General features: G+C 43.2%; 1 protein-coding gene across 1 annotated transcript; it reads left to right on the plus strand.

Moving 5' to 3' along the window:
* The first annotated feature begins 41,803 nt into the window (after positions 1-41,803).
* On the plus strand, positions 41,804-60,551 carry vps25 (vacuolar protein sorting 25 homolog). The gene is made up of 6 exons (XM_072561528.1): positions 41,804-41,912; positions 51,925-52,070; positions 52,719-52,772; positions 55,300-55,388; positions 58,482-58,557; positions 59,678-60,551. Exons 1-6 carry the CDS (start codon positions 41,866-41,868, stop codon positions 59,788-59,790), a joined length of 525 nt encoding a protein of 174 aa, XP_072417629.1. The 5' UTR covers positions 41,804-41,865; the 3' UTR covers positions 59,791-60,551.
* Positions 60,552-60,948: the final 397 nt, after the last annotated feature.

Consider the following 60,948-nt stretch of genomic DNA (forward strand, 5'->3'; position numbering starts at 1 on the left):
AAGTGTAGGATGAGGCCACTGTGGAACCTTATCCTAGAGTTCATTCCTTTAAGACTGTAACTTAACCTCAAGGCTTTGCAGGCATTCAAGAATCCACTTTACCTTTGTTCTTGAATTTTATGACATCCTGAGGGCTATTCAATTGAATTGCAGCCTTGTAACTCTCTTCTGTTATCCATTTGTCATATATTTATTGGCTTGGGACAAACTTAGCAATAAATCTGCATTTCATGTGCTGAGACCCTCAAAGCGATGTCAATGTTCAAATCTGGGAGTGGTTCAGTAAGAGTCAGATTTGCATTTAGGTTTTGTGTACCCCTGTGAAACCTGGACAGCACAAAATCCATAGTTTTGAACAAATTTGTAATTTTGGATCCTGAATCTGAAATTCTAATCATAAAATGTTGCTAAGCACTAATAGTTTGCAAACCATCAGGTGTATTGTTTATCTCATGAGCTATCGAGTTTTAGTAATGATATTTACAACTGTTTTCACATATCACTTGGCTTCAAAGAAAGTGGGTCTAATATAGTCACTAAACGCCATGACCAGCTGTCCTAATCAGGTATACTCACAGGCGATAAGGACCACAAATTCAACTGGGACAAATAATAAGATAAGCCAAACAAAGGACAGCCAGAGAATTTCTAGAAGCATGGCACTTATCCACGGACTCCCCGAAGAGACACATTGACCTAGGCCCAACATAGCGACCACTGCAACGAACAACCAGAAGCAGCGCGAACAAAACCAAATAAATTCCAACTGACACAGGAACAGCAATGCTTCATAGGAGGCTCCACGGCACTGAGGATGTCACCTAGAGAGGGGGTGAAATGTCTACAAACCAACTTCCCAGCTCGGTGAGCATACCCACAACAACTACAACTTGGCTTCAAGTTGGGGGGGGCATGGTTCAAACAACATTGCGAGGCCACTGACTTCTTCAGAATTTATCTGGGGTAATAGACTGATAATAACATTTAAGACAAATTGTTGTTTGCCAAGCATTGAGAGTAGCTTATACATTTTCAAGCAGAGGTTAATGTATTGAAAACATCCTTTTTGTTTGTGAACAAAGTATACTAGAAACAAGAGTCAACCATTCAGCCCCTTTCACCTGCTCCACCATTCAATAAGATCATGGCTGATCTATGGCCTAACTCCATTTGGCTGCCTTGGGCCCATAATCCTTTGATACCCTTTCTTAATAAAAATCTATCTCAGATTAAATTTAACAATTGAATTAGCATTGACCGCTATCTGAGGAAGAGTGTTTCAAATCTCCATGGGCAAAGTGCTTTCTAACATTGCTCCTGAATGGCCTAGCCATAGTCCTTAGACTATGCCCCTGATTCTACAATCCTCAACCAGCTGAAATAGTTCATCTTTATCTACCCTACCTTTCCCTGGCAATATCGTATGGACCTCGACTAGACCACTCCTTAACCTTCTAAATTCGAGTGAACAAAGGCTTAATCTCTCCTCAGAACTTAAGCCCTGAAGTGCAGTTATCACCCTTGTAAACCTGCAATGAATTCCCTACAGACCCAAAACATCCTTCCTAGGTGTAATACCCAGATCTGCTCATAGTACCCAAAGTGGGGTCTAACTGGATTTTGTATAACAGCGGTATAGTCTCTGCATCCCTATACTCTGGCACTGCAGGTATGAAGGCCAACGTTCCATTAGCCTTTTTATTTCTTTTTTTTTCTTCTTTTTTGTGTGAGACACAGTGAGAGACACAAGGTGCACGAATCTTTATTCAATTTCCACCATCAGGAAGAAAGGAAACACCCGAGTGGCCAGTGACAAGCACTGCCCTTCGCATCAAAGGGCAATGCTGTGTGATCAAAACAGTGAAGGGGAGGGTAGGGACTAAATCAAAATAGAGTTGGAGGGAGAAGTGATGCACTCCACTCCCTGCGGCGCCCACCTCTCCCTGAATGACTCCAGGGTGTTGGTGGACACCGCGTGCTCCTTCTCCAAGGACACCCGGGCTCTAACATAACCGCGGAAGAGGGACAGGCAGTCGGCCTTCATTATCCTTTTTGACTATTTTCTGCACCTGTTTGTGGCATTTGAAACAGATATACATATGAATCCCCAAATCTCATTGGTCACCCACTATTTAATTTGGTGCCTTCCAAAAATTACCCTGAACTATCCTTTTTCACTCTGAAATGAATAACCTCACACTTGCTTATGTTAAAATCCACCTGCCACAACTTTGCATATTTGTCTAAACCAGCAATTTCCTTTTGTAATTTTATGCTGTCATCAACATTGTCTACAATGTTGCCCAATGTTGTATCTCTCTGAGAATCGAGGGATATGGAGAGTGAAAGTGGAGTTGAAATTGAGGATTCATCATTGTATCAAAGTACAGAACATGCTTCAGGGTCCAGGATGCAGTCAAAAACTAAAAGAGACAGGAGTGGAAGAAGGCTATTCAGCTCATCGAATCTGCTCTGTCATTCAATAATGGTTGATATGTTTCTCCCCATAACCCTTGATCTCCTTACTAATCAAGAATGAATCTATGTCTTGAATCCACTCAAAGCCCTGGCCTACACAGCCTCCTGTGGCAACGAGTGATTGTGATGACCGTGTCCCAGTGTGATGGCCGTGTCTCAGTGTGGTCTCTGTGTCCCAGTGTGGTGTCCATGTCACAGTGTGGTGTCCGTGTCCGAGTGTGATGTCTGTGTCCCAGTGTGGTGTCCGTGTCTCAGTGTGGTGTCCGTGTCCCAGTGTGGTGTCCGTGTCCCAGTGTGATGTCCGTGTCCCAGTGTGATGTCCGTGTCTCAGTGTGGTGTCTGTGTCCCAGTGTGGTGTCCGTGTCTCAGTGTGATGTCCGTGTCTCAGTGTGATGTCCGTGTCCCAGTGTGATGGCTATGTCCCAGTGTGATGGCCATGTCCCAGTGTGGTGTCTGTGTCCCAGTGTGATGTCCGTGTCCCAGTGTGATGTCCGTGTCTCAGTGTGGTGTCTGTGTCCCAGTGTGATGTCCGTGTCCCAGTGTGATGTCCGTGTCTCAGTGTGGTGTCTGTGTCCCAGTGTGGTGTCTGTGTCCCAGTGTGGTGTCCGTGTCCCAGTGTGGTGTCCATGTCCCAGTGTGGTGTCCGTGTCCCAGTGTGGTGTCTGTGTCCCAGTGTGGTGTCCGTGTCTCAGTGTGATGTCCGTGTCTCAGTGTGGTGTCTGTGTCCCAGTGTGGTGTCCGTGTCCCAGTGTGATGTCCGTGTCCCAGTGTGGTGTCCGTGTCCCAGTGTGATGTCCGTGTCCCAGTGTGGTGTCCGTGTCCCAGTGTGGTGTCCGTGTCTCAGTCTGATGTCCGTGTCTCAGTGTGATGTCCGTGTCACAGTGTGATGTCTGTGTCCCAGTGTGGTGTCCGTGTCCCAGTGGGGTGTCCGTGTCCCAGTGTGATGTCCGTGTCCCAGTGTGATGTCTGTGTCTCAGTGTGATGTCCATGTCCCAGTGTGGTGTCCGTGTCCCAGTGTGATGTCTGTGTCCCAGTGTGATGTCTGGGTCCCAGTGTGGTGTCCGTGTCCCAGTGTGATGTCCGTGTCCCAGTGTGATGTCTGTGTCCCAGTGTGATGTCTGGGTCCCAGTGTGGTGTCCGTGTCCCAGTGTGATGTCTGTGTCCCAGTGTGATGACCGTGTCCCAGTGTGATGGCCGTGTCCCAGTGTGATGTCTGTGTCGCAGTGTGATATCCGTGTCCCAGTGTGATGTCTGTGTCTCAGTGTGATGTCCATGTCCCAGTGTGGTGTCCGTGTCCCAGTGTGATGTCTGTGTCCCAGTGTGATGTCTGGGTCCCAGTGTGGTGTCCGTGTCCCAGTGTGATGTCCGTGTCCCAGTGTGATGTCTGTGTCCCAGTGTGATGTCTGGGTCCCAGTGTGGTGTCCGTGTCCCAGTGTGATGTCTGTGTCCCAGTGTGATGTCCGTGTCCCAGTGTGGTGTCCGTGTCCCAGTGTGATGTCCGTGTCCCAGTGTGATGTCTGTGTCCCAGTGTGATGTCTGGGTCCCATTGTGGTGTCCGTGTCCCAGTGTGATGTCTGTGTTCCAGTGTGATGTCTGTGTCCCAGTGTGATGGCCGTGTCCCAGTGTGATGTCTGTGTCGCAGTGTGATATCCGTGTCCCAGTGTGATGTCCATGTCCCAGTGTGGTGTCTGTGTCCCAGTGTGGTGTCCGTGTCTCAGTGTGATGGCTGTGTCTCAGTATGATGTCCGTGTCTCAGTGTGGTTTCTGTCTCTCAGTGTGGTGTCCGTGTCCCAGTGTGATGTCCGTGTCTCAGTGTGGTGTCCGTGTCCCAGTGTGATGTCCGTGTCACAGTGTGATGTCTGTGTCTCAGTGTGGTGTCCGTGTCCCAGTGTGGTGTCCGTGTCCCACTGTGGTGTCCGTGTCCCAGTGTGGTGTCTGTGTCTCAGTGTGTTGGCCGTGTCCCAGTGTGATGTCCGTGTCCCAGTGTGGTGTCTGTGTCTCAGTGTGGTGTCCGTGTCCCAATGTGGTGTCTGTGTCCCAGTGTGATGGCCGTGTCTCAGTGTGGTGTCTGTGTCTCAGTGTGATGTCTGTGTCACAGTGTGGTGTCCGTGTCCCAGTGTGATGTCTGTGTCCCAGTGTGGTGTCTGTGTCCCAGTGTGATGTCTGTGTCCCAGTGTGGTGTCCGTGACCTAGTGTGATGTCCGTGTCCCAGTGTGGTGTCCGTGTCCCAGTGTGGTGTCTGTGTCCCAATGTCGTGGTCATGTCACAGTGTGATGGCCATGTCCCAGTGTGATGTCTGTGTCTCAGTGTGGTGATCGTGTCCCAGTGTGGTGTCCGTGTCTCAGTGTGATGTCTGTGTCACAGTGTGGTGTCCGTGTCACAGTGTGATGGCCGTGTCACAGTGTGGTGTCCGTGTCCCAGTGTGGTGTCCGTGTCCCAGTGTGATGTCTGTGTCTCAGTGTGATGGCCGTGTCCCAGTGTGGTGTCCGTGTCCCAGTGTGGTGGCCGTGTCCCAGTGTGGTGTCTGTGTCCCAGTGTGATGTCTGTGTCCCAGTGTGGTGACCGTGTCCCAGTGTGATGTCCGTGTCCCAGTGTGGTGTCCGTGTCCCAGTGTGATGTCCATGTCCCAGTGTGCTGTCCATGTCCCAGTGTGCTGGTCGTGTCCCTGTGTGATGTCCATGTCCCAGTGTGGTGTCCGTGTCCCAGTGTGATGTCCATGTCCCAGTGTGCTGGTCGTGTCCCAGTGTGATGTCCATGTCCCAGTGTGATGTCCGTGTCCCAGTGTGCTGGTCGAGTCCCAGTGTGATGTCCGTGTCTCAGTGTGATGTCCATGTCCCAGTGTTCTGGTCGTGTCCCAGTGTGATGTCTGTGTCTCAGTGTGATGGCCGTGTCCCATTGTGGTGTCCATGTCCCAGTGTGGTGTCCGTGTCCCAGTGTGATGTCCGTGTCCCAGTGTGGTATCCGTGTCCCAGTGTGATGTCCGTGTCCCAGTGTGATGTCCGTGTCCCAGTGTGGTGTCCGTGTCCCAGTGTGATGGCCGTGACCCAGTGTGATGTCCGTGTCCCAGTGTGGTGTCCATGTCCCAGTGTGATGGCCGTGTCCCAGTGTGGTGTCCGTGTCTCAGTGTGATGGCTGTGTCTCAGTATGATGTCCGTGTCTCAGTGTGGTTTCTGTCTCTCAGTGTGGTGTCCGTGTCCCAGTGTGATGTCCGTGTCTCAGTGTGGTGTCCGTGTCCCAGTGTGATGTCCGTGTCACAGTGTGATGTCTGTGTCTCAGTGTGGTGTCCGTGTCCCAGTGTGGTGTCCGTGTCCCACTGTGGTGTCCGTGTCCCAGTGTGGTGTCTGTGTCTCAGTGTGTTGGCCGTGTCCCAGTGTGATGTCCGTGTCCCAGTGTGGTGTCTGTGTCTCAGTGTGGTGTCCGTGTCCCAACGTGGTGTCTGTGTCCCAGTGTGATGGCCGTGTCTCAGTGTGGTGTCTGTGTCTCAGTGTGATGTCTGTGTCACAGTGTGGTGTCCGTGTCCCAGTGTGATGTCTGTGTCCCAGTGTGGTGTCTGTGTCCCAGTGTGATGTCTGTGTCCCAGTGTGGTGTCCGTGTCCTAGTGTGATGTCCGTGTCCCAGTGTGGTGTCCGTGTCCCAGTGTGGTGTCTGTGTCCCAATGTCGTGGTCATGTCACAGTGTGATGGCCATGTCCCAGTGTGATGTCCGTGTCCCAGTGTGGTGTCCGTGTCCCAGTGTGGTGTCTGTGTCCCAATGTGGTGGTCATGTCACAGTGTGATGGCCATGTCCCAGTGTGGTGTCCGTGTCCCAGTGTGGTGTCCGTGTCCCAGTGTGGTGTCTGTGTCTCAGTGTGGTGTCCGTGTCCCAGTGTGGTGTCCGTGTCCCAGTGTGATGTCCGTGTCTCAGTGTGGTGTCCGTGTCCCAGTGTGGTGTCCGTGTCCCAGTGTGATGTCTGTGTCTCAGTGTGGTGGCCGTGTCCCAGTGTGGTGTCCGTGTCTCAGTGTGGTGTCCGTGCCCCAGTGTGATGTCCGTGTCTCAGTGTGATGCCCTGTCCCAGTGTGATGTCTGTGTCTCAGTGTGATGTCCGTGTCACAGTGTGATGTCTGTGTCTCAGTGTGGTGTCCGTGTCACAGTGTGGTGTCCGTGTCCCAGTGTGGTGTCTGTGTCCCAATGTGGTGGTCATGTCACAGTGTGATGGCCATGTCCCAGTGTGGTGTCCGTGTCGCAGTGTGATGTCCATGTCCCAGTGTGGTGTCCGTGTCCCAGTGTGGTGTCTGTGTCTCAGTGTGGTGTCCGTGTCCCAGTGTGGTGTCCATGTCCCAGTGTGATGTCTGTGTCTCAGTGTGGTGTCCATGTCCCAGTGTGGTGTCCGTGTCCCAGTGTGATGTCCGTGTCCCAGTGTGGTGTCCGTGTCCCAGTGTGGTGTCCGTGTCCCAATGTGGTGGTCATGTCACAGTGTGATGGCTATGTCCCAGTGTGGTGTCCGTGCCCCAGTGTGATGGCCGTGTCCCAGTGTGATGGCCGTGTCACAGTGTGGTGTCCGTGTCCCAGTGTGATGGCCATGTCCCAGTGTGGTGTCCGTGTCCCAGTGTGGTGTCCGTGTCCCAGTGTGGTGTCCGTGTCCCAGTGTGATGGCCGTGTCCCAGTGTGGTGTCTGTGTCCCAGTGTGATGTCCGTGTCCCAGTGTGGTGTCCGTGTCCCAGTGTGATGGCCGTGTCCCAGTGTGATGGCCGTGTCACAGTGTGGTGTCCGTGTCCCAGTGTGATGGCCATGTCCCAGTGTGGTGTCCGTGTCCCAGTGTGGTGTCTGTGTCTCAGTGTGGTGTCCGTGTCCCAGTGTGGTGTCCATGTCCCAGTGTGATGTCTGTGTCTCAGTGTGGTGTCCATGTCCCAGTGTGGTGTCCGTGTCCCAGTGTGATGTCCGTGTCCCAGTGTGGTGTCCGTGTCCCAGTGTGGTGTCCGTGTCCCAATGTGGTGGTCATGTCACAGTGTGATGGCTATGTCCCAGTGTGGTGTCCGTGTCCCAGTGTGATGGCCGTGTCCCAGTGTGATGGCCGTGTCACAGTGTGGTGTTCGTGTCCCAGTGTGATGGCCATGTCCCAGTGTGGTGTCCGTGTCCCAGTGTGATGTCTGTGTCTCAGTGTGATGGCCGTGTCCCAGTGTGGTGTCCGTGTCCCAGTGTGGTGTCCGTGCCCCAGTGTGATGTCCATGTCTCAGTGTGATGCCCTGTCCCAGTGTGATGTCCGTGTCCCAGTGTGGTGTCCGTGTCCCAGTGTGATGGCCGTGTCCCAGTGTGGTGTCTGTGTCCCAGTGTGATGTCCGTGTCCCAGTGTGGTGTCCGTGTCTCAGTGTGGTGTCCGTGTCCCAGTGTGATGTCTGTGTCCCAGTGTGATGTCCGTGTCCCAGTGTGGTGTCCGTGTCTCAGTGTGGTGTCCGTGCCCCAGTGTGATGTCCGTGTCTCAGTGTGATGCCCTATCCCAGTGTGATGTCCGTGTCCCAGTGTGGTGTCCGTGTCTCAGTGTGGTGTCCGTGCCCCAGTGTGATGTCCGTGTCTCAGTGTGATGCCCTGTCCCAGTGTGATGTCTGTGTCTCAGTGTGATGTCCGTGTCCCAGTGTGATGTCCGTGTCCCAGTGTGGTGTCCGTGTCTCAGTGTGGTGTCCGTGTCCCAGTGTGGTGTCCGTGTCCCAGTGTGATGTCCGTGTCCCAGTGTGGTGTCCGTGTCCCAGTGTGGTGTCCATGTCCCAGTGTGATGGCCGTGTCCCAGTGTGATGGCCGTGTCTCAGTGTGATGTCCGTGTCTCAGTGTGGTTTCTGTCTCTCAGTGTGGTGTCCATGTCCCAGTGTGATGTCCGTGTCTCAGTGTGATGTCCGTGTCTCAGTGTGGTTTCTGTGTCTCAGTGTGATGGCCGTGTTCCAATGTGATGTCCGTGTCTCAGTGTGACGGCCGTGTCCCAGTGTGATGGCTGTGTCCCAGTGAGATGGCCATGTCCCAGTGTGATGGCTGTGTCCCAGTGTGATGGCCATGTTCCAATGTGGTGGCCATGTCACAGTGCGATGTCCATGTCAAGTGAGATGGCCGTGTCCCAGTGTGATGGCCATGTCCCAGTGTATTGGCCATTTCTCAGTGTGATGGCCATGTCCCAACATGATGGTCTCATCTCGGTGTAGTGGTCCTGTCCCCATGTGTAAGTATTTTTCGACACCAGCTTCCAGGTATTCCAGCGGCCCGACATAGTTGTCTCATCCGGAAGTAGTGGTCTTTGCCCAGCATAGCGGTCTTCTTCTGCAGAGGATCCCAGCCCAGTATTCCAGCAGCCCAGCGTGGTGGTCTCCTCCCGGAATAGCAATGTCCTCCTGGCTGCATGTTCTGGGTGTCCCATCGAGACTGCTCCGCTGTTCAATCATGGCTGATGTGCTCCTGATCCCCATTTTCCTGCCTTCTCTCCAGACTCCCTTCAAACCATTAACAATTAAAAATCTGTCTAACCCCTCATTAAATTTACTCACTGTCCCAGCATCCACCGCACTTTGAGGTAGTGAATTCCACAGATTCACAACCCTTTGGGAGAAGTAGCTTATCTTCAAATCTGTTTTAAATTTGCTCCCCCTTATCCTAACACTATGACTTCTTGTCCCAGGATGCCCCACAAGAGGAGGAATTTATTCCACATATTTTTTTTTCTTGTTTACCCCCACACTACCGCCTAACTGCGGTAGTGCTTATTTTTCCCCAGCAGCCATGGTGTGTGTGTGCAGGTGTGAGACACAGTGAAAGACACAAAGTGCACGAATCTTTATTCAATTTCCACCATCAGGAAGATATGAAAAACACCCGAGTGGCCAGTGACAAGCACTGCCCTTCACATCAAAGGGCAATGCTGTGTGATCAAAACAGTGAAGGGGAGGGTAGGGACTAAATCAAAATAGAGTTGGAGGGGGAAATAATACACTCCACTCCCTGCGGCACCCACCTCTCCCTGAACGACTCCAGGGTGTTGGTGGACACCGCGTGCTCCTTCTCCAAGGACACCCGGGCTCTAACGTAACCCCAGAAGAGGGGCAGGCAGTCGGCCCTAACGACCCCCTCCACGGCCCGCTGCCTGGACCTGTTGATGGCCAGTTTGGCCAAGCCCCCAGGAGCAGACCCACGAGGAGGTCTTCGGACCTGCCCTCCCTCCTCCGTACCAGGTGCCCGAAGATCAGGAGCGTGGGACTGAAGTGCAACCAAAAGCAGAGGAGAAGGTTTTTAAGAAAATCAAAAAGGGAGTGCAAACGCCCACACCCAATATATACATGGTCCACGGACTCCACAGCGCCACAGAACAAGTAGTTCAGCTGGGAGTCCGTGAACCACCGCAACCTGCGGTTGCAGGGGACTGCTGCGTGCAGCACCCTCCACCCCAGATCCCCGAGAGAAAGGGGGAGGACTCCCGCGTAGAGAGCCCTCCACTGGGGATCCCCACCGCCCGGTGGCAAATGGGCACGCCAAGGCGTGTCCAGACGGTGGATGAGGGAGAAGAGGTGGACGGTGTGCAGCAGCAGTCGATACAGGGTCTTTCTTTTCACATCTTTGAAGGGAACAAAATTAAAATCCGGAGGCGGCTCAGGTTGTGGGGCACAGGCTCCCGTGGGAAGTACGGGACCTTGGGGCCAATGTGAAATTCCGTCCGGGCTGGGGTGAGCGCGGACGGGATCCCACCGCACACCTGAGCGTCCTCCAACCGGTGCACTACGTCGGGTCCGAGCACCGCCGTTTTATTTTTTTTTCTTTTTCGTAAATCTCCTGTTAATTTTTTTTTTTTTTTTTAAACCCCCACACTACCGCCTAACTGCGGTAGAGCTTATTTTTTCCCCAGCACCCATGGTGTGTGTGTGCAGGTGTGAGACACAGTGAAAGACACAAAGTGCACGAATCTTTATTAAGTTTCCACCACCAGGAAGATATGAAAAACACCCGAGTGGCCAGTGACGAGCACTGCCCTTCAAACCACAGGGCAATGCTGTGTGATCAAAACAGTGAAGGGGAGGGTAGGGACTAAATCAAAATAGAGTTGGATGGGGAAATAATACACTCCACTCCCTGCGGCGCCCACCTCTCCCTGAACGACTCCAGGGTGTTGGTGGACACCGCGTGCTCCTTCTCCAAGGACACCCGGGCTCTAACGTAACCCCGGAAGAGGGGCAGGCAGTCGACCCTAACGACCCCCTCCACGGCCCGCTGCCTGGACCTGTTGATGGCCAGTTTGGCCAGGCCCAGGAGCAGACCCACGAGGAGGTCCTCGGACCTGCCCTCCCTCCTCCGTACCAGGTGCCCGAAGATCAGGAGCGTGGGACTGAAGTGCAGCCAGAAACAGAGGAGAAGGTTCTTAAGAAAATCAAAAAGGGAGTGCAAACGCCCACACCCAATATATACATGGTCCACGGACTCCACAGCGCCACAGAACAAGCAGTTGGGCTGGGAGTCCGTGAACCACCGCAATCTGCGGTTGCAGGGGACTGCTGCGTGCAGCACCCTCCACCCCAGATCCCCGAGAGAAAGGGGGAGGACTCCCGCGTAGAGAGCCCTCCACTGGGGATCTCCACCGCCCGGTGGCAAATGGGCACGCCAAGGCGTGTCCGGACGGTGGATGAGGGAGAAGAGGTGGACGGTGTGCAGCAGCAGTCGATACAGGGCCCTCCTTTTTATATCCCTAAAAGCAACAAAATTAAAATTCCGGAGGCGGCTCAGGTTGTGGGGCACAGGCTCCCGCGGGAAGTACGGGACCTTGGGGCCAATGTGAAATTCCGTCCGGGCTGGGGTGAGCGCGGACGGGATCCCACCGCACACCTGAGCGTCCTCCAACTGGTGCACTACGTCGGGTCCGAGCACCGCCGTTTTAAGGCGTCGGATGGCGGTGGCCACGTACCGGACGTCTACCGCTGCCCTGCTAGCTATGTCCTGCGGCAGCGTCCAGCCCAGGCCGCCGGCACCCAGCACGTCCCCGACCCTGGTCGCCCTCGCCGCCACGGCCCTCCCCTCCGACAGCCACTCGAACCCGCGAGTACGGAGGTGCGGATTCCTGAGCAACGGCTCCCTGACGACAGCCGCTACTCCAGCCGGAGGGTAGGCGCGACGCGATTCGACCATGTTCCAGACAGTGATCAGGTCCTGGTAAAAGACAGGCAGCGCCTTGAGGGCGACCTCCAAACCGTCACGGTCGACGAACAAGAGCTGCGTGTCGTAGTTGAGGTTACGCACCTGGCGGAAAAAATACATCGCCAGGGCGCACCACCTAGGAGGAGGCTCGACGTAAAGGTATCGCCGCAAGGTCTGAAGGCGGAACGTCGCGACCTGGGTGCGGACGCACACCAGCGACTGACCGCCCTCCTCAATAGGGAGACTCAGGACCTGCGCGGCGACCCAGTGCATCTTTTTGTCCCAGAAGAAGTCGACCAACGTTCTCTGGATGTCAGCGACAAAGCCAGGAGGAGGGACCAAAGTGACCAGCCGGTACCACAGCATGGCGGCCACCAGCTGGTTTATGACCAGCACTCGACTCCTGTAAGATAGCACTCGGAGCAGTCCTGTCCAGCGGCCTAGGCGAGCCGAGACTTTGGCCTCCAGCTCCTGCCAGTTGGCCGGCCAGGATTCCTCAGCCAGGCTGAGGTAGACCCCCAGGTAGAGGAGATGGGTGGTACTCCAGCTGAACCCCCGTAACTCCTCCGGCAGAGTCCACCCGCCACGGACCGACCAGTAGTCCGGAACATTTGGCCCAGTTGATCCTGGCGGAAGAAGCCGCCGAATACACGGCCTGGCACTCGTGCATCCTCCCCAGGTCAGCCGGGTCGGTGAAAGTGAGGGGCACGTCGTCGGCGTAGGCCGAGAGGACCACCCCTGTGCCCGTGCCGCGCAGAACCAGCCCCGACAACCTCCTCCGCAAGAGGCGCAGGAAAGGCTCCACGCACAGGGAATACAGCTGGCCGGACAGGGGGCAGCCTTGACGCACTCCTCTCCTGAAGCGAAGGGGCGCCGTCAGGGACCCGTTAACTTTAACCAGACACTCTGCGGCGGCGTACAAAAGTCGGATCCGGGCGACGAACCGCGTCCCGAACCCGAACGCCCGCAGAGTCCCGAGCAGGTACTCGTGATCGACCCTGTCGAACGCCTTCTCCTGGTCGAGAGACAGGAAGGCGCTCGGCAGACCAGCCCGTCGACAGAAATGGATCAGGTCCCGGACCAGGTGGACGTTGTCGTGTATCCCAAATCACCTTTGTATGTGTACTACATCATACCAGGAGGCATTATAGCAAATCCATTCAGAGTCCTTTATTTTTAAGTATATAGATTGTAGCTTCATGCTCAAAACTGCACCAATACATTCTGTACTCTATACCTTGTGAAACCTACTATTTAGTTACCATTTTATCATGTCTTTTCCTCTGTTTTTAATGCCTTTTGATCTGAATACCAAAATCCTTCTGCTAATGCATATCATTAAACCCTAACACCATTCAAAATTATAAGTGCAAATACATTTTGTTTCTGCTAAAATATATTACCTCTGTTATTATCCCAGCTGACGGTACTACTGGACAAGTGAGATCCCAGACTGAAATCTGGTTTGATAGATCAGATGCTATTTTTTAATTTGGTTAATGTGTTGGTTACTCACTGATACATTGGGCCGAATTTTACCTGACATCAGCAAAGTGTCAATTTCTCAAAGAGTTTCATCAACAGTTTCTCTCTGTAAACCCAAGGAAGATTTCTCAAACTATCCTCCTAAGTTCACCTCATGACTTTTATACCACACCTCAATGGAACCCTGCTCATACTATCTTCCTTCAGCAAAGGTCAAAGTACTGCCACCACTGGGATCTCCTGGGGTTCCTCCTCCACCGTCAAGAGGTGCCAGCCAGGAGTTGCCCTTCATAATGCACGTAGTGGCAGGGGAACTAAAATGAAATGCTTTTCAGGGCACACGGGTAGCAAAGCTAACAATTCATTGCAAATACACATTCACATTTATAAATATATAGTTATTTAAGAATCAGGCAACACAGGTTACCCATCCTTAGAACAGTTCCATCTCAGCACCCGGTCTAACTGAGCGCTATTCTTTCCCCAATGCTCAGTGTAACCTAAAATCTTCTTATTGTTCAATGAGGGACCATCAAATACTGGAAAAATTTCTCCTGGTTGAAAACTCACTTTTAGTCAGCAGCAGCAAAAATAGAGCAAAAAAAAAACAAATAAAAATTCTTCTTGGCAAAGATAATGGCCTTTAGAGCAGCAACAAATTTACAGTCAATGAGTGATCACTGCACCATTTCACCTCTATTGGAACTAAGTCCTGTCTAACTTGTTGCACCTAAGGCCAATATATTCTTTCTAACTTATGCCATGCAGAAATGTTCACAGGTGTAATCTATCCAGAGCTGTGAAATCTATGTATTCCCATTTGGATTTTAATGCTGTCTTGTGTTACTTAGGCAGGAAGCTACATTACTCGAAAAATGTGGAAAATACTGGGAATGATTGTGTAATTGCACATTAACGTGTTGTATAATGATAACATGAACATAGATTTTTTTTTAGTTACAAAATCTTTGAGATAGCAGGTTTATTTATAATATTTAAAACCTGGGAATTCAACTGAAGTGTGAACACTGAAAGGGGCGGGGAGAGGAAAAAAAATCAGTTGGAACATAAGAGAAGATGAAGGTAACTAATAATTGCTGATTGGATGTAACCAAATGTGCTGTTATATCCTATTGACATCAGCAACATATTTTCCAAGTCAGATCATATATGCCATATCAAGTGTAGCTATAAACTAAACTCCCAGTGGTTATTTTCCTGCCAGTTCAATTGCTTTCACCAATTGAGGTATTTTGGTATACCTCATTGTTCCATCATATAAAAAGCCACAACACATCACATGACTCCACATTACACAGGCCCCCGATGGATACTAAGTGTAGATGCAATGCAGCCCATTCTTCAACTAAGGTTGTCATGGAGCAGATGATAGGCCTCCTGAAGATAATGTTCTGAAGCTTGGATTTGGCTCTGCAAATGGACTCTGAAGAACTGGAGAGTGGAAGCCATCTTGTGAGGAGGAAGGTATGGACATTAAGCAGGAGGAATACCAGCTTCTGCAGGATAGAGCACTGCAGGATCAGGGGATCTGTAAGGTAGATCTGTGTATATAATAATGAGAACTGGATTCCAAGGGTGAAATTATGGGAAGCCATTACACAACAAGTTTCCATTCTCTGGAATTTAGAAGGCTCAGAGAATTAAAAGAAAAATTTAAAAGCTATTCAGGGGAACAGATAGAGAAAAAACCTATTTCAGCTCGTTGGGGAGTCGAAGACTACGGGCAATAGCCTAAACATTGGAGCCAGGCCTCTCAAAAGAGAAATTAAGAAACAAGCGTGCGCACAACGGGTGGTAGAAATTTGGAATGCTCTCCCACAAACAACCATTGATGTTAGATCAGGTTTTAATTTAAAAATTAAGATCAATAGATTTGTGATCACCAAAGATATGAAGAAATATGGGAGAAAGGCAGGTATCACGTGGATTTCTTTGTTATCATCCTCATCAAGACCAATCACTTTGAGAAAGAGATCTAAATTCCACTGACCAATGTAAAGGAATCATATGACAAATTTTCAAGTTTTAAGACCTTTACTGTAACAAGCAAAAGCAACATTAATTAAATGTTACTTAACTAACTAATAATCTAAATTACCTGGGAAACAAGATTGTTGTCAGGCAGGGCTTATAGTACATCATGTAACTCTCTTCATTACTCTATTTCACCTTAGATTAAAGAGATATTGTAAATAGAAATTGGATTTATGCAAACCTGATAGGGGTGTTTTTGATGATGTTGCTAACAGAGTTGATAAAGGGGCAAACCAGTTGATGTGATATATTTAGATTTTCAGGATGCTTCTGCTGAAGTCCAGCACAGGAAGTTGATAAAACAAATGAAAAGTAGTTTCCAGACAAGCCTGTAAAGTCTGAGCTATGAACGTGTCAGCAGAAATCCTAGGATCTACCTTGACTTCAAGATGGCCTTTGACAAGGTGCTGCACAGGAGGCTACTGAGTACGATAAGGGCCCATGGTATCAGAGCTGAAAATGTGTTGCTGGAAAAGCGCAGCAGGTCAGGCAGCATACAAGGAGCAGGAGAATCGACGTTTCGGGCACGAGCCCTTCTTCAGGAATCATGCCCAAAATGTCGATTCTCCTGTTCCTTGGATGCTGCCTGACCTGCTGCGCTTTTCCAACAACACATTTTCAGCTCTGATCTCCAGCATCTGCAGTCCTCACTTTCTCCCATGGTATCAGAGGCAAGGTGATAGCATGGATAGAAAGAGGTGTTTTAAATATTATAAATAAACCTGTGCAGACTTACAGTTGGTGTCATCTCTGTGTTGTTTGGAAGAAATCAGGTGAAATATATAGCTAAATGACAAATATACAACAAGCCCTGTAATTTTCTTGGACGAAGATTAAAGCGCGGAAAGTAATTCCAGCTGTGGCTTGCATAGGTATAAACCTATCAACACTTTCCTTCCCCTAGTTTCTCTTTCCCATCCTCCAATAGGGAAGGAATTTTCTTTATCCTATCACTATTAATTGCCAATGACATTCATACTCATCCCTTTCTGATTGATTCTATTCTTTGCAATGTTGTGGGATATTTTTCATATTGTACACCTTGTCATAACATTTAATATTATTCTGGATCCCAAGGCTGTAGTGAAATGAACTTTAGTGTAATTAGATAGTTTAAACTTACTAATCGGTAAGTTTAGCATCCAGTCGAGCCCAGCTGAGCAAATGAATTAAAGGACATTCTTCACTGAACTGTTAAGTTGTTTTAAGGTTTAATTATTTGCTTTTACAAGTATTGTGATGAATGGATCACAGGAAAAGAAAGCCACAGTTCCAATTACCTTTTGTTAAATAGCTTATTAAAGTTTTTATACTGGCTCAAGGAAAGAGGAGAACCCAGAGAATTCTACCCACTCCGACGTAGTTTGTGTTTAGGTAACTGCAATGAACTTCTCTGGAGTATAGCCAGAGATTATTTCATTTCAAATGATGTGTAACAGTTGAAAATTAAAACATATATTTCCTCCTTCAAGATCATGTTTTTGATCATCTGACCTAACATCTCTTTATGCAATAACCTGCCCACTGACCCTTATACGTTGTGTTTCCCATTCAGTTTGGGTTCTGCCGAGGCCATTCAGCCCTTTACTTCATTACAGGTTTGCTGCAAACATGAATTAAATAGTTGACGTCAAGAAGAAGTGCCTTTGATATCAAGGTCGCATTTAACTGATTGAAGCATCAAGGAGTAGTAGAAAGATTGGAGGCAATGGGAATCAAAGAAGCTCTCCATTATTTAGAGTCATACCTGGTACAAAGGAAGGTGGTTGTGATTGTGAAAAGCCAATGATTTCAGTCCCAGGACATTGCTGCAGAATTTCTTCATGGTTGTGTCCAAGGCCCAAGTACCTTCAGCTGCTTCAAGAGAGAGTCTAACTATACCCCTTGATATTCATTCGTATTAACACCACTGAATTATCAAATGTTCTGGAGGTTACCATTGACCCAAAACTAACTGGATTTCCATTTAAGTACAAGGCAAAAATAAAAATTGCTGGAAAAGTTCAGCAGATCAACCTGATACAATAACTGGGGTTTCTCTCCACCAATGCTAACGTGAACACCCCTGTTTAAAAAGGAAGTAAGGCAAAAGATGGAAATTTACAGACCAATTAGCCTAACCTCGGTCATGGGTAAGATTCTGGAATCCATTGTGAAGGATGAAATTTTTGAATACTTGGAAGTGTGTGGTAAAATTGGGCAGAGTCAGCATGGTTTCATTAAGGGGAGGTAATGCCTGACAAATCTGCCAAAATTCTTTGAGGGAGTAATGAGTAAGTTGGACCAAGGAGAGCCAATGGGTGTTACCTACCTGGACTTTAAGAAGACCTTTGACAAGGTGCCGCACAGGAGGTTACTGAATAAGGTAAGGGCGATATTGTCAGAGGCAAAGTGCTAGCCTGGCTAGAAGCTGTCTGGCAGAAATCAGAGAGTGAGGATAAAAGGGTCTTTTTCAGGATGGCAGCTGGTGGCAAGTGGTGTTCCACAATGCTCAATGTTGAGACCACAACTTTTCATTTTATACATTAACGATCTGGATGAAAGAACTGACGGCAACCTGGCTACGTTTGCAGACAATACAAAGATAGGTAGAGGGACAGGTAGCATTGAGGATGCAGGGAGGCTGCAGAGGATTTGGACAGGTTAGGAGAGTGGGCAAAGAAATGGCAGATGGAGTACAATGTGGGAAAGTGTGAGGTCATGCACCTCGGTCGGAAAAATTGAGGCATGGACTATTTTCTAAATGGGGAGAAAATTCAGAAATCTGGAGTGCAAAGAGATTTGGGAGTCCCAGTCCAGAATTCTCTCAAGGTAAACTTGCAGGTTGAGTCAGTAGTTGGGAAAGAAATGCAATGAGGGAATTTATTTTGACAGGGCATGAATATAAAAGCAGGGATGTACTTCCCAGGCTCTATAAGATTCTGGTCAGACTACATTTGGAGTATTGTGTGCAGTTTTGGGCCCCATATCTCAGGAAGGATGTACTGGCCCTGGACTGTTTTCAGAGTAGGTTCATGGGAATGGTCCCAGAAAGGAAAAACTTAACATATGGGGAACCTTTGAGGATTCTGGGTTTATACTCGATGGAGTTTACAGGGATCGGGGGGGAATTGAATTGAAACTTACAGAATACTAAATGGCCTGGACAGAGTGGATGTTGGCAAGATGTTTCCATTGGTAGGAGAGGCTAGGACCTGAGGGCACAGCCTTAGAGTAAAGGGAAGACTTTTCAGAATGGAGATAAGGAGAAACTTCTTCAGCCAGAGAGTGAGGAATCTATGGAATTCGTTGCCACAGATGGCTGTGAAGGCCAGGTCATTGAGTATATTTAAGACTGAGAAGATAGGTTCTCGAGTATCAAGGTGATCAAGGGTTATGGGGAGAAAGCAGGTGAACAGTGTTGAGAAACTTATCAGCCATGATTGAATGGTGGAGCAGATTAGATGGGCTGAATGGCCTAATTTCTGCTCCTATGTCTTATGGTCTTGTGCTGCCAGACCTGCTGAGATTTTCCAGCAATTTCTATTTTTGTCTCTGATTTACACCATTTTGGTTTCCATTTAAATACTAGGGGTTCAAGCACAGTTCGGATGCTTAGAATTTTGCAGCAAGTAACTCACCTCCTGACTCCCAAAGCCATCACCACCATCTACAAGGCACAAGTCAGGACTATGATGGAATGCAGTCCAGTTGACTAGATGAGTTCCAACTGAAGAAGCTTGACACAATCCTGGACAAATCATCCAGCTGATAGGCACCCACCCATCCCTTCAACATTCAAACCCTCCAGCACCAATACACAATTGCAGCAGTGTATACCATCTACAAGATGCACTGCTGCAAATAACTGAGGTTCCTTGGCAGAACCTTCCAAATTTGCAGAGTCTGCCATCTAGAAGGATAGGGTGAGCAGGTGGTTAGGAACACCATCACTTGCTAGTTCCTTCCAAGCCACTCCCGTTGCTAACTTGGAACAATTTCGTCATTTCTTCACTGCCACTGGATCAAAGTCCTGGATCTGCCTACCCTCCCATGGACAGGAGTGGCTGAAAGAGATAGCTTATCAGTTCTGGACAATGAGTGCTGGTTCAGTCAGTAAAGTGCATATCTCAAGAAAATGGAGAGAATATATGGATTGGTATTATACTTTTTATGCCTCTGTGAGGGACTTTGGAATGGTTTATATTGACAACACCATATAAATATAAGTTGTCATGAAATATTAAACCCTTAGGAGTCAAAACCCACCCAGCACCAGGTATGGGAAGACTTAGGGAAAACTCACAGGAAAGGACATTAAATTTCACTGCATGTACAGCATGGCAATATTCAATATACTTGCATAATATTCCTTCCTTCACAATTTAAAAGGAATAAATAACTTCTGCACTGGAAAAGAGTTAATAGTCTTTGTAAAATAACTGTGGTACAAATTTCATACTAGCCTATCAATAGTTAATATAATTGTATCTCATGGCCTCAATTTATGGTCAACATCCAACCAGTGTCACACTGAGTAACATATTGGATTATCATACTCTATATACTCAGCTCTAGAAGCTGTGTTTGATGGTTCGGATGAAAGTCTCTGTTTAGCCTAAGGGCTCATGTTTAATGTATTTGGTGGTACAGCGCACAATAGACTTTCATAAATTTCCAAGCTTACTCTTGCAGGCTGAGCTAAAAATTCATTTGCCCTGTTATCTTTATTGGGTGTGGCACTCAGGCTTTGTCGCTGCCTGGAACAGTTCCATTGGAGAGTGATGGCAAAGGATGGAGGTGGTTTCTGTGGAGAGGAATTTCTCACACACAAAGGCTGATTAAAGTGGAATATATGTATTTTCTACTGATAAACTATGTAATGCCATCCAGTGACAACATTTGGATCCATATGAGTAATGCTATAAGGTTGTACTCCCAATACAACATCATGGGAGACAGGAGCTAAGAAAAAACAAAGAGTTCTAACATGTGCCAATCCAGCAAGGCTCCATACCTCCATTGTACATGATTACACATATTTAGTACATTTGAACAATACACCTTTCCCAATACTGTTGGAGGTCTGACAGTACACAAACATATATAAAACAAGAGCATTGTTAAACATAAACATAAAAGTATAAACATACAATTAAGATTTGGTGTTTCTTTCATAGCTGGAGTCAGCACTTAAACATGGGAAAAACAGTGTAAATTTTAATCATTATTATGTTGCTGTAAACAGTCTCTATTATCCACTGAATGTGGATCAGCTTTAGTTTAATTCTCAGTTCACTCCTTGAGTTAATATTTCTATTGGAAGACACTGAATTCCAGGCCAAGCCCCTCAAGTCATCACTTTCAGGGTGTCATGATTTGGAGATGCCAATGTTGGACTGGGGTGTACAAAGTTAATAATCACACAACACCAGGTTATAGTTCAACAGGTTTATTTGGAAGCACTAGCTTTCAGCGTGCTGCTCCATGGTGGCTCAGTGGTTAGCACTGCTGCCTCACAGCACCAGGGTTGTAGGTTTGATTCCAGCCTCAGGCGACTGTCTGTGTGGAGTTTGCACATTCTCCCCGTGTCTGCGCGGGTTTCCTCTGGGTGCTCCGGTTTCCTCCCACAGTCCAAAGATGTGCAGGTCAGGTGAATTGGCCATGCTAAACTTCCCATAGTGTTAGGTGCATTAGTCAGAGGGAAATGGGTCTCGCTGGGTTACTCTTCAGAGGGTCGGTGTGAACTAGTTGGGCCAAAGGGCCTGTTTCCACACTGTAGGGAATCTAATCTAATCATACCTGATGTTGTGTGATTTTTAACTTTCAAGGTGTGAATCTCATTGGCAATGGCAGTGCAGAAGCTTGCGTACAAAGATTCTGTTCAAGGCCAGTTGACTTCTCATTTCCTGAGAGATTGTTTTTGCCAAACATTAAAATAATTCTGCTTAAGTTTGTAAAGTGACCAGGAAGTTTCGGAGGCTCTGCTGAGCATCGTTTAAAACTCAGCGTGACGCTGCACTGAACCAGGCAGTGATTGAGTGGAGTCCCAGAGTTGTGTAATGGCCTTTTTCAGGGAGTCTCACATTGCAAGTCTGGAGTTAGACAAGGATTCTACTCTGACTTGTACATAACTACGCTTCAAAGTACTTCATTGACTTTCAAGTATTTTTGGGACATGTATAAGTACATGTTCCTCCCTCCTTCTTATGTAGGCTAGAAAGTGCATGGTGAGTAAGGCCTCAGTCCTTCATTCTATTTGTAGAGAAAAGCAGCAACATAATTCAAGATTACAACGGCAACTTTTGTTTATATAGCACCTTTAAAGCAGGAAAACATCTCATGATGCTTCATGGGTAGGTAATCAAACAAAGTTTGACACTGAGCCACGGAATCAAGGGCAAAAACCTGGTCACATTTTAGGGAGTGATTTAGAGAAGGAAAGAGATACAGAAAGGCAGAGAGATTCAGGAAGGGAATTTGTGAATTCAGGACTCTAACAGTTGAAGGAAGCACTGCTAATATTGAAGTAATTAAAATAGAGGCCACAATTAAAGGACCACAAACACCTCAGAGAACTGCAGGGTTGGAATTGGTGACAGAGACTGGTTGGGGGAGGGGGGGGGGGGAAGGGGGAAGGGGGAAGAGGCCCCAGAAGGAATTTGAAGGTTAGAATGAATTTTGAAATGTATGCTTTGCAGGACTAGGAACCAGTTGAAGTCAGCCTGCACAGAGGTGATTTATGAATGTGACTTACTCCAAGTTAGGAGTACTTATAATCAACGTGATGCTATGATTGTGTTAAAACCTTCAAATTCTATTTTGTCAAAGCAGCACTACATCTGCAGTAGTGTTCAAAAGTGCCTTCCTTTCTAATTTGTAATAGAGCAATCTGCACACAATCTGTTTAATGGATTTAAACAAGGCACTTTTATTTTGATGATTTTATTTTCGTACCCTGACTCAGAAATGGGACCAAACTCAGGGCAGCAGTGGAACTATGTAAAAAATGTCCACTGGCTTACAGCCAGGTCTTGTGCACATGATCACTTGTGTCTAATTTTCCAATAAAGCTGACACCCCAAGGAAAATAACCTCAAACACCTTGACTCACGGGGAATCAGGCATGTGAAACTCAGAGACACCAGCCGGCTGCTCTCTCCATTTCTAAATAAACCATACTTTTAGGACACTTGCAATGTAGCACCTGTCTAACAGACAAAGGCAGCGCAACTCTATCACACTGCTGTTAATTTGGTGCCCACGGTAGAAGGAATATATGTTCTCCCCGTGTCTGCGTGGGTTTCCTCCGGGGTGCTCCGGTTTCCTCCCACAGTTCAAAGATGTGCAGGTCAGGTGAATTGGCCATGCTAAATTGCCCGTAGTGTTAGGTAAGGGGTAAATGTAGGGGAATGGGGGGGGTTGCGCTTTGGCGGGTCAGTGCGAACTTGTTGGGCCGAAGGGCCTGTTTCCATACTGTAATGTAATCTGTAATAATCTGTCAAAACAGCATGATTGCTCAATATACAGGATATTATTGTCACAACACATGACAATGCCTGGTGCAAGTTGATCAGAGCAGATTTTTGCAAAATTCCAAGTTGTTTTCTGGAAATTCTGACATGGTGGTGAGCTGAAGAAGGAATTTATAAATTCCACCCTTGAATTGCAACATCTTTCTTCCTTCATCCTTATTTCCCATTCAATGTTACGCAAGCTGCAGCCAGGTCAGTGAAGAGGGAAGAGCTGAATTAAATCAGACAAGGAAATGCAGGGAGCATCACATGGGTTTTTTTCTTGCACCCAGCAGGATGGTATGAGCTTCCTCACTGTGCAAAATGGGTTGAATCTAGGTCCAGCATTGTTCTAACTTTGTGTCATTTGGAAAAGGAAATGTTGGAAGAAGATGGAGGCAGATACAGTTACAGCATTGAAGAAACATTTGGATAGGTATATATATAGGAAAAATTTAGAGGGATATGGGCCAAACACAGGCAACTGTGAATTGTTTAGTTTGGGAAATCTGGTTGGTATGAACAAGTTGGGCTGACGGATCTGTTTCCGTGCTGTATGATTCTATCATTTTAACATCAGAAACTGATTTTGGGATTAGATTTTTTGCTGTGACAAATAATGGGCACATCTATTCCTCACGTAGGAACTTGAAGTACCAGCTGAAACCCGAGTCATTTATTTCTGGAGGGGGTGCAGTGGATGTCAGGTTGGGGTGTTGCTGCGGGTTCATCTCTTTGTAGGAAACTAAAGGCCAATGTAAGACAACCAAATTCTATGGCAGACTGAAACATCCATCTTGGGAATCTCATATTTCTAGGATGTAAACACACATCAATGTCCGATTAGTGATCCGGATGACTGAACTGAGGGCGTTGCTGCGAAGTTTGCAAGTGACAAGGTAGGTGAAGGGACAGATACTGTTGAGGAAGCAGGGAGTCTACAGAAAGACTTGGAAAGGCTAGGAGAGTGGGAAAAAACAGCAGATGGAATACAATGTTGGAAAGTGTGGGGTATGATAGGAAGAATAGAGGTAAGAATATTTTCTAAATGGGGAAAGGTTTCAGAAATCTGAAGCGCATAGAGACTTGGGAGTCCTAGTTCAGAATTGCCTTAAGGTTAACATTAGGAAGGCAACTGCAATGTTAGCATTTATTTCAAGACAGCTAGAATACAAGAGCAAAGATGTACCTTTGAGGCTGTAGAAGGCTCTGGTCAGAGACCGCATTTGAAATACTGTGACCAGTCTTGGGCCAATATCTGAGGAAGGATGTGTTTGCCTTGGAAGGGGTTCAGAGGAGTTTCACAAGAATGATCTCAGAGATTAAGGGACTTGACTTATGAGGAGTGGTTGAGGACTCTCGGTCTGGATTTGATGGAGTTTAAAAAAACGAGAGGGAAATTTATTGAACTTTACAGAATACTGGATAGAATGGACGTGGAGAAAATGTCTCCATTTTTAGGAGAGACTAAGTTCCAATGGTATAGCCTCAGAATGAAGGGATGAAACTTTAGAACTGACATGAGGAATTTCTTCAACGAGAGTGTATTGAATCTGTGGAGATCATTGCTGCAGAGGGCTATGGAGGTCAAGTCATTAAGTGTATTTAAGACAAAGTCAGATGGGTTCTTGATTAGTAAGGGGATTAAGAGTTACAGGGAGAAGGCAGGAGAATGGGGTTGAGAAACACATCAGCCATTATCGAATGATGGAGCAGACTCACTGGGCTGAATGGCCAAATTCTGTCTTGTATGTTATGGTCTAAAATAGTATAATTCACGTTGTCTATCAAAAAAATCCTTTCAGAGTTTTCATCCCAAAATAGAAAGTTGTTTGTCATCAACAAACGTGCTTTGCAACACCGTCATCCACTTACTGACCAATGTGATGCTCTCCTCTTACTGTTTGTCAGTTCAACCCGTTAAACGCTCCCATGTGAAAGACATGAAGGAAGGCTACCAGCATTTAGAAGCTTCTCTCTCAATGGCAAATTTCAAGGGCACTGCTGCTGTAGCTGGCACAGAATGCATCAGCCCATAAATTCCAAATCTGCAGCAGTGAATCACAGCCTGCTCCCCTCTAGAATATCAGGAAATAGGGAGGATGCTGCCAGGCCATGACATCATGTCAAAATGGCGCCAGGACCACACTCTACACAATTCCACATTGTGAGTGAAAAAGATGGAATCTATTTAAAAGAATTTGAGGCTAAAAATAGTCGCAGACTTGCTAAAGGGAGCAAAATCTCCAGACTTATTTATCAGCCTATACACTGTATGGAGGGAAGAAATAGCTGACCAAAAAAACAACGGAAGATCAAACAATTGTAGGAAATACAGTCTGTCGGCAAGTGATAAAGCTCCTCAGAACCTGAACTTGCTTGAGGACTAGTGAAATGAAAGCAAAGAGCGTTTTCCCAATAAACCGTATGGAAGGAGTCAGATTTCACTACCTGTGTGGAGTCGAAGATGATGGCATATCTTGAGATAGCTAGCAAACTGCACCCATTAGTATCTAGGTAGCCTATGTATAGATTCATGGGTTAGATGAGCAGAGAGGGAGAAAGTGTTTCCACTGGCTTTAGTTCGATCAAGAAGACACAAATTTAAAATAATTGTCAAAAATTGAAATGAAGAGATCTTTGGAGTATCATTAGATATGCATGTGGTTATGATTTAACTATCCACACTGTAGGGAATCTAATCTAAATCTAAACTAATGATGTTACACTGACATAAGCAGAGCAGAGTGAAAAAGCAGCCAGAGAGAAGTACATAAAAAAGCAGGAGTTGGATACAATACAAGAGAGCTGTGTCCAGCAACATGTATATGCATATATGTGTGTGTGTGTGTGTGTGTATGCGCGCGCGCACGTGCGTTTTTCAGTAAAGTATGTTAAAGCACTGAAAAGAGTAAGAGAGACCGACTCTAGAATAAGGATTAAGGATAAATGTCAAAGGCTAAGGATTGAATAGAATCCATACAGTGTGGAAATAGACCATTTGGTCCAACAAGTCCAACCTTCCAAAGAGCATCCTACCCAGATCCATCCTTGTCCTTTAACCCTACATTTTCCATGGCCAACACACCTAACCTATACACCCCTGAGCACTATGGGTAATTTAGAATGGCCATTCCACCTAACTTGCACATCTTTGGACTGTGGGTGGAAACTGGAACACCAAGAGGAAACAGGGAGAATATGAAACTCCACACAGACAGTCACCCAAGGGTGGGATTGAACCTGGGTCAGGCAGCAGTACTAACCACTATGTCACCCCAGGGAAAGGTAGCAGCCTGTGGAAACAATGGCTCCCTATCTGCTTTGCCTAAGACATGGATGCAAGCATAGACTACTGAACCAGGTATAAAGGGCAGCCTCAAAAAGTGAATGCAGAAACCCAACAGCCAGAGAAACAAGGGATGATCCAACACACTCATGGAACATTATACCAGAGATGTTACCATGATGCACACTGAAACAAGGAGTATATTAAGTTTTTTTTAATGCAGCAAGTTGGAATATATTGCCAGAAAAAAAATCATGAGGCTGATTCAATCTCAACTTTGAAAAGGAAACTGTGTCTTTGCTTAAAAAGGAGGAATGTACAGGTCTAAGGAGGAAGAGCAGGGGGAAGAAGACTGATTGGTTTCAGAGAGCTGACAAAGACACAGTGCATTGAATGGCTTTCATTGTCAGTTTCTATGATTCTAGAAAGCATTGCCTGTCAACCTGTCACACATTTACAGCTAGCACACGTTAAGCACTGGACAATCCTTCAGCTGCCACTGCTTATACCTACTCTTCAACAGCTGCATATTCATGCTACTTTACAATTAAAAACCTTCCACATTCATATCTTCAGAGACTGTAATATTTACTGTGTAATTTTCCCATTCCACATCAAAATTGGGGGGGGGGGGGGGGGGGGGAGCTGGTGACTAAAATGCCACCCTGATCCTGAGGAAACAAGAAGATCTATCGTGGGCCGATGAGTTTACTGAGAGATGACAGGCATGGGTGAGTTGCTCCTTCACTTGAAAAGGTGCTCACTTTCAACAATTACAAAAATGAATAAAATAATGTTCAGAAACTGAACAAAACCAAATGAGCAAAGTTACTGAAAAGTTACTGGGAAAAACTTATAGAACATAACATCTGCCCTACTAAGTGCGCTATTGTACATGGTATTTTGTCTCACCCTATTCCAGATGAAGAGACTAAACAGATATAGTACCATCCCATCCTAAACAGATGGCAATTTGTGTCATGCTTCATTTAAATACTCTATAACATTACAATCCAATTTTATAAGAAAATTGCCGAGTTGGTAGAGCAAGAGCTCCCTCTTCAGTCTAAGTGGATAACTACAGGAATATTAGAAAGGCAATGGTTTTTGCCGCAAAATTTCATCAGTACATCAAACCTTCATTTTCCACGAGGGATCAGGATACAGACTGCCCACAGATAATGAAAGATGCAGCTACAGCTCCAATGTAGCTCTCCTATCCAATGTGAAGGACTGCACAGTCAGCATGGAAGTGTCTATGATTTACAAAAAATGAGGTCTGGGGTAAACCAGGCAAGTACACAATCCATGTGTACCAAATCCACAAATAACAACGTGTGGATATGTACCAAAAACCGCCACCTATAAGACACAATACTGGCACAGTGGGCAGTGTCCCTGTCTCTGAGCCAGCAGCTCGGGACTTCATGGTCAAGGAAAGTGCATCTGTAATGTGTCCAAACAGATTACGCATCATCTGCAAGTCCTTCTAACACTTGCCAATGAGATGCTGTGAGAGTGGGAGAAATCCTTGCACAGTGACTTTTAAGCATCTGTCATCACCATCCACAACGACAGTGTGCTATTGCCACAGCAACTCAGACTCCCTAAGTAAACGGTGCCTCTCACTCACACACACACACATATACATAGACACACACTGAATGTAATCTTCAGGCTCCATTGTAGTTGATTAACCTGCAGGTGCTGAAAGATCTTAAAATGTTCAAAACCTTGTAGACTTACAGTTATACAATCACTTATTGTGTCTAAACACCTCAAAATGCAGCATCCAACAAATTGAAACACATTAACTCATTTATGTAAGTAAACCTGACAGCCATTCTGAATCAATGACATCCTGATGCAAACACCAAGATGAATAAAATAAGAAAATGCTGGAACCACTCAATGCAATTGGAATAATACATTGGCTACAAGAGCAAGTGAGAGGCTGGGAATTCTCCAACAAATAATTTGACTTCAGATTCCCAAAATCCTGTCCACCATCGACACGGCACAAAACAACACTATGATGGATGTTCCCTATTTGCTTGGATAAGCACAGCTCCTATAACAGCCAAAGCTCAATGCCATCAGGACAAAGCATTCTGCTAATTTAGCACTTATCCACTTAATCATTCTCTGCACCAGGAGACCATGGTGTAGTGGGTAATGTCACTGGACTAGTAATCCAGAAGCTCAGGCTGATGTTCTGCGGACATTTGTTTGAATCCTGCCATGAATTCAATTTTAGAAAAAGCCAGTCAAATGATGACCATGTTGCCATGTCAATTGTTGTAAAAACACATCTAGTTCAGTACTGCCTTTTACGAGAGGAAATCTGCCATCCTTACCTGGTCTGACTTGCATGGACTCCAGACCCACAGCAATGTGTTTGACTCTTAACTGCCCTCTGGGCAATTAGGGATGGGCAGTAAGTACTGGCCCAGCCAGTAACACCCAACATCCCATGAATGAATAAGTAAAAGGTCAGAGACCATCCATACAGAGAGAGGACCAGAATCAATATGACAGAATGATGGAAATGGATTCTGTCTCCACAATGTTGGATGTACAACTGAGAACAGCACTTGCCATTTTTATCAATTTTAGATTTCCAGCATCCACAGTGCTTTCACCTTGGTAAGGGCAATAAACAACAGATTTGGGTTTTTTCCTGGTGATGCTGAATGAGGAAACAGCATTGGACTGGGCGCTGATAAAACTTTTTGTGTCTCTTTGAGTAGGGAGCGTCCTGGCATTTTAATGCCCAACTGAACCACTACACTAAATGAATGTGATTTCAGTTTAACATTATTCCAAAAAGGAGAGCAGCTCCAATAACACAATGTTTCATTAGCACTAGAGTAGAATATCACCCTCAAAATGTGTGGTGCTGGAAAAGCACAGCCAGTCAGGCAGCATCCGAGGAGCAAGACAGTCAATGTTTCAGGTATAAGCACTTCGTCAGGAAGGGCTGACAAAGGGCTTACACCCGAAACATCGACTCTCGTGATCCTCAAATACTGTCTGACTGGCTGTACTTTTCCAGCGCCACACTTTTCGATTCTGACTCTCCAGCATCTGCAGGCCTCACTTTCTCTTAGAATATCAACCTAGATTTTAATCTCAATCAGCTTTCTAACACTTCATCACTTTTCCTAAACAGGAGATAAGTGTCTGTGAATGTACAAAATAAATATACTTCCCAATGAAATCTTTCTTCAATCTCCATTTTCAATATGTTATTTTCGTCAACGTTCTGCCTTTTATTGGAATCTATTCTAAGTTCCAAGAAAACACATCTTATGGAATCTATATTATTCCCTGCAATCAAGACTCTGCCCATCATCATCTGGTTTATGTTGTAGGGCCAACAACAACTTACATTTATATAACCTCAAATCTCAAATTTCTGGAATCGTCCAGAGTTGTATCTCTCTCACAATCTACAGGTTTTAAAAACTAAGGTTACCAAGTCTATATCAGTATCTCTCAATGACCTTGGCTTGGTAAATCACACCTGCTTCAAGTCACCAAGTTGTTCAAGACTGATTCCAGGGCTGGAGCACAAAAATTAAGACTGACACTCTCAGTGCAGTGCAGAGGGAGAGCTGTACTGTCAGAGCTGCCTTCTTTCAAATGAGATGTTAAGCCAGGCTCCTGTCCGACCTCTCAGAAGGACATAAAGACTTCATTGTGCTATTTTGAAAATGACCAGGGAAATTGTCTCTGATGTGCTGGCCAAAAATGTATCCCTCAATCAGTATGACAACAACAGATCATCTGGTCATGAGAACATTCCTGTTTATGCAAGTTTGCTCAATACAGATTAGCAGTTGAGCTTCCTACATTGTAACAGTTACTACATTTCAAAAGTAACTTCCACTGTAAAACACTTTTGAGAGGTCTAGTGTTCATTAATAGCAGTATATCAATGAAAGTCTTTCTTTTTATAGAATCATCAGCATGGAAACAGACCCCTCGGTTCAATTAGTCCATACCAACCATAATCCCAAACTAAACTAGTCCCACCTGCCTGTGCCTGGCTCATATCCCTCCAAACATTTCCTATTCATGTATTTATCTAAATTTCTTTTAAATGTTGTAACTGTACCCGCATCCATCATTTCCTCTGAAAGTTCATTCCACTCACAAATCAGTGTTTGTGTAAAATAATTGCCCCTCATGTCTTTCTAAACTTTTCTCCTTCACCTTAAAAATATATCCCCTAGTCTTGAAACCCCCCCCTCCCTAAGAAAACGACAAAAGCATTTCTTAAATTATTTCTTCAAATGTACTTTCTTAAATTCTCTACAGCTGCTTTGAACCTTGGCAGTACCCTACACTATGGTCCTGTTTGAATTGTAGAAATTGTTGTAATGCAGGAAATGTAGCAGATAATTTGTGCACAGCAAGCTTCCACAAGCAGCAATGTGATAAAGATAATTGGTTTGGGTGATGCTGATTGAAGGCCAAGACACTGGGGATAAGTCTCCTGCTCTTCTACACAATAATGCCAGTTGTGCTTTCCCATCCATCCACCTGAACAGACAGTTGGTGCATCAGGTTATGAGCTGAGCTGAAAGGCAGCAATCTGACAGCACAGCACCCTCTCGGTGTCACTCAGAATGTTGGCCTTCATCTTGGGCATCAAGCTGCAGACTGGGACTTGAACTCAGAAACAAACTTCCTACCAAACAGATCACTGCTAATACTGTGGAAATCACAGCACAAGGAATAATGACAGGATCTGGGAGTGTACTACAAAGAGGAAATTCAAGGTCAATGTATCAGGCGAAGAGCAAAGTAAAGAAGAGAAAGTTGTCTGAAAAATAATATAATCTCCTTCTTTACAAACAAAATGAAAGTAGATGGCTATATAGAAAGGCAATGCATTTTTAATGCAGAACCAACACCAATGAAGCATGCAGCTTCTGTGAGTTTGTATTAAAGTAAATATCTGTAGGTGCTGAAATGGCCAGTGAGGGTGGTATGTAGGTGTAGGACTGTGGAAACAAAATATTTTACAGAACACACTGGTAAGTATTAACTACAGAATTCCAAGTTTGGACTTGACTCTGCCAAAGTAACCTAGAGTCTTTCAATAATTAATCTCATGCGAATTAACATGACAATAATACTGCTCTTCTACGTAATTGGAACACAACATTTGAAGAAAATCAATCCCACATTAGATAATGTTTAACAAACTTGTTTTATTAAGTCACACGCTAGAGATATAACCATTGATTTTTATATTCTTGTATAGCTTTTTCATGGCTGAACACTCCAAGGGTATGCCTCCTTGTAATCAGTGAGCCTAAGCATGTCCGTAATAGTATTGAACAATGTTCAGTATTAAATAGGGAATCACTTGAATGTTTACCAAACATTTACATTTCAAGCAGTCCATAGTAAGAGCCTGTCATTGATGTTGGAAAATCACAAAATAATTCCTGGCACAATTAAAGGGGGAGCAATTGTTTGAAGGAATGGTTCAGAATGCCTCACTTGCATTGGTTGGTCAGACCTCAATGCCCTTGAACTGAGTTGGCTTCCTAGGTCATTTCAGAGCAGCAGATAAAAACCAACCCCATGAACTACAAGGTATATTCGAGGTATACAAGGTAATGAGAGGCATGGATAGAGTCAATAACCAGAGACTTTTCCCCAGGGTAGGATTGACTGGCACAAAGGGTCATAGTTTTAAGATATTAGGAGAAAGCTATAGAGGGAATGTCAGAGGAAGGTTCTTTACGCAGAGAGTTGTGAATGCATGGAATGCGTTGCCAGCTGTGGTGGTGGAAGCAGAGTCATTAGTGACAGTTAAGCGACTGCTGGACATGCACTTGGATAGCAGTGAATTGAAGAGTGTGTAGGTTAAGTTATTAAGTTCTGTGCTGTACTTTCCTATGTTCTATGTTCTATTGTGGTGGGAGATAGTGACGAGTACAGATGCTGGAAAGTCAGAGTCAATAAAATGTGGAGCTGGAAAATGCACAAGCAGCATCAGAGGAGCAGGACAGCCAAGGTTTCTGGCAGGACCCTTCATCAGGTCTCTCCTGCTCCTCTGATTCTGCTTGACATGCTGTGCTTTTTCCAGCTCCACATTTTATCAACTCCCACATTGTGGTGGATATGTACCAACCAGATAAGGATGGCAGCTTTACTTCCCTGAAGAGGAGTAGCCAATCAGTTGGATTTTTATGATAATTGATGATAGTTTCATGGTCACATTCACTGAGACTACCTTTCAATGTCAGATCTATATTTTCTATTCAACCTGTTTCTGGAGCAGATGGGACTTGATCCCATGTCTCCTCACCCAGAGATAGGGAGATCACCACTGTGTCACAAGAACTCCCACCTCAATGGCAGATCAATTCATTTCAATTAAATATCACCAGTTGCTCTTTTGAAGTTATGTTCCCAGAACAATCGCCTGGGACTCTGCCACCATCTCCCCCCAAAAAAACTGGGGATTAAAAACAGAAAGGACTGGAAGTGCACAGAAGGTTAATCAGCATCTGAAAGATTGCCATTTTGAATGCTGCACCAAAAATCAGTGATTGAATCCAATTATCAGATTTTCCCGTTTGCTGTGTTTTGGAGACTTGGCTAGTGTGTCGGCACCGACTGGACCGAATCACCATTTTTAATGTTCTCCCCGTCCACCCATCCAGTTCTCTCTCCCAGGTAAGTCAAGTTGCTTTTGCACAGAGATGCTTTCCTTATGCCTCTTTCCCCTTTAGCATGGTAGCCAAAGCTACAGCCATTCCGTATGATCAATGACAACTCTTGCAACAATTGGAACTGCCAGCCAAAGTATACAGAGGCCACAGTTCCTATCATCTGTACTAATTAGTGTGGGGAGAGCAGAAGGGCCAAGGCTACAATAGGAAATGGTAGCTTGGTGGTAATGTCACTGTTCTAATACTCTGAATAATGGGTTCAGTTCTCACCACAGCTGCTGGTGGAATTTAAATGCAATTAATAAACCTGGATTTGAAAGCTACTCTTAGTAATGGTGACAGCACAGCGGCAGTATGGTGGCTCAGTGGTTAGCACTGTGGCCTCACAGTGCCAGGGACCTGGGTTCAATTCCACCCTTGGGTGACTGCCTGTGTGGAGCTTGCACATTCTCCCCATGTCTACATGGCTTTCCTCCAGTGCTGCAGTTTCCTCCCATAGTCTAAAGATGTCAGGTTGGGTGGATTGGCCGTGGGAAATGCAGCGTCACAGGGATAGGGATGGGAGGCATGCTGTTTGGAAGGGCAGTGTGGACTCAATGGGCTGAAGGGTCTGCTTCCACTCTGGAGGGATTATATGATTCTTTGACAATGACACTACCACGATGGTTGTAAAAATCCACCAAGTTCATGAATGCCCTTAAGGAAGGAATTCTGCCAGCCTTACCTGGTCTAGCCCACACGTCCATAGGCTAGCCATTCAGTGTAGAGAAACTAAGGAAGGGCAATAAATGATGGCCTTGCCATTGATGCAACATTCTATCAATGAATAAGATTATGGTCAGGGTTGGAGGATTTGAGCTGCAGGGAGAGGCTGAACAGGCTGGGGCTGTTTTCCCTGGAGCGTCGGATGCTGAGGGGTGACCTTATAGAGGTTTACAAAATTATGAGGGGCATGGATAGGGTAAATAGGCGAAGTCTTTTCCCTGGGGTCAGGGAGTCCAGAACTAGAGGGCATAGGTTTAGGGTGAGAGTGGAGAGATATAAATGAGACCTAAGGGGCAACGTTTTCACACAGACGGTGGTACATGTATGGAATGAGCTGCCAGAGGATGTGGTGGAGGCTGGTACACTAACAACATTTAAGAGGCATTTGGATGGGTATATGAATAGGAAGGGTTTGGAGGAATATGGGCCGGGTGCTGGCAGGTGGGACTAGATTGGGTTGGGATATCTGGTTGGCATGGACGGGTTGGACCGAGGGGTCTGTTTCCATGCTGTACATCTCTATGACTCTATATGTACAACTATGCAAGAGAGAAAACAAATGGCAATTGAATGAGCAGGAGGAAGACATTGGGAAAGGTAGAAAAACTACAAGCAGGTGGAGCTGGAAACAGGTGTGAGACATAATAACTAACCAGAATAGTAGGGAGAGAATATGGCAGCATGAAATGGGCAAAGGAAAGACCAATGTGGACCTTGGAAATTGAGGATAAAGTAACAGAGCAAACGTGGGAGAGGTGTTTGAAAATCAGTTTAGAGGATGAGAGTAATACAAGGCTGGCAGGTTGTGAGAACCTTCGGAATGCACTGGCATGAACAGTTGCAAGAGTTGGAAGATAAAAGACCATCTAGGATATAATAAGCAGTTGATTGGATACAGCATTATAGTTGGTATCACCTCATTTAGCTTTATGTGTCTGTCCCATTCTATAATTTGAGTATGTAATTCAGGCTGGTTTTGGTGCAATACTGAGAAAGTGCACTGTTAGCAAGATATTCTTCTTCACATAAGAAATCTGAAGCCCAGAGAACTTACTATGAACACCACTGTAAAATGGTTAATGCAGCAGGAAAATTCTACTCACATACTGGCATTTCTCTTTCAACTGACACCTCCATAACAAATATTGTTCACCTTAAGACCGTAAGAAATAGAAACAGAAGTAGGCTATTCAGCCCCTTGAAACCCATTCCTCCATCCAATAGGATCATGGCTGATTTGGCATTCCTTACATCCACTTTCCTGCATTTTCCCCGTAACCCTTGTTTCTCCAACTGATCAAGAATCTATCTTGATTTTTTTCCAAAATCTTTTCTTCAAAATCCTTGTTGTCCAAAATATTTGAAGTGAGACATGACAAAGCAATATAGTCTTCTTTTATCTTTCTCCCGAACAGGTGAAATGTGGCTGCTTCCAGCCAACACCAGGGATGATATTTTACCAAATGTTGTCACTAGCTCTGTCTCCAAATCGTGTTCCAATTGCACACATACTATAAAAGAGAACAGACAGCAATTTGTCCACCATCCTGCACATTATCCAGAAACTAACGCTGTGATATTCAGTGATCAACCTGCTCAGAGATGTTATTACAACACCTTGGAAGTAGGTGGGACTGGAGCCCAGCCCTACTAGCTCAAAGGTGAGGATGCTATCACTATGCCACAACAGACCATAAGACCGCAAGACATAGAAGTAGAAATTAGGCCATTCAACCCATTGAGTCTGCTCCACCATTCAATCATGGCTGATAAGTCTCTCAACCCCATTCTCCCACTTTCTCCCTGTAACCCTTGATCTCCTTGATACTCAACAACCTATTTATATCAAATATACTCAATAACCTGGTCTTCCACACCCTTCTGTGGCAATGAATTCCATAGATTCACCACTCTCTGGCTGAAAAAGTTTCTCCTTATCTCCATTTTAAAAGGTCTTCCCTTTACTCTAAGGCTGTGCCCTCAGGTTCTAGTCTCTCCTACCAATGGAAACATTTTCCCAACATCCACTCTGTCCAAGCCATTCAGTATTCTGGACATTTCAATAAGACCCCACCTCATTCTTCCAAACTCAATCGAATATAAACCCAGAGTCCTCAAATGTTCCTCATATGTTAGCTTTTCATTCCTGAGACCATTCTCATGAACCTCCTCTGAACATTCCAGGGCCAGTATATCCTTCCTGAGATATGGCGCACAAAACTGCATACAAATTCCAAATGTGGTCTGACAAGAGCCTTATAGAGCCTCAGAAGTACATCCCTGTTTTTATATTCAAGTCCTCTCAAAATAAATGCCAACATTGCATTTGCGTTCCTAACCACTGACTCAACCTGCAAGTTTGCCTTGGGAGAATCCTGGACTAGAATTCCTAAGTCTCTTTGCACTTCAGATTTCTGAATTTTCTCTCCACTTAGAAAATAGTCCATGCCTATATTCATCCTACCAAAGTGCATGACCTCACACTTTCCCACATTGTACTCCATCTGCCATTTCTTTGCCCACTCTCCTAATCTATCCAAATCTTTCTGCAGCCTCCCTTCCTCCTCAATGCTACCTGTCCCTCTACCTATCTTTGTATCATCTGCAAACTTAGCCAGATTGCCCTCAGTTCCTTCGTCCAGATCGTTAATATATAAAGTGAAAAGTTGTTGTCCCAACACTGAGCATTGTGGAACACCACTTGTCACCAGCTGCCATCCTGAGAAGGACCCTTTTATCCCCACTCTCTGCTTTCTGCCAGACAGCCAAGCTTCTAGCCGTGCTAGCACTTTGCCTGTAACACTGTGGGCTCTTATCTTACACAGTGACCTCCTGTGCAGCACCTTGTCAAAGGCCATCTTGAAGTCCAGGTAGATAACATCCATTGGCTCTTCTTGGTCTAACCTGCTTGTTACTTCCTCAAATAATTCTAGCAGATTTGTCAGGCATTACCTCCCCTTGATGAAATCATGCTGACTCTGCCCGATTTTACCAGACACTTCAAGTATTCAGAAATCTCATCCTTCACAATAGATTCCAGGATCTTACCTATGACCAAGATTAGACTAATCAGTCTGTAATGTTCTGTCTTTTACCTTACTCCCTTTTTAAACAGGGGTGTTCATGTTAGCGATTTTCCAGTCCTCTTGGATTGTCCCTGATTCTAACAATTCCTGAAAGATCACCACTAATACCTCCATTCTCTATCCCTTAGGGATGTGGAAGCTTTGGAAAGGGTTCAGAGGAGATTTACAAGGATGTTGCCTGGTATGGAGAGAAGATCTTATGAGGAAAGGCTGAGGCATTTGAGGCTGTTTTCGTTAGAGAGAAGAAGATTGAGATGTGACTTAATTGAGACATAAGATAATCAGACGATTAGATAGGTTGGACAGTGACAGCCTACTTCCTTGGATGGCGATGGCTAGCATGAGGGGACATAGCTTTAAATTGAGGAGTTATAGAGACAGGACAGATGTCAGAGGTAGTTTCTTTACTCAGAGAGTAGTAGGGGCGTGGAACAAACTGCCTGCAACAGTAATAAACTCACCAACTTTAAGAGCATTTAAAAGGTCATTGGATTGGTATATAGGTAAGAATGGAATCGTGTACATTAGATGGGCTTCAGATTGGTTCCACAGATCGGCGCAACATCAAGGGCCAAAGGGCCTGTACTGCGGTGTAATGTTGTATGTTCTAAGTTATATGAACTCTGGGGTGTAGTCCATCTGGTCCAGGTGATTTATCCACCTTCAGGCCTTTATGGCCACCATATTGAGCTCTGCCCCCTCACTCTCTTGAATTTTTGAGATAGTAATCCTGTCTTTCACCGTGAAGACTGACACAAAGTAATTATTCAGTTCTTCTGCTATTTCCTTGTTACCAACTACTATCTCTCCAGCATCATTTTCCAGCAGCCCAATGTCCACTTTTGCCTCTCATTTGCTCTTTATATATCTTACTTACCCTCATATTTAGAACGTAGAACATAGGTCATAGAACATAGAATATTACAGCATTGTACAGGCCTTTTGGCCGTTTATGTTGTGCCACTTTTTACCCTATTCTAAGATCAAATTAATCTACATATCCTACATTTTACTATCATCTATGTGCTTATCCAAAAGTCACTTAATATAATTTTCTCCCTCCTTACTTCTTTTTGTGTTGCCTTCTGTTGGTCTTTGTAAGCTTTCCAATCCTCTGGTTCCCATTGCCCTTCTCCACATTATATCCTTTCATTTTTGCTTTTATGCCATCCCTGACATCCCTAGTCAACCATGGTTGACTCATCTTCCCTGTCCAGCATGGTATTTAAGAATCTCACTTGGTATAATCTTTATGAAGGGATTAAAACTGAAAGTAAGCAAACTTCAGTTAATTGAAAGTAAATTTAAACAGCTTCAAAAAAATGGCACTTTGAGTTCAGAGTTCAATGCTGAACCCATCCTTCGAAACACAAATGTGTAGAATCTGTACAATTCCACAATTGTTGCTGCAATTCTTGGTGCAAAAACATGTGGTTGAAAGTATGTTCTGTGATATTCAGAGCGACTGGTTTGGTGTCTAAATGGTTCAAGTTCCATTTTCATAATATAATTCCTGGCTGCTTCGCAACACGAGCTTATATATCATAATTTTTTGCACATTTTCACGAACATTGGAAATCTGTCATCCTGCTGATTATTACTAACGCTTTAATGCAATGAAACCAGATATTTTTCCCTACTGGTTTACCCAAGATTTAATTTTTAAAATGTATTAACACTTTTGTTGAATGATGAGGAGCAGAACTTTCTACATACATATTAAAGTATTTGTTACCAATATCATACAAATAAATAGAACTGATGAAAACTGTAGTTTTGAAAATATCAATAAGACTTATGTAAGTTTTTCAAATGGTCGCTCTTCCTATGAAAAATCATGACACTACCTCTATATTTACGCCACCTAGTGACCAGCACCAATATCTTCTAAATTTCATAAATTCAAAATTCTTGTTATACTTTGAACTTTTAAAACAGTTAAAAGGTAGAAACTTTCGTGAAAGAAGGAGGAAGAAAATACCTTGTAACCAGAAAGATACATTGGCGATTTAACATTGCAGCAGTTACAAATTTTCATAATCCAGGAAACAGATAGCGCTGTTCGTTCAATGGCTTAAGCGACTTACAGAAAAAAAGTTTTGCAGATATCAGTATATTTTAATTGGTGGCTTTATAGGAATCTTCTATTAATCAGGAATCCAAAGTGTGCAGTCATGTCTTGTAGAGACTACAGGAGGGAAGAAAGGAAAACTATTGTTGGGTTGGAAAAAGTAGCAAACAATGAGGATCAAAAATGAAAATCAGTCAGATGCTTGAAGGAAACTGTAGTGATTAGAACGATATCAGACAGGTAGATCTCATGGAATATGAGTTCCCTGATTGGTGCTATTAATCAGGGAGCCATGGCTGACAGATATAAACAGGAGTGTCAGGCATTCTGTTCATTGTCAGAGCTCTCTCTGAGCTAGCTGGATCAGTGTCATGCACTGTGCATGTGTAAATAAAGGGTGATGTGGTGACAGGATATCAGCCTTCCTGGAATTATTTCAGAAGCAATATGCCAAAAAATATAGGGGAAATGCCAAGATACTACTCAGCAATATAACATATAAGCGATGTCCCTGATGTCTTGTTTGGGTGGGGCAGATAATGGAATGTGTAGGCATTGTTGAGGACAAAGGAGTCACCACCTGTAAAATTGCTTTCTGTTTGTAGCATAGTGTTGATAGATTCATCCACACTGATGGCCCAATTGCATGTGTGATGCTTTCATTACATGAACAATAACTCAAGTCTGCTCATCACCATTTTCCCAAATTAAATACTAACAGTATGTTGCAGAATACAAAGATCTTCTGCACATGCCTCTAATTATTTTGAATATGGATGTGTGCAAATACACTTGAATTATATGTAATTTCCAAATGCATTTTATATCTAAAGAGATGCCAAAATATATTTGCTGTTGCAGAAGTTGTTTAAATATCAAATCCCGAAAGTTTTAATTAAAAGATGACGTAAGTGAGAAAATTGTACAAATAAAATGTAATAATCATTAATCAGTTGGAATTATGTTTAAAGAATTTGAACTGCATTTGTATTTTAAGGATGGTGTGACTTACACTTATCAGGTCTCATTTATTCAAAAGCAAAATGATGAAAGTATTGTCTGTTTTTCTCTTCACCAATGTTGCCTAAACATCACTGTTTCTTCACTGTCACTGGGTCAAAATCCTGGAACTCCCTCTCTAACAACATTGTTGGAGTACTTATAACAAGTAAATTGCAGCAGTACAAAAAGGCAGCTCACCAAGACTTTGTCAAGGGGAATTAGGGATAGACAATAAATGCTTGCCCAGCCAGTGAAGCCCATATCCCATGCCTGAATAATATACTTATAAAAACCTAGTTGAGTATTTCTAGTGTTTTCTGCTTGTGTTATGAATAATTTGTTCTTGTTTAAAATTAGGATCCATACATCAATTGTGGATCATTCTGTATTTCACCATTAGAAGCCATTCATTCAATTGGTCCATTTTACTGTTTGAAATTATGCCTTGTCCTGGGACTTCCTCCCTTCCTTCTTTCAAAACTCTGAAAAACCTATGTCTTCCACCTTTTATTCCCTTGTCTAGGTAACCAAATATCTTACAGCACAGAAGCAGGCTAATTAGCCCAACAAGTTAATGCAGGCATTTATGCTTCAAATGAACCTCCACCCACTTTCAGGGTAAAGGGTTAACTGTACTTTTATTCTAGGAATGGGTTAATGAACCTAATGAACCGATGTCAGGTCACATAGAACTAGGGGTTTCAGTCTATAGGGTACCAGAGATGTTCTCTCTCTCATCTGTTTTCAATTTGTTCAATTACAATTGTTGTTTACTCACCTACATATAGATCTGGATTTATTACTCCTATATAGCTAATCCCAATCAACATATTATTCTATTCATTTATCTCATTATCTAACTCTACATGTTACACATTATTTATTTCTTGCATTATAAAATTACATACTGATATGATTTTGGCTCTAGCAGGGTAATTTACCTGATTCAACGATATAAATTCATAAGATATAGAAGCATAGTTAGGCCATTCGGCCCATCAACTCTGCTCCGTCTTTCGATCATGGCTGATATGCTCCTCACCCCCATTTTCCTGCCTTCTTCCCATAACCTTTCAACCCATTACCAATTAAAAATCTGTCAAACTTCTCCTTAAATTTACTCACTGTCCCAGCATCCACAACACTTTGCAAATTCCACAAATTTGCAATCCTTTGAGAGAAGTAGTTTTTCCTCAACTCTGTTTAAATTTGCTACCCCTTATCCTCAGACTATGATCTCTCGATCAAGAACACCCCACAAGAGGAAGCATCCACTCTAAGTCTATTTTATCCAGATCTTTTATCACCTTTAATACCTCAGTTTGATCTCCACTCATCCTTCTAAATTCCAGAGAGTACAGGCCTAAACTGTTCAATCTCCCTTCATACAACAAACCCCTCATCTCTGGGATCAATGTAATGAACCTCCTTTGAACTGCATCCAATGCTACTACATCTTTCCTCAAATAAGCAGACCAAAACTGTGCACAATGCTCCAGGTACGGAGTATTGTGTGTGTGATATATTGTCCTTGTGACATAACTAATATGATGATGTGGTTATTGTGGATCGAAGAATCCAATGGACATTCTTTATAACTAGGTATTTCATACGAACATTACATTCAAGAACATATTAATATGGATGTAAACATTAAACTATTAGATTACAATTGAGAAGTATGTTTCTAGTAGCCTCAGCACAAGTAATCACACACTCTGGATTCCTGATTAGTAGGAAATTCCTATAAAGCCACAACTGAAATTGAGTATGAGAATTTTATGCTCTCAGATGTAATAATAGTGATAATGGTCTTTTCTCCTGCAAGTATATTGACTGTCAAGACATACGACAACACTCATTTTAACCATTCTCTGGGTGAACAAATCTCTCTTCTACTTCCTGATAGACTAATTGATTCCTAGTTCACACATGCTTCTTGCTTTTGCATACTGCTCCCAGACCAAGTTATCCATATGGTTGTTCACACCTAAAGAAAATAGCCAGTATTTTATTCTTAAATAATAAGAAAACAGATCTTGGAAAAGTTTTTTTAAAAATTACTGCAAAGGCATAAGAGGACAATGTATGTCTTTAAAGTGTGAAACTTTCTTTGGTCACAAATCTCCTTCCTATCGATTAATGTTTCTTCAAAAAAAAAGGAAATATTATGATGAAAGCAAGAGATAGAAGTTGGGATTGAAACGACTGAGGGGGAGGGGGGACTGTTTGAAGTGGGACTCTTTGTGCTGGCGCGTGATGTAGGAGGGAAGGTGTAAAGAAGCAGGACCTTCCTGTCCCGGCCTCCGCCATGAGCTTTGAGTGGCCCTGGCAGTATAACTTCCCTCCTTTCTACACGTAAGTCGCACTTTAATTGTTTAATCTTCGAGGAGACGCGGAGTTAAACATTAACCGATTCGTGTGGAGAAGCTCCTGCCGTTGAGGCCGAGAGAAAAATCACTTCCCCGCGCGGCCTGGAGAATCCCAGATGAGGAAATAGGGAGAAAGAAATGGTTCCACCTCCATCCCCCAAACAAACCCTACACAGTTTTATCAAGACCTTTTCACACTTGAAGTGTAGACCCTTTGTAATAAAGTCTGGATTAATATATGCTTTTCTAACTATTTCCATGTTAATTCTCTGACATTCGTGTACATTGATACCCAGGTACCTTTTGAAAATTACTGTTTCCAACTCTTGTCATTTAAAACAAAACCTGCTATTCTGTTTTCCGATCAAGGAGGGTGATTTCACATTTTTCCACATTACAATTCCATCTGCCAGACTCTTGTTTGCTCAGTTATCCTGACAAAAACCTTTGCACCCTCTTTACTTGCTCTTTGTACCTTTATGCTGCCTAATTTTGTATCATAAACTTGGATATGATGCACTCAGTCCCCTCCTCTAATTCTTTGATGTAGATCGTAAATAGTTGAGGCTGAAGCACTTATTCATGTTGCAGAAAGCCAGCCTGAAAATGAGCCATTTATTTCTATCCTGTATTTTGTATCTGTCAAATGAGTTCTTGCCCTACTATACTATATTTCCCCAATTCCTTGAACCGTATTTTTGTATTATGACATTTTCACTTTTCTTGAACAGCCTTCTGTAATTTGCTTATCAAACATACAATAAGATTCTTAATCTTTTGAATCAGGGCAAAATTCAAGGCTCCTTCAATACAGCTGCTGGCCTCCATTTATGTCTAATTGGAAGTGAAATCCTCCTGTACCTGACCACCAACCATACCTGTACCATTTCTTAATCGAAGGACTGTGGCTGCTTACTAAATGTCTGGTTAATGCTTCCAGCAATTTTCTCTAGAATTTAGAACACTAAGAGGTGATCTTCCAAATATTAACAGGAAGACAGGATAGATAAAGATGAACTATTTCCATTGGTTAGAAATTCTAGAACTTGGGACATAGTCTGAGAATTAGGGCCTGGCTGTTCAGGAGAGATGTTAGGAAACATTTCTACACACAGTTTAGTAGATGTTTGGAACTCTCTTTCTCAATTGGTAGTGTTAATTTTAAATCTGTGAAAGATAAATTTTTGTTAAGCAAAAGTGTTAAGCAGATATAGTCCAAATGCAAGTGTATGGAGTTATTCAAAATTTGTGAGAAGATTTGTAGCTCAGGTGCTCGTCGTTGTGGTTCTGTTCGCCGAGCTGGGAATTTGTGTTGCAGACGTTTCAACCCTGTCTAGGTGACATTCTCAGTGCTCGGGAGCCTCCTGTGAAGCGCTTCTGTGATGTTTCCTCCGGCATTTATAGTGGTTTGTCTCTGCTGCATCCGGTTATCAGTTTCAGCTGTCCGCTGCAGTGGCTGGTATATTGGGTCCAGACAGCCAGACTACTACGACCACTAGGACTCATAACAGCACACAAATCAACAGCCACTCACAGACAACAACTCACCAGGACAAAGGACCCGATAACCAGCATGAGCAAAACCAACGTAGTGTACAAAATCCCATGCAAGGACTGCACAAAACACTACATAGAACAAACAGGAAGACAACTAACGATCCGTATCCATGAACACAACTAGCCACGAAACGATACGACCAGCTATGCTTAGTAGCCACACACACAGATGACAAGCAACATGAGTTCGACTGGGACAACACTACTATTATAGGACAAGCCAAACAGAGAACAGCCAGTGAATTCCTAGAGGCATGGCACTCATCCACAGATTCTATCAACAAACACATCGACCTGGCCCCAATATACCGACCACTGCAGCGGACAGCTGGAACTGACAACCGGAAGCGGCAGAGAAAAACCACTACAAATGCCGGAGGAAACATCACAGAAGCGCTTCACAGGAGGCTCCCGAGCACTGAGGATGTCACCTAGACAGGGACGAAACATCTGTATGGAAATATGCCACAGATCAGGCATGGTCTCACTGAATGGTGAAATATTGCTCAAAGGGCTAATGGCCATCACCTGTTCCTATGTTCCTCAGTTGATGTCATGTAATGTCTATACCTCGGACTCCAGGTAAACATTCCTTGCTGACATTTTTCAAGCTGAAATCAGTTATTGCAGATACAGTTGTTCAGGATTATGATGCTGTCCGCAAACACACTCGTGCTGCATTGAAGTACACCACCAACGTGTACAACTTTGTAAATAAATAAAACAATGATTAAAATTTATGCATTTAATAAGTTTTAGTTATTTGTTAGTTCCTAAAATATTGATTTAATTTAGCTTAAGTTATAAGTAGGTTAACTGGCATGTTCTGTAAAATAGTCCCTGTCAGCTGTACTTGTACTGTGACTTCATCTTGAATTTTCTTCTCAGAATTAATTTTCTCTGTTTGTGCTGTGTGCACTTTGGTTTTAACTCTGGGATTGCTTCCTGTATGCTCCTTGCTTTCTAAGGTCCCTGAAGTTCAAACCTACAAATTACAAAAAAAAATGTTTTGCACTCCATTTTCTAGTTCCATTGTTTGCACTTTATCGTTAATTACAGTACAGTCGGGAGAATCACCAACCAAATACACAGTTTTCAACATGGGTGGGTTGAGCAGGCTTGATGTATTTGTATATGGTAACAGCAACAAAAGATTTAAGGGAGTGGTTTAAGTGTAAAAACCTGAAGTAGAATGTTACTTGTGTTGTAGGTTGCAAAACACATCAGATTTGTCACAGGATTTTGCACATAGAGTCATAGAGATGTACAGCATGGAAACAGGCCCTTTGTTCCAACCCGTCCATTGGATATCCCAACCCAATCTAGTCCCACCTGCCAGCACCTGGCCCACATCCCTTCAAACCCTTCCTATTCATATACCCATCCAAATTCTACTAATCTCTCAGTATTGCTTTGCTCATTCCAGCTGATTTAACTGGAGGTTGGAGAGGCTCATTAATCAACTCATATTTTTAAGAGTTTCACAAGCTTGAAAGTCTGTCATACCTTTAATATAACAGTAATGCAAAACTCTTTTACAGAATAGTCATAATCTATTTTTGTTCACCACACTTCTTGGCCAATCATTGCAGCTTTTGATCACTCTGGGTATAAAGCAGTATTCCTATCCTAAACTTATCTTTCACAGTCCTGAAATGTATGATCCTTCTTGCCCTCCCCAGCATATCTGATTCTTACTTCATTCATGAAATGTGATCACCACTGACTAGGCCATTTATTGCCAATTCCTAATTGTACAGTATAACTATGAGCTGCCTTCTTGAACTGCAGTAATTCTTGAGATATAGATACACCCATACTACATGGATGCTACATGGGTTCCAGCATTTTGTTGCAGCAACAGCGAAGGTATGACAGTATAGTTCCAAGTCAGGAACATGGGTGGCTTGGAGGAAAGCTTGCAAAGTGGTGTATCAAGTATCCTTACCTGCCTGGTGGCAGAAGTCGTTGGTTTGGAAGGTGCTGCCAAAGGAACAGTTGGTGCAGTACTCTAGCTGGGAAGGTGCAGTACACCCATAGATGATGCACGCTGCCGCTGTTGTACACCTGATGTAGTGTGGGGATGCATGTTGAAGGTAATAGATGAGTTGTCAATAAATCAGACTCCCTTGTCCTTGTGATGTTGACCTGTTTGAATGCTGTTGGAGCTGTAGTTACCCAGGCAAGTGCAGAGTGTCCTTCTCCCTTCATGATTATAGAAGGAGGGTAGTCACTGGGGGTACAAAGGCAACTTATTTGCCACAGAATTCCTTGCCTCTGACTTTCTCATAACCCCAAGCTGGAAATAATGATGGCTATATCATTGAATAGAGAAAGTGAGGACTGCAGGTGCTGGAGGTCAAAGTCGAGAGTGTTCCTGATGAAAGGTTTATGCCCGAAACGTAAATTCTCCTGCTCTTCGGATGCTGCCTGACCTGCTGTGCTTTTCCAGCATCACACTCTCAACCCTTGTGTCGTTGAATGTCAGGGGAGATAGTTAGATTCTGTCTTGTATGAAATGCTCATTGCCTGGTATTTGTATGGAGTGAACGGTACTTGGCACTTATCAGCCTGAGCTGCTTGTTGTCCGGGTCTTGCTGCATATGGAAAAGAGTTGCTTCCATATCTGAGGAATGACAAATGGTGTTGAATATTATGCAGTCATCAGGAAACATTGAGAGTCTTGACTTTATGATGGAGGAAGTGTCATTGATGTAGCAGTTGAAGATGGTTGGGATACTACTCTGCAGAACATCTGCAGTCTTGAGTTGCTCGGTCTGTTTGACACCCAGCTCATTTAGTATGTTAGCTCTGCCACACAACAGGTAGAGGGTGACTTCAATGCAAAGACAGCCCTGAGTCTCCACAAGGACTGTGCAGTGGTCATTGACAGATGCAGCTGCAAAAGGAAGACCAGCGAAGACAAGGTCCAGTAGGTATTCACTCATTCTTCTAAACCCAATCTCGCAACTCTGTCTTTTCAGACTGGACCATCTTGGTCAATAGTGGTGTTACACCTGGCCCCAGCTAGAGTACATTCTGTGCCCTTGCTACCTTTACCATCCAATGGATGTTCAGCATGGAGAAGTGCTGATTGATTAGCCAAAGAGGGGATTGTGGTCAGTGGTAATCAGCATAAGGTTTCCATGATGTCGTGTGATTTTAAAAGGTCAAGTTAATGTTGACAACTCTCTCTCAACTGTACGCAACTCAGTTTCTACTTCTAAGCAGTTTGTCTGGCTAGTGGGACAGGTCAGGTGTCTGGGACATTATCTGCCATGTATAATTCAGTGACTATCACAGTGTCTGTCTATTACTTAACTAGTCTGTGGGACAGCTTTTCTAATTTTGGTATAAGTCCCAGATTTTGTTATGGAGGGCTTTGCGGGAACAACAGGCTGGATGTGCTGCTGCTGTTTCTGGTACCCAGGTTGATGTCTTTTTTTTTCCATTGATATCACCCAAGTGATTTGTTTGCTAGGCTATTTCGGAGTGAGTGATTCCTGATGAAGGGCTCATGCCTGAAATGTTGATTCTCCTGCTCCTCAAATGCTGCCTGACCTGCAGTGCTTTTCCAGCACCACACTCTCGACTCTGATCTCCAGCATCTGCAGTCCTCACTTTCTTCTATTTCAGAGTCAACTACATTGCCATGAGAACAAAAAAAGAAATTCTTGGAGAAACTCAGCAGGTCTGGCAGCATCCGTGGAGAGAAAGCAGAGCTAGCATTTCAGGTCCAATGATCTTTCTTCAGAAATAGATAATAGTTCAGAAAAGGTGATATACATTCTGTTGGCAGGGAGACAGGGAGGATGTGTGTGTCTATATATATATATATATGAACGTATGTGTAAAGAAGGAAATGACAGATGGGTATGGAGTCCAAAGGGAGAGAAAGACAGTTAAGCAGACAAAGGGGTGGATAATGGTAAACAAGGAAAACAGCTAAGCTATTAACGGGGACCATAATTAGTTGAAAATGGGTTAGCTTTACTGAAAGCAGCCTGTGTCATGAAAGGTTCAGGGGTCTGGAGAAAGGTAAAGGACATGGTAAAAGCTTATCAGAAAATGAGATGCCGTTCTTCCAGTCTGCATTGGGTCTCGCTGGAGAGCACTGTTTGTTGACCCAAATCGGAAGTGTTGGCCAGGGAACATGGTGGTGTGTTGAAATAGCAGGCAACTGGAAGCTCATGTTTGTGGATATCTCATTGGCAATTGCTTTGTGGACTAGTTTTCCACTTGGGGATCCTGCAGCCTTCAAGGCTGAATTTCAAATTCAATAATTTTAGGGCCTGAACATCATCATACATGTCCTTTACCCATCCCCCCCACACACCAAACCTGGTCATCACATGGCCTGCTTTCAGCTAACCCATTTTCACCGTTTATAGTCCCCATTATCAGCTCTTCTGTCTCCCTGGTTTATCAGCTTTGCCTAACCTCTTTCTCTGCCTCTGGACTCTTTAACCACTCAACCCACACCCTCTGTCTTCAGCATTTATATAGCACCATTTCTGATCTACTATTTAGTTCTGAAGAAGGATCACTGGACCCCAAATGTCAACTGTACTTTTTCTCCACTAATGCCGCCAGACCTACAGAGTTTCTACAGAAATTTCTGTTTTTGTGTAATTCTTTGTTTTATTACATTGCTGTGGATCTGGAGTCATATGTTTGCCAGACCAAGTACGAAACTAAAGGACATCAGTGACCCAGATGAATGTTTAGAACAATCGATAATGATTTCATGGGTCACCATTAAAATTAGTTTTTCATTTCAATATATCAATTACATTCAAATTTCACTACCCGCTTTGGTGGGATTCAAATTCATGTTCGCAGAGTACTAGCTTTATCCATTGGGTACTACATCAGTGACATTCCACTGCCTTTCCTATTTGATAGTACAGTTTTGAGCTTATATATCTACCCCTAAGTATTAGACACCTCAATAAGGGCCCTCTGATATACTTCTTTTGAGGCTACATTTAGCAAATAATTCATTGCACATGCTGTTAATGCTGGTGTTTGGCCTCATGTTATTTCGATGGCTATAACCACTAAAGCTGATTGGTGCATCTGCCTGTAGTTGCCTGTCAGGCTTCGTTTTTGATGGGGTTAGATTATAAGCAGCGGCTGACATTGGTGACCTCTTCAGAAAAAACAAAGAACTAATAAACAGGATAACTTATCAATGATTAGAGACTTCAGCATACAAAGACACTCCCAAGAAAATTTGCAAAGAAATAATCAGACAAAATTTGAGACCAAGTCAAAAAGAGAAATATTGATTCTAACATGATGAAGTAAGTATTCAATAAGAGAAAGAAATGGCGAAATAGAGCTAGTGGCACAGGGAATACACAAAATCCACATTTGGAAGAATACACAGTTCTTGAAAGGTCATAGATCTTTTAGAGATTACAGTTAGGGAGTGACATGGTGAGGTTGAACATAAGGATGTGACATTACCCTGATATACTGCACTTCTCTCCAGTTAAAGTAGTGGGCTGGATGATATCAATATAACTATATCTATCCTATGAAATTTCTAATAGACTAGATGGGGCAGTCATCTGTTTCCTGGCATTGGATACTTACAAATTCATCTGCACCTCCACACACATCATTTACTGCATCCGCTGCACCCAATGTGGCCTCCTCTACATTGGGGAGACAGAACATTTCAGAGAACACCTCTGGAACACCCACACCAACCAACCCGACTGCCCCGTGGCTGAACACTTTAACTCCCCCTCCCACTCCGCCAAGGACATGCAGGCCCTTGGCCTCCTCCACCGCCAGACCACAGCAATACGACGCCTGGAGGAAGAGCGCCTCATCTTCCGCCTGGGAACCTTCCAACCACAAGAGATGAATGCAGATTTCTCCAGCTTTCTCATTTTCCCTCCCTCCACCTTATCTCAGTCCAAACCCTCGGACTCAGCACCGCCTTCTTGACCTGCAATCTTCTTCCCAACCTCTCCGCCCCCACCCCCTCTCCAGCCTATCACCCTCACCTTAACCTCCTTCCACCTATCGCATTCCCAACACCCCTCCCCCAAGTCCCTCCTCCCTACCTTTTATCTTAGCCTGCTTGGCACACCCTTCTCATTCCTGAAGAAGGGCTTATGCCCAAAACGTCGATTCTCCTGTTCCTTGGATGCTGCCTGACCTGCTGCGCTTTTCCAGCAACACATTTTTCAGCTCTGATCTCCAGCATCTGCAGTCCTCACTTTCTCCTATTGGATACTTATTAGCTAGTTTTTCTAATAGCTTAATTAAGATAATGAACAATTGAGTCCCATAGACCAGAAGGATGTCCAGGCAGCATTATGGATGCTACAGTTGGCCTTAGCTATGATGTTAGAGCAGGTGGACATCCACTAGAGTTCCCATTCCTGATTGCCACATAGCAACTCTTGCATGTGAAGGTCCAATAAACACCAAATCAGGTAAACCTTCAGGTGAATAAATTGCTGTTATCAGGTTTCACATATCAAATGACCAAGAAACTGGAGAGTGGCTAATGTTCATGAAACTGTACTCCAGCAATGAGCCAACCCCTTTAGGAGTGAAAGGGAGAAAATTTAATATTTTTATCAAAGTAGAAGTCTGTGTTCTGTTACCTGTATTTATGTTTTTCTGTCTTCTCAATGAAACACGTTTAGCTGTATACTTACCAGAAAAGTCCACACGCATTGTGATCATGCTTTGCAATTTGTGATTTTGAAATTGGGTTCTGCCTTTGGAGCCTCTGGAAGGATCTTTACGGGGGTTGCGCAGTTCCCTGGACCAGTCAAATGCTGAAAGGGGAGAGGGAATGTAAATAATTAAATCTCTTACTGCTTGTCTTGCTTTATTGGGAAATATAATTTTAAAGTTTAGACAAAAAATTGCTAAAAGAAAACAGAAGTCCAAAAGTTAACCACATACGTCAATGGATGTTCACTTTACCCATCATTAAGTCACTAATAGTGATTGTTGGTTAGGCTGGACTGCTAAATATAGCTCAATTGCAAAAGACAAGTTTTATTTTAAGAAAGGTCCAGTATTCAATGTTTTACCCCAGCACTGGCAAGGAAAGAGAATCTTCCATGGATGTATTAAAATAAGTGCAACCTCTCTGTAAACAGAAACATAAAAGCCTGACTGAATTCTGGTGTCTGTGTGTGTGTGTGTGTGTGTGTGTGTGTGTGTGTACGACCAAGAAGCTATTAAACACCAAATATTTTAATCTCCAGTTTGATCTTACCTTCTGTGAATTTTGCGTACACAACCTGTCACTGGCAGGTTGGAGTGATGAGATTAATATATGTCGTGGTTTGCTGATTGATGAAAATACTTACTTCCAGGCAACAAAAAGACAATTGTAAAGGGTTTTTTTTCCACTCCCACTTCAGATTCCTGTATCCAAACTACAGTCAAAAACAGCCACCTTCAGTAGGAGTTGCATTAGTTTTTCCAGAATGTTGTCATCACATATAGCGGTCAGTCTTTCCAAATGTTAACGCTGTGAGCAAATGTCAGTCATTTCTACCTAATTTGATAAGGGTCAGTATACTAGATTGTAGTTACAAATGTTTCATCTGAGGTGGAGTAGTGATACATTTCATGTTGGATTAAAGCACACATTGGTCAAACAAGGACAGCAGATTAAGAAACTAAATGTTGGATGAGTTGGGAATAGAATATGAAGTGTTGATTAAGAAATCAATTGGAAAGGTGTGCAGGAAATGTGAATGAACAATAGGTCTCGATGTAATCAATATCTCATAAGATAAAGAAGCAAAGTTGCTGAAGGGCATGTTGGTCATGTGTTAAAATGACTGGAGGTCAATGAATACATCATTTCACATGCGCAGAATGAGGAAGTAGTTTCACAATGATATTGCATATTAATATTGCATATTAACCTGGCATATTGATGCATTGACTGCGCTTTACTCAGAACATGCATGCTTACCTTTCATAATTGGTCTTAAATAGCATAGTTTAAGAACTTTTAGGTTGCTCTACTGATAGTGACAGTGGTCAGAGGATGCATTCACAAAATCCAATGAGTTATTGGTTTGAGAGTATAATCGGTTTTGCATAAGTTCATTAAGTTATTAATCGAGTGATTATTTCTATCTCTTGTTTTTATGAACTTTTATTTTGTAGTTATAGATAAGGATTATCCTGAGCCCTATGCACAAATTCTAACATGATATTCATAGTAATGTTGATCAACTAATCCACTGAAATAAAGAAATGTCTGAAATCTTTTTAAAAAAATGTGTTTCATTGTATTGAAATATCTCATATAGTAAATTACTTTTAGGTGTGTTACCTTTTATCAGAACAAACTATATTCTTATTTTTAAAGTGAATCATGTTAAATTATTTAGAGAGCAGGAAATATTGTTACCTCTACAGCTTTTTTCCTTGTCCAACTTTAGGCTACAGCCAAATGTTAATACCCAGCGTAAGCAGCTGGCAGCATGGTGTTCATTGGTGCTCTCCTACTTGCGTTATCACAAGCTTTATACTATCGATGTTTTGGAAGTCCAAGAAAGCTCACTCTTCCACAATAAGAAGATTCAACGTATCCTTTACTGCATCAGCCTCTGTGATGGAGATAGATTGAACTTTGTTAAATGTTAGGCCTAGATTTTTTTTTTGTTGTTTCACAATTATGCACCCAAGCTTGAATGCTCAAGTCCTCATCCTACAGTTTGCTCATTAATCCATTCTGACCATTTTTCCAACCTTCCTTTGTACACTTCTTGTGCACAGTCACTCACATGTAATTTGCCAATATAATTGCTTAAGTTCATACACTCTCCAAGGCTCAAATGTTCCCTCAGTTAAATGTGTCCTGAGTTATGAGCAATACTGAAAATTGGACTATTAACCTCAGTAAGACTTACAGTGACACTATCTAATTATTGATAATATCTGCTTTGGTATGACACAAATCAGTGGTTTGAGCTATCGTAGATATCCTATCTGTGCTGCATACACTGACCCTGGTGAATGGACTATCCAAAGCAGGTATTGACTCCAATTCAGCAACACCATCTCTTCAAAACACAAGTTAAATGCAATGTAGTGGACAATTTTTACATCTATATTGTGTTTTAGGAAACAGAATCACTTGGTGGAGGAATATTGTTTTGCCTCTAAAAGGCAGGTCAGTGCTAGTCAGTATTATCAAAGAAGCAAGATATTTCCCTTAACTTTGTTGTTAAAGGAAAGCTTCCCATAGAAGCTATCCAAGTTGTATTCGAAGAACTCCGGAAAAAAGGTTGGTGCACAGGATAAAACTGAGTTTACAAGAATTTACTTGTAAAATTTCTTCTAAGCTCATGCTAGATTTTCCTTTGTAAAGAGCTCTAAATAAAAATTGCTTCATCACTTAATACATATTGTTTCTATACAGGTACATTTTCTTATTACTATCTAAACTAGTCAGTGGGCTGTCAGGTGGCTCACATGCACACAACATATACAGCAGTACGGGATCATGCTTACTGAGGTACTTCTTAATTGAATTAACTAATTTCAGAAACATTTGGGCAGGAAGGCAAGATCAACCAAGGAGTGGATTCTTAAAGTCACTTCTTGTGTGGGATCATTGAGTCATAGACATGTACAGCACAGAAACAGACCCTTCGGTCCAACTTGTCCATGCCGACCAGATATCCTAAATTAATCTAGTTTCATTTGCCAGTATTTGACGCATATCCCTCTAAACCCTTCCTATTCATATACCTATCCAGATGCCATTTAAACCTTAGAATTGTACCAGCCTCCATCAGTTCCTCTAGCAGCTCATTACATACATGCACCACCCTTTACGTGAAAAAGTTGCCCCTTAGGTCCCTTTTAAATCTTTCCCTTCTTGCCCTAAATATATGCCCTCTAGTTCTTGGCTCCCCCAATCCAGGGAAAATATCTTGTCTATTTATCCTGCCCATGCCCCTCATGATTTTATAAATCCCTCCAAGGTCACCCCTCAGCCTCTAATTCTTCAGGAAAAACAGCTCCAGCCTATTCAGCCTCTCCTGATAGCTCAAACTTTCAAATCTTGGCAATATCCTTGTAAATCTTTTCTGAACCCTTTCAAGTTTCACAACATCCTTCTGATAGGAGGAAGACCAGAATTGCATAATGTATTCTAAACATAGCTTAATCAATGTCCTATATAGTCACAACATGACCTCCCAACTCCTATACTCAATGCTCTGGCCAGTAACCGCCATCTTCCCTATCCTTTCTACCTGAGACTCCACTTTCAAGGAACTATGAACCTGCATTCCAAGATCTCTTTGTTCAGCAACACTCCACATTGTGTATAAGTTCTGCCCTGATTTGCCTTTCCCAAATGCAGCACTTCACATTTATCTAAATTAAACTCCATCTGCCACTCCTCTGCCCATTGGCCTATCTGATCAAGATCCTGTTGTTCTCTGAAATGACCTTTGCTGTTCACTACACTTCCAGTTTTGGTGTAATCTGCAAACTTCCTATGTTTGCATCCAAATTGTTTATATAAATGATGAAAAGCAGTGGAACCAGTACTGATCCTTGTGGCACACAATTGGTCACAGGCCGCCAGTCTGAAAAGCATCCCTCCACTACCACCCTCTGTCTTCAAACTTCCAGCCAGTTCTGTATCGAAATGGCTAGTTCTCCCTGTATTTCATGTAATCTAACCTTGCTAACCAGTCTACCATGGGGAACCTTGTTGAATGCCTTACTGAAGTCCAAATACATCATGTCCACTGCTCTGCACTCATCAATACTCTTTGTTACTTCTTCAAAACACTCAAATCAGGTTAGTGAGACAGGATTTCCCATGCACAATGTCATGTTGACTATCCCTAATCAGTCCTTGCCTATCCAAATACATGTCAATCCTGTTCCTCAGGATTCCCTTCAACTACTTGCCCACCACCAATGTCAGGCTCACTGATCTGTAGTTCCCTGGTTTTTCCTTACCACCTTCCATAAATAGTGGTACCATATTAGCCAACCTCCATCCTCCAGCACCATACCTGTAACTATCGATGATCCAAATATCTCAGCAAGGAGTTCAGCAATCACTTCCCTGTACTTCCCCCAGAGTTCTAGGGTACTTTGTGGTTTAAGACATCCAGCACCACCACCTCTGTAATGTAGACATTTTTCAAGATGTCACCATCTATTTCCCCATGTTATGTATCTTCCTTCTCTACAGTAAACACTGATGCAAAATACTCATTTTGTATCTCCCCCATCTCCTGTGGTTCCACACATAGGCTGCCTTGCTGATCTTTGAAAGGCCCTATTCAGCCCGTAGTTACCCTTTTGTCCTTAATGTATTTATAAAATCCCTTTTGGATTCTCCTTAACCCTATTTGCAGGAAACACAGTCGGTGAGAACAAGTGAGGCTAGCATTGACAAATTATGTACTTTCATTATGGTGTCAAATAGTATGACACTAGACTTGTAAACTCATAAAGGCGAAAGAGAGTACTGCAGATGCTGGAGGTCAGAGTCAAGATCAGACTGATGCTGGAAAATCACAGCAGGTCAAGCAGCATCCAAGGAGCTGGAAAATCGACACTTCGGGCAAAAGCCCTTCATCAGGAATTCCTGATAAGGGCTTTTGCACAAAACATCAATTTTCCTGCTCCTCGGATGCTGCCTGACCTGCTGTGATTTTCCAGCACCATCTAATCTTGTAAACTCACATGGTGAATGACTGCTGGGGTAACAACAAGAGCACTGATATGCAGCCCAACATTTGTATTTGAGGAATTTAATCTGTAATTTGCTTTGCTTTTAGGAAACTTAGAGTGGATTGATAAAAATAAAACTCGCTGTCTCATAATGTGGAGGAGACCCGAAGAGTGGGGGAAACTTGTGTATCAGTGGGTAAGAACTTGTATTGCTGCATTCTTTCTTCATCTGTGTTCTGAACGCATTCCACATCGAACAGCAAACACCCTGATAAATACATACAGTAGAGACAGTTTTTAAATTTGCCTAATTTGCCTCAAAATTTTCTTTTTTGTTGCATTTATTTTGTCAATCTTGTAAGGTAGTTGATGATAGGTAGAGCATTCCTTAACAAAAACCTTTATGAATAGCAATATATCTGAACAGGATAGCATTGTGAAATTCGATAGTTTTCAGTATTAACTGCACTAGCCTTCCATTTCACAAAAAAAAGCAAAGATCTGCAATTGCTGGAAATCAGAAACAAAATCATAAATTGCTGGAAAAACTCAACAGGTCTGGCAGCATCTGTGGAGAGAAAGCAGAGTTAACATTTTGGGTCCAATGACCCTTCCTTCGAACAGTTCTGAAGAAGGATCACTGGTCCCGAAATGTTAACTCTGCTTTCTCTCCACAGATGCTGCCAGACCTACTGGGTTTTTCCAGCAGTATGATTTTGTATCCAATTTACATCCATCCTTGTAGCCTCTCTCAGTGATACTCTCAATCTAATCCAAAATTGTCCAGAGGGCTATAATCAGTTCTCTTTATGGGCTTGCATTTACCAGGCCTGAGAGATTATTCAAATTAATTTCACTTCAGTTGTTGCATCCAACAATTAAAGGAGCCTTTCATCACACCAATCAACCATGGTTCCCAAAAGTGAAAGACCCATTTGGTAACCACTAACAATTCTTTTGAACACATATACAAACTGCTTATTTTTTGATATGTATGAAATTACTTTTTCACCAACTTTGTAATTATTTTTGTTTTCTTTTGATTCCCAATTTAACTTGAAATGCAAATACCATGCTGGTGCAGTTAGGTCAGGGTGTGGTAATATTTATTCTATTTTTTGTCTGATTCTTGATGTTGATTGTATTCAAAAAAACTGTAAAAAATGCAAAATTCTCCTATTTACCCTATGCTATTGAACCTCAATGAGTAAAAATAGAAATTATTTTTCCTAACCTATTCTAAAGTCAGAAGACCGCATCAAATTATATTGTGGTAAAACTAATTTAGGAAATGAATGCTGGAAAATGCAGCAGGACAAGCAGCATTTATGGAATAAAACAGTAACCATTTCAGGTCAACAATCCTTCATCAGACTGCACCTTAAGAAAGATTCTTGACTCTCAAGGGAATGAAAGATTATTGGGGTGTGTGCAGGAATGTAGAGTTGAGGTTAAAATCAGAACAGCCATGATCTTATTGAATGGTGGAGCAGGTTGTAGGAGTCAAGTGGCTTGTTATTCCTTGCTTGCATGTTCAATTTCAGACTTTCAGCATACGCAATATTTTGCTTTTGTAATTTAGGATTTTAATGCTTCAAGAAAATAAATTCTGCTCCAAATGTTGTTTTATCCTTGTTGAAAACTATTGAGTTTCAAAGTTTACCAAATACATATATCCAGTTAATACAGCAATGAACCAAAGCTGGAAATTAGTATGTGAAATCTAATCTAGTAATGACCTAGTAAAGTCAAGACTTGCATTTATGCAGCACTTTATTATATCGCAATACCTAAATTCACTTTTCATGCAATTAATTCTGTTGAGGCATAGCTACTGTTCTCAGCAAATGTAGCATGATTATATTTTATTCTTTCCTGGAGTGTAAACATTGCTGGCAAGGCTAGCACTTGTTGATTACCTTCTCAAGGGGAATTAAGAATAGAGATGATCTGTCTTGTTGAACAGCTGCAGTCCATTTTGTGTAGGTACACCCTCATTGCAGTTAGGAAAGGAGGTTAGCAACAGTGACAGAATGGAGATTAATAATTGCAAATCAAGGTTCTGTGTGGCTTGAAGTCAAATTTGCAGGTGGTAGTATTTTCATGTGTCTCCTGCCTTTGACCTTCAATGTGGTAGAGTTCAGGGCTTTGGGCAGTGTTTTTAAAGGACTCTCGGACAGTAGTTAGTTCACATTGTTGCCACCATGCCTTGGTGGTGGAGAAAGTGAATGTTTGAGGTGGGTGAAGTGTAAATTAAATGAGTTGTTTACCTCTAGATGGTGTTGATATTTCTGAATGTCGTTAGAGCCGAACTCATCTCGGCAAATTGTGCAAAGCAGACTCCCAACCCTTTTAGAATGAGGATGTTCAACATCCTCTAGAATTGTCTCTTAAGTCATTATAGTTCCTTGAAAGTGGAGTTGCAGGTAGTTAGGATAGTGAAGCAGGTGTTAGGTGTGCTTTACTTTATTGGTCAGAGCATCGAGTATAGGAGTTGGGAGGTAATGTTACAACTGTACAGGACTATGGTTAGGTCATTTTTGGATTATTCTGTGCAATTTTGGTCTCCCTCCTTGAGGAAGGATGTTGTGAAGCTTGAAAGAGCTCAGAAAAGATTTACAAGGATGTTGCTAGGGTTGGAGGATTTGAGCTATAGGGAGAGGCTGAACAGGCTGGGGCTGTTTTCCCTGGAGTGTCGGAGGCTGAGAGGTGACCTTATAGAAGTTTATAAAATCATGAGGGAGAAAGTCTTTTCCCTGGGTTAGGGGAGTGCAGAATGAGAGGGGAAGAATATTTAAAAGGGACCTAAAGGGCAACATTTTTCACACGGATGGTGTGTGTATGGGATGAGCTGCCAGTGGATGCTGGGACGATTACAACATTTAAAAGGCATCTGGATGGGTATATGAATAAGTAGGGTTTAGAGTGATATGGGCAAAGTGTTGGCAAATGGGACTAGATTAGGTTGGGATATTTGGTTGGCATGGATGATTTGGACTGAAAGGTCTGTTTCAGTGCTGCACAACTCTATGACTCTATAAATATCAGTGAAGCAGGGCAGAATGTTATAGATTACCAAAATGGCATGCGTATATAAATTGGTTTTAAATGGAGCTGGCACCAGTTTTTCATTACAACCCAATTTTATACCAATCTCAACAGTGACAAGGATTCAATTATCTTAAAATTTACTTATAATTACCTTGACTATAACTGTGCACCAACCTTCTGTACTGAGAGCCATTTGTTTTTTTTAAAGTTGCTTATGTTGGTATTAATGACCTTGCAGGTTTCAAAGAATGCCATGACAAATTCTGTATTTACATTTTATGAACTCTGTAATGGAGACGATACTGAAGGCGAAGGTAAGGAACATTGATAATTGCTGATCATTAATTGAGCACAGGGAACAATAGACCAAGTCTCCTCCCTTCTAATTATTTGTTCTTATATTTCTGTCCCTTTGTATATTCTGACATCTCGCATTTAGAATGCAACCAAGCATCCTTCTACACTTTAAATGCCATCACTTTTCTACAAACTCTTTTCATTGATACACGATTCTGTGTATAGTTCATAAAACTGGTTTGCCTACTTCTGATGAAGACAAGCCTGTAGCCACACAATTGTTTAAAAATAACCTTTCCAGATACGCTGTTTGGACAATCCAGAAGCAATAGACCAAAGTCCCTTAAGTTATGCTATTTTCATAAAGTTTGAAAACATAGATTAAGATTGCTCTATCAATTTATGACCTTATTTAAATCAAATAAGTTTACAGCCTAAGAGGAAATTACTTGGCCGATATATCTCTGGCAATCTTTAACTGAAGTTGTTTATTTTCCCATTTCCCTGCCCATTTTAAATGGCATTGAAGTCTTTTCCTCAGTGTGGTAAAACATTGTGTATTCGAACAACTCTGTCGGTGAAGTACTATTTTCTAACCTTTCCCACAGTCTTGTAGCAGTTATTCATCCTGTGTGCTGTCTTGTTATTTCATCAACTAATGGAATAATTTTGTGTTTCTCTTCTATCCCTTTGGTGGCAACACATCAGTCCTACATTAGGAGTGGTCATCCTGTGCTTTCTATTCCATTAACTTTATGTTTAATAACATCATATTGCAAATTAAAATATGATTATTCAAGCAAAAGCATCCTTCAGTCTGGAGAGTAGAGTAATCCAATAAGAATGAAAACATTCTAATGCTAGAATCTCACATGAGCAAACACTGCAGTTAGTGAATAAAAAAGATAAATACCTTTTAATGCTTGACCTTTATCAAAAGTATCATACTGATGAAAGGTCAGATTATAAATTATAGTTTGCATTTTTTCTAAAGGACAGGTCTTCCTTACCCTTCCGTCATTATAAAGAGCTTGCTAGTTTGTCCTTCATTCATCTAGTAAATTTTCATAAAATTATGTTGTCAAGAACGAAACTAGTCATGCTTTCATCACCAACTTTATATTCTGTCCTTTTTAGAGTTCCATGGTTTGGAGGAGTGGCTTCTGCTACGTGCATTGCAGTCTTTGCAAGCTGAGCGAAAAGCAGAGATCATCACTCTTAATGACAGCAAAGGGGTCAAGTTCTTCTGATGGTATTCATGCTGATCTGAGCAGCTGCTGGACACGTACGCAGATTATGTACAGAATAAAGACATTACAGTCAGTGGCAATGAAGACTAGCATCTGAGAAAGAACATATTGGATTGCAGATCTCCAGACACCGGACAACATGGTGGCATGTCATTTCACGTTACTGTAATGCACAGCTTGGCTGCTTGCATTTACAATGTCCTTTTTATTCTTGTAATCTTAAAGCAGTTACAATTCCATGTACTGAATAGAAGTTGCAACATTACTGAATGCACTGTACTAATCCCTGTGTATGCCAACAGAGAAAAAAGTTCAAGAGCAAGTTGTTTCAATATCGGTGAACAATCCAGGTAGATTTGAAAGACGGAATTCAAGATAATGTAAACAGTAATCATTTATCTCTTTTAATTTTGCAATTATGCCAGGTCACAAATAAAGGTAAATTAATCAAAATAATTTGCAAAAGGGGCCTGCCATCCCGCTTGGGCTTCAAAAAGCCTGTCAGCTTGAACTTACTCAGGGACAGTGACAGGGATTAGTTTATCCATTTCTCATTTGTTATGACTATACTTCAATCTGTATATCTTTTCTATTTAAGCTGCGTGTTTATTTTCTATAGGTGTCTTGTAAAGCATTAATAGCAGGGGAATCCTCTGCCAATACTGAGAGTTATGAGTGCTTACACAGCTTTGAACAATTGCAGTTTCCTTCTTTTTGGTTATATAATACTTGTAACTAGCCAAAATAAAAGGTAAAAATAATGATTGCAACGTTGCTACCAATGAAACACAAACCTCATGAAAGTGCTAAGTATTCATAATGACTATATATTGCAAATCGGATTGTGCTGGGACTTAACACACTGGGAAAATACCTGGAATAGAAGAAGTCGATCCAATTCCTACTGAAATAGGATACAGCTAGAAATTTCCACAGTTGGTGCAAAATCATCAAGCATGAAAACAGAACAATATATAACTATTGACTTTTAACTTTTCAAAATTTCTCTTTATTGGTGTGTAATGAGTTAACTTTTAGTGCAACTGCACCTCAAAAATTTCAACCCTGTTTTCAGTGCTGAGATTTGATTTGAATGTCATATTTATGATTCAAGTCAATGTGACATAATATTATGTTCCTAATTAATTCTATTATTTG

This window comes from Chiloscyllium punctatum, chromosome 42 (genome assembly GCF_047496795.1).
Source record: "Chiloscyllium punctatum isolate Juve2018m chromosome 42, sChiPun1.3, whole genome shotgun sequence".
Classification (NCBI taxonomy): Eukaryota; Metazoa; Chordata; class Chondrichthyes; order Orectolobiformes; family Hemiscylliidae; genus Chiloscyllium; species Chiloscyllium punctatum.

Excerpts from the sequence above, each read along its gene's own strand:
- vps25 (XM_072561528.1), top strand. The coding sequence starts at position 41,866 with ATGAGCTTTGAGTGGCCCTGGCAGTATAACTTCCCTCCTTTCTACAC. Across the intron at positions 52,071-52,718 it reads CCACAATAAGAAGATTCAAC|GAAAGCTTCCCATAGAAGCT; the intron begins GTATCCTTTACT and ends TTGTTGTTAAAG. Across the intron at positions 58,558-59,677 it reads AGACGATACTGAAGGCGAAG|AGTTCCATGGTTTGGAGGAG; the intron begins GTAAGGAACATT and ends TGTCCTTTTTAG.